At 43.6% G+C, this 72,089-nt stretch overlaps 2 protein-coding genes and 1 pseudogene across 2 annotated transcripts; 2 read left to right on the top strand and 1 right to left on the bottom strand.

Moving 5' to 3' along the window:
• Positions 1–32,929: 32,929 nt before the first annotated feature.
• On the bottom strand, positions 32,930–62,074 carry LOC124658441 (annotated as a pseudogene).
• Positions 62,075–66,105: 4,031 nt separating this feature from the next.
• Positions 66,106–67,664, top strand: LOC124683636. Its single transcript, XM_047218117.1, has one exon. The coding sequence runs from the start codon at positions 66,106–66,108 to the stop codon at positions 67,582–67,584; it is 1,479 nt and encodes a 492-aa protein (XP_047074073.1). The 3' UTR covers positions 67,585–67,664.
• A 2,286-nt stretch (positions 67,665–69,950) lies between these two features.
• LOC124683635 (berberine bridge enzyme-like Cyn d 4) lies at positions 69,951–71,498 on the top strand. The gene has a single exon (XM_047218116.1). The coding sequence runs from the start codon at positions 69,951–69,953 to the stop codon at positions 71,496–71,498; it is 1,548 nt and encodes a 515-aa protein (XP_047074072.1).
• The last annotated feature ends 591 nt before the right edge of the window (positions 71,499–72,089 follow it).

Below are 72,089 nucleotides of genomic sequence, written 5' to 3'. Positions count from 1 at the left end.
CATCGGATCCCAACAAACACAACATGTAGCATTACAAATAGACGATCTTGATCATGTTAGGCAGCTCACAAGATCTAAACATGATAGCACAAGAGGAGAAAACAACCATCTAGCTACTGCTATGGACCCATAGTCCAAGGATGAACTACTCACGCATCAATCCGGAGGCGGGCATGATGATGTAGAGCCCTCCGATGATGATTCCCCTCTCCGGCAGGGTGCCGGAGGCGATCTCCTGAATCCCCCGAGATGGGATTGGCGGCGACGGCGTCACAGTATGTTTTCTCGTATCGTGGCTCTCGGTACTAGGGTTTTCGCGACGGAGAGAATAAATAGGTGAAGGGGCAGAGTCGGGAGGCGGCCGAGGGGCCCACCCCACAGGCCGGCGCCCCCCCCTCCAGGCCGCGCCGCCTGATACGCGTACAGCACGCGTCCGTTGGGAACCCCAAGAGGAAGGTGTGATGCGTACAACGGCAAGTTTTCCCTCAGTAAGAAACCAAGGTTTATCGAACCAGTAGGAGCCAAGAAGCACGCTGAAGGTTGATGGCGGCGGGATGTAGTGCGGCGCAACACCAGGGATTCCAGCGCCAACGTGGAACCTACACAACACAACCAAAGTACTTTGCCCCAACGAAACAGTGAGGTTGTCAATCTCACCGGCTTGCTGTAACAAAGGATTAAATGTATAGTGTGGATGATGATTGTTTGCAGAAAACAGTAGAACACGTATTGCAGTAGATTGTATTCAATGTAAAAGAATGGACCGGGGTCCATAGTTCACTAGAGGTGTCTCTCCCATAAGATTAATTGCATGTTGGGCGAACAAATTACAGTCAGGCAATTGACAAATAGAGAGGGCATGACAATGCACATACATGATATGATGAATATTGTGAGATTTAATTGGGCATTACGACAAAGTACATAGACCGCTATCCAGCATGCATCTATGCCTAAAAAGTCCACCTTCGGGTTATCATCCGAACCCCTTCCGAGTATTAAGTTGCAAACAACGGACAATTGCATTAAGTATGGTGCGTAATGTAATCAATAACTACATCCTTGGACATAGCATCAATGTTTTATCCCTAGTGGCAACAGACACATCCACAACCTTAGAACTTTACGTCACCTGTCCCAGATTTAATGGAGGCATGAACCCACTATCGAGCATAAATACTCCCTATTGGAGTTAAGAGTAAAAACTTGGCCGAGCCTCTACTAATAACGGAGAGCATGCAAGATCATAAACAACACATAGGTAATAGATTGATAATCAACATAACATAGTATTCTCTATCCATCGGATCCCGACAAACACAACATATAGCATTACGGATAGATGATCTTGATCATGTTAGGCAGCTCACAAGATCCGACAATGAAGCACATAAGGAGAAGACGACCATCTAGCTACTGCTATGGACCCATAGTCCGAGGGTGAACTACTCACTCATCACTCCGGAGGCGACCATGGCGGTGAAGAGTCCTCCGGGAGATGATTCCCCTCTCCGGCAGGGTGCCGGAGGCGATCTCTCGAATCCCCCGAGATGGGATTGGCGGCAGCGGCGTCTCTGGAAGGTTATCCGTATCGTGGCTCTCGGTACTGGGGGTTTCGCGACGAAGACTATTTGTAGGCGGAAGGGCAGGTCAAAGGGCGTCACGAGGGGCCCACACACCAGGGCCGCGCGGCCAGGACCTGGGCCGCGCCGCCCTGCTGTGGCGGCGCCTCGTGGCCCCACTTCGTCTATCCCTCGGTCTTCTGGAAGCTTCGTGGCAAAATAGGCCCCTGGGCGTTGATTTCGTCCAATTCCGAGAATATTTCCTTACTAGGATTTCTGAAACCAAAAACAGCAGAAAACAACAAGCGGCTCTTCAGCATCTCGTTAATAGGTTAGTGCCGGAAAATGCATAAATATGACATAAAGTATGCATAAAACATGTAGATATCATCAATAATGTGGCATGGAACATAAGAAATTATCGATACGTCGGAGACATATCACCGCCCTATGGTGTGGGGCCACCTTGGCCCCTCTCCGTATCTCCTTCGGTGTTCTGGAAAGCTCCGTGCAAAATAAGACCGTGGGCTTCTGTTTCGTCCAATTCCGAGAATATTTCCTGTGTAAGATTTCTGAAACCAAAAACAGCAGAAAACAGGAACTGGCGCTTCGGCATCTTGTTAATAGGTTAGTTCCGGAAAATGCATCAAAATGATATAAAGTGTATATAAAACATGTGAGTTTTATCATAAAACTAGCATGGAACATAAGAAATTATAGATACGTTTGAGACGTATCAAGCATCCCCAAGCTTAGTTCCTACTCGCCCTCGAGTAGGTAAACGATAACAAGGATAATTTCTGAAGTGACATGCTGCTATCATAATCTTGATCAATACTATTGTAAAGCATATGAGATGAATGAAGTGATTCAAAGCAATGGTAAAGATAATGACTAAACAACCGATCATATAGCAAAGACTTTTCATGAATAGTACTTTCAAGACAAGCATCAATAAGTCTTGCATAGGAGTTAACTCATAAAGCAATAGATTCTTAGTAGAAAGTTTTGAAGCAACACAAAGGAAGATATAAGTTTCAGCAGTTGCTTTCAACTTCAACATGTATATCTCATGGATAATTGTCAATGCTGGCGCGTAGTTGACGTGGGAGTTAGAAATCTTTGTGGTGTAGCTTTTCTTCAGTTCCCCGGCAACGGCGCCAGAAATTTGCTTGATGCGTGTAGTTGACACGTCCGTTGGGAACCCCAAGAGGAAGGTGTGATGCGCACAGCGGCAAGTTTCCCTCGATAAGAAACCAAGGTTTAATCGAACCGAGTAGGAGTCAAGAAGCACGTTGAAGGTTGATGGCGGCGGGATGTAGTGCGGCGCAACACCGGAGATTCCGGCGCCAACGTGGAACTCGCACAACACAACCAAAGTACTTTGCCCCAACGAAACAGTGAGGTTGTCAATCTCACCGGCTTGCTGTAACAAAGGATTAACCGAATTGTGTGGAAGATGATTGTTTGCGAGAGAAAACGAGTAAAACAAGTATTGCAAGCAGATTTGTATTTCGAGTATTAAAAGAATGGACCGGGGTCCACAGTTCACTAGAGGTGTCTCTCCCATAAGATAAAAGCATGTTGGGTGAACAAATTACGATCGGGCAATTGACAAATAGAGAGGGCATAACAATGCACATACATGGCATGATAAGTATAGTGAGATTTAATTGGGCATTACGACAAAGTACATAGACCGCCATCCAACCGCATCTATGCCTAAAAAGTCCACCTTCGGGTTATCGTCCGAACCCCTTCCGAGTATTAAGTTGCAAAGCAACGAGACAATTGCATTAAGTATGGTGCGTAATGTAATCAACAACTACATCCTCGGACATAGCGCCAATGTTTTATCCCTAGTGGCAACAGCACAACACAACCTTAGAACTTTTCGTCACTTCGTCCCGTGTGTCAATGCGGGCATGAACCCACTATCGAGCATAAATACTCCCTCTTGGAGTTAAAAGCAAAAACTTGGCCAGAGCCTCTACTAGTAACGGAGAGCATGCAAGATCATAAACAACACATATGTAATAACTTGATAATTAACATAACATGGTATTCTCTATCCATCGGATCCCGACAAACACAACATAGAGTATTACGGATAGATGATCTTGATCATGTTAGGCAGCTCACAAGATCCAACAATGAAGCACAATGAGGAGAAGACAACCATCTAGCTACTGCTATGGACCCATAGTCCAGGGGTGAACTACTCACTCATCACTCCGGAGGCGACCATGGCGGTGTAGAGTCCTCCGGGAGATGAATCCACTCTCCGGCAGGGTGCCGGAGGAGATCTCCAGAATCCCCCGAGATGGGATCGGCGGCGGCGGCGTCTCAGTAAGGTTTTCCGTATCGTGGTTTTTCGCCTCGGGGGTTTCGCGACGGAGGCTTTAAGTAGGCGGAAGGGCAGAGTCGGGGGGCTAACGAGGGGCCCACACCACAGGGCGGCGCGGGCCCCCCCTCGGCCGCGCCGCCATGTGGTTTGGCCACCTCGTGGCCCCACTTCGTATGCTCTTCGGTCTTCTGGAAGGTTCGTGGCGAAATAGGCCCCTGGGTCTTCGTTTCGTCCAATTACGAGAATATTTTGTTACTAGGATTTCTGAAACCAAAAACAGCAGAAAACAGGAACTGGCACTTCGGCATCTTGTTAATAGGTTAGTTCCAGAAAATGCACGAATATGACATAAAGTGTGCATAAAACATGTAGGTATCATCAATAATATGGCATAGAACATAAGAAATTATCGATACGTCGGAGACGTATCAGTCAACACAAAGTAATATGATGAATGCAAATAAGCAAGTATATAAGAATCAATGCACACAGTTGACACACGTGTTTGCTTCTAGGATAGAAAGAAGTAGGTAAACTGACTCAACATAAAGTAAAAGAAAGGGCCCTTCGCAGAGGGAAGCAGGGATTACTCTTGTGCTAGAGCTTTTTTATTTTGAAGACATATAAACAATTTTGTCAATGGTAGTAGTAATTCATATGTGTTATGCATAAGACATCCTATAAGTTGCAAGCCTCATGCATAGAATACCAATAGTGCTCGCACCTTGTCCTAATTAGCTCGGATTTCCATGGATTATCATTGCATTACATATGTTTCAACCAAGTGTCACAAAGGGGTACCTCTATGTCACCTGTACAAAGGTCCAAGGAGATAGATCACATTTGATTTCTCGTTTTTGATAGATCTCAACTTAAGGACATCCGTATCGGGACAACATAGAAAACAGATAATGGACTCCTCTTTAATGCTTAAGCATTCACCAACAGATAATATTCTCATAAGAGATTGAGGATTAATGTCCAAACTGAAACTTCCACCATGATACATGGCTTTAGTTGGCGGCCCAATGTTCTTCTCTAACAGTATGCATACTCAAACCATTTAATCATGATAAATCACCCTTACTTCAGACAAGACGAACATGCATAGCAACTCACATGATATTCAACAAAGGTGTAACAGTTGATGGCATCCCCAGAAACATGGTTACCGCTCAACAAGCAACTTATAAGAAATAAGATACATAAGCAACATATTCAATACCACAATAGTTTTTTAAGCTATTTTCCCATGAGCTATGTATTGCAAATACAAGGAATGAAATTTTAAAGGTAGCACGCAAGCAATTTACTTGGAATGTCAGAAAAACCACATAATAGGTAGTTATGGTGGACACAAATGGCATAGGTTTTGGCTCAAGGTTTTGGATGCACGAGAAGCATTCCCTCTCAGTACAAGGCTTTTGGCTAGCAAGGTTGTTTGAAGCAAACTCAAGTATGAACCGGTACAGCAAAACTTACATAAGAACATATTGCAAGCATTATAAGACTCTACACTTGTCTCCTTGTTGTTCAAACACCTTTACCAGAAAATATCTAGACTTTTAGAGAGACCAATCATGCAAACCAAATTTCAACAAGCTCTACGATAGTTCTCCACTACTAGGTTCAACACTACATGATGCAAGAGCTTAAACATGATCTATTTGAGAGCTCAAAACAATTGCCAAGTATCAAATTATTCAAGACAATATATACCAATTACCACATGAAGCATTTTCTGTTTCCAACCAAATAGAAATGAACGAAGCAGTTTTCAATCTTCGCCATGAATATTAAAAGTAAAGCTAAGAACACCAGTGTTCATATGAAACAGCGGAGCGTGTCTTTCTCCCACACAAAGAATGCTAGGATCCGAGTTTATTCAAACAAAAACAAAAATAAAAACATACAGACGCTCCAAGTAAAGCACATAAGATGTGACGGAATAAAAATATAGTTTCACTAGAGGTGACCTGATAAGTTGTCGATGAAGAAGGGGATGCCTTGGGCATCCCCAAGCTTAGATGCTTGAGTCTTCTTGAAATATGCGGGGATGAACCACGGGGGCATCCCCAAGCTTAGACTCTTCACTCTTCTTGATCATATTGTATCATCCTCCTCTCTTGACCCTTGAAAACTTCCTCCACACCAAACTCAAAATAAACTCATTAGAGGGTTAGTGCATAATCAAAAATTCACATGTTCAGAGAGGACACAATCATTCCTAATACTTCTGGACATCACCCAAAGCTACTGAAAGTTGATGGAACAAAGAAATCCATCCAACACAGTAAAAGAGGCAATGTGAAATAAAAGGCAGAATCTGTCAAAACAGAACAGTCCGTAAAGACGAATTTTTTAGAGGCACTTAATGTGCTCAGATGAAGAAGCTAAAATTGAATGAAAGTTGCGTACATATCTGAGGATCACTCATGAATTTTCGCTGATTTTTCTGAGTTTCCTACAGAGAGATCTACTCAAATTCGTGACAGCAAGAAATCTGTTTCTGCGCAGAAATCCAAATCTAGTATCAACCTTACTATCAAAGACTTTACTTGGCACAACAATGCAACAAAATAAAGATAAGGAGAGGTTTCTACAGTAGTTAAAACTTCCAAGACACAAATATAAAATAAAAAATGCAGAAATAAAACAATGGGTTGTCTCCCATAAGCGCTTTTCTTTAACGCCTTTCAGCTAGGCGCAGAAAGTGTAACTCAAGTATTATCAAGAGATGAAGCATCAACATTAGAGTTGGGACTTTTCTCAACAATGCATTGTATCTTGTCTATGCAAGTTTCAGAGGCTCCTCTTTCATTACTTTTAGGCTTACTATCCTCCTCAAATAAATTTTCAGGAACAATCCAATCAAAATTCTTTTCTAGAGCTTAAGAGGTATTGGTACTTTAATATCCCCCTCGCAATTGGTTTTATTAGTGTACTTTAGCCTATCTTTTTCCATCTTTTCAAGGGTACTTGCAAAATTAGTATAAAATCCAAGCATCTTATGTTGAATAAAGACTTTTCTAGCTTCTTTAGCTACATCACCAAATTATTTAAGAAGGGTTTCTAAAACAAAATCTTTCTTCTCTCCTTCTTCCATATCAGAAAGTGTAAGAAACATATGTTGTATTATAGGATTAAGATTAACAAATCTAGCTTCCAACATGTGCACTAAAGAGGCAGCAACAATTTCATAAGTAGGAACAAGTTCTACCAAGGATCTATCTTCAAAATCTTTAACCGTACTAACATGAGTGAAAAATTCTTCTATATTATCTCTTCCAATGATAGACCCACGCCCTACTGATATATCTTTCAAAGTGAACTTAGGGGGAAGCATGATGAAAATAAACAAAAGGTAAATAAAGTAAATGCAAGTAACTATTTTTTTGTGTTTTTGATATAAGGAAAGCAAACAAAACAGAAAATAAAATAAAGTAAAGCAAGATAATAAACAAAGTAAAGAGATTGGATGTGAGAGACTCCCGTTGCAGCGTGTCTTGATCTCCCCGGCAACGGCGCCAGAAATTAGCTTGATGACGCGTGAAGCACACGCCCGTTGGGAACCCCAAGAGGAATGTGTGATGCGTACAACAGCAAGTTTCCCTCAGTAAGAAAAACCAAGGTTTATCGAACCCGTAGGAGATGAAGGCCACGTGAATGTTGTTGGTGAAGGAGTGTAGTGCGGCGCAACACCAGGGATTCCGGCGCCAACGTGGAACCTGCACAACACAACCAAAATACTTTGCCCCAACTTAACAGTGAGGTTGTCAATCTAACCGGCTTGCTGTAAACAAAGAATTAAACATATGGTGTGGAGAATGATGTTTGCTTGTGAAAAACAACAGAGAACAGAGATTGCAGTTGATTGTATTTCAGATGTAAAAGAATGGACCCGGGTCCACAGTTCACTAGTGGTGTCTCTCCAATAAGATAAATAGCATGTTGGGTGAACAAATTACAGTTGGGCAATTGACAAATAGAGAGGGCATAACAACGCACATACATATCATGATGATTACTATGAGATTTACTTAGGGCATTACGACAAAGAACATAGACCGCTATCCAGCATGCATCTATGCCTAAAAAGTCCACCTTCGGGTTAGCATCCGCACCCCTTCCAGTATTAAGTTGCAAACAACAGACAATTGCATTAAGTATGGTGCGTAATGTAATCAACACAAATATCCTTAGACAAACCATCGATGTTTTATCCCTAGTGGCAACAGCACATCCATAACCTTAGAACTTTCTGTCGCTGTCCCAGATTCAATGGAGGCATGAACCCACTATCGAGCATAAATACTCCCTCTTGGAGTTACAAGTATCAACTTGGCCAGAGCCTCTACTAGCAACGGAGTGCATGCAAGATCATAAACAACACATATATGATAGATCAATAATCAACTTGACATAGTATTCCATATTCATCGGATCCCAACAAACACAACATGTAGCATTACAAATAGACGATCTTGATCATGTTAGGCAGCTCACAAGATCTAAACATGATAGCACAAGAGGAGAAGACAACCATCTAGCTACTGCTATGAACCCATAGTCCAAGGATGAACTACTCACGCATCAATCCGAAGGCGGGCATGATGATGTAGAGCCCTCCGGTGATGATTCCCCTCTCCGGCAGGGTGCCGGAGGCGATCTCCTGAATCCCCCGAGATGGGATTGGCGGCGACGGCGTCACAGTATGTTTTTCTCGTATCGTGACTCTCGGTACTAGGGTTTTCGCGACGGAGAGAATAAATAGGTGAAGGGGCAGAGTCGGGAGGCGGCCGAGGGACCCACCCCACAGGCCGGCGCGACCTCCTCCAGGCCGCGCCGCCCTATGGTGTGGGGCCACCTTGGCCCCTCTCCGTATCTCCTTCGGTGTTCCGGAAAGCTCCGTGCAAAATAAGACCGTGGGCTCTTGTTTCGTCCAATTCCGAGAATATTTCCTGTGTAAGATTTCTGAAACCAAAAACAACAGAAAACAGGAACTGGCGCTTCGGCATCTTGGTAATAGGTTAGTGCCGGAAAATGCATCAAAATGATATAAAGTGTATATAAAACATGTGAGTATTGTCATAAAACTAGCATGAAACATAAGAAATTATAGATACGTTTGAGACGTATCAGCGGGCGAGCGATCGCGCTCATTAACATCGGCACGGAGAGCTAGGCGCGATGAGACGGTTCGTTGCGCCTCTGCGAAAACTGGACCATCGCTGCGCACCAATAACTTTCGTCGCGAGGTAGACGACGGTTAGGTTAAACTTGAATGTGCCGCTGACGCGTCGGTCCCGCCACTCACCGCTGGCGTCGACTTTTGGGATGTGTGTCTGACAGGCGGCTTCCACGCCCAAAAAAATCGCCTCGTGAGGCACCCCCGCGCATTTCGCGTAGGGGCCGGCACGGGGTTGCCGGCGCTTCTATTGGGTTCGAAAAAGCGCCAATGCTATTTGGGGCGCACCGGTGTAAGTTCATTTTCGCTGCTGGCTCCCAAAACACTATCAGAACCGTTATAGAACGCGTCGGTTGAGATGCTCTTATGTTACGTACAACAATTGATCGATCACAAGGTTGGCTCTAAAAAGTCGCAGCACATCGAGCCAGCTCTGCATATTGTGTTAGCTCCGTGTCCGCGAGATGTATTTCCGCGGGATTCACAAACAGATTTCTAGAGGTGAGGAAGTGCAGGCAGACGTGCGCCCCTGGCGCCGCTGATCAAAATATGGGAAAACTTAAATTAGAGGCTCACCTACCCAATCTTTTAATTTATTGGGAAAACTTAAAATAGAGGCTCACATACACGTAATGTTTTAATTTTGAACCTTCAGAAATTATATTTTGAAGTTTAAAAAATCTAAAATAAAACTCTAGAGGTAGCCAATGATGTATATTCCTTCGCAAAAAAAGAAGCCAATGATGTATATTGTTCAAAATATTAATACAAACTACTTGTTATTGTATGCTTATTATTAATTTTTTATGTAGCTTAGAATATAAAGTAATTTGTATTGAGATTTTGCAGGTTTGTAGTATACGATCATTAGCCACCTCTAGGATTTTGTTTTGGATTTTTTGACACATCAAAAAGCTGCATGTAGCTCGGTCTTTATTTGTCCACCCTCACCAAATCAGTTGATATATACCAAACGAAACAGTAGTAGGAGGCCCACAAGTGGTCATATGCACACATGGCACCATCTCCAAAGGACAATTCCGATAAAACTTACCTATTTCTAGAAAGAAAACATGAAATAGCATGTCCCCGAAAAGATTTCATAGACTAACCTTTTTGTATGGCGCCACACCAGGCGGAGCCGAGCTCCACAACACGTTGCTGCCTCGGACGGCGCCATGATTGGCACGACGCCTTGGACAACACTGCTATGGGGAGTTCGACGTTGCTATCAACGAAAACCATGGGGCTCGCTTCGCGTTAGCATGACACCCCCATGATAGCGTCGTGCTGTGGAGCATGGCGACATCCACGAGACACAATTCGATTCAGTTGTGTTACGCTAGGCCCGCGCCCTGCTTTTCCAAACCATCTCACTCCTCCACTTAAGCTCTTTGTCCTGATCTCGACCGCCCTCTCTCCCCCTCTCACTCCTCCACTTAAGCTCCGCTCGAAACCCTCTAGATCCGATGTGTTTCTTTGTGGATTTCTGCTCCTTTTGTCCTTAGAGATAATCTCCCCCATTCCCATTCTTTCTGTCCACCTAATTTCGTGGTATTGGGTCAATTTTCTCACACATGGTGAAGCCTTAGATCTTGCATTTGAAGGGTTTATTGTTCATGTATTGACCAATGGTGGTTACGGTTAGAGTTTTGTAAGATTTAGTAAGAGTAAGGTTGTGTAGGTTAGGTCAGATTTTATACCAAAGTTGGCATGCCTAGTTTGATATTGTTTATTGGGAATGCTTTGGTTGGAGGTGATATAATTGTTCCTTGATGCATTTTGGTTCTTTTCATTGTTTTTTAGATGATGAGAATCGTGAATGTTCATCATGTGGACCAGGCAACTTTTTTGAAAGGCAATGCCAAGTGTGTTGACCCGGAGGAGGTAGTCATGGTGTTCGTCACTAGTCCTACCTATGCCGAGGTGTTGGAAACAGTGAGGATGGATTTGAAATGGATTGGGGCAAGTGATGCATGTGAACTGGTTGGAAGCAATGCCAAGTTAGCAATCACAATTACTTGAAGATAAAACCTGTTGGCTCCGAATTGAAACATCCTGCACACTCACGGTCATCTTCCCACAAGGCAGGTGAAAACTATACGTCTCAGGTCTCGATTGATCAACAAGTCCCATGATCACGCAAGGGTCCATATGTGGTGTCGAATGGGACACAAAGTGGACGACAAGGAGAAGTCCAATCTTCTTGATATACCGTGTGTATCACTCGCCGTAATGCATCTTCTTGCTATGAGCCTCATGGCACCTCAGGTGCAACCATTTGCAAATTGTCCTTTTCTCCGCCATAAGCCTTTCACGGTGCCATTTATTCTAATGCTCATCTAGAATAGATTCGGGTTCCATCCTGCATTTATACAAAAAATATTATTTTTTCCTAAGTGATTCATATAAGAGGCACAAACTTGGTAATACTCACTAAAATTAATATTATGAACATATTCGGTTTTCACAACAAGGGTGAGCTTACATAGCCAACAATTCATTAAATATGCACCAAAACATTTTTGCACAAATGAAAAAAGTTGTCACAACAATCCACATACATGTCATCAATTATCATCAACTAGCACCACACCAATCCATTTATGCACACATGAGACTATGAACATATTCGGGTAGACCATAATTCGTATGCTCAACAATTTATCTTGTGTAATTTCATTCTATGCACATACTAGGTTTTCACATCATATAAACTAGGTCACAAACACTCAAATCTAGCTACACAAAACAACTACCAAATATCCGCAATACATATATGTGCCATCAACTAGGGTTAGTATCCAGATAAAATCGAAAATTTAGGATGAACTAGGGTTACTGAAATCCTAGAGGTTTGATGATTCAACCAATAAAAACAAGGGAAGGGGTGTATTACCTCTAGGGATGTGAGAAGAACTAGTTCCACCGAAAAGAGCTTTAAATCCGTGGATTTAGATTAGGGTTTTGAGGTAAGGGGAGAGGGGCGACACCGACACCATGGGAGGTTGCTCTCTATTTCTCGGGCAAAGAGGTAAGTGAGGAGAAGGTCAGGGCGGTGATGGCCTGGGCTATTTCACCGAAGGGTGATGGCGTCATCGAGCACCGAGCCATCGTTCAAAACATAGTGCCTTGCAAGATGGCACCATACATACGTGTCATGGGGCCCATGACAGGCGACGACCGCCACGTCGGCCTACACATAGCTTCATTTTCTACGTCATTGTGCAAGCCATGGAGACGTCCTTGGTGGCATTGTGCCGTGAAGCATGTCTATGCCTGTTGCGGCGCCAAACAAAAAAAAGAGTTATTCTTTGTATTCTTTATGAGAACATGTCATTTCGTGAATTCTTTCCAGAAATAGTTCATATTTGTCAAAACTGTCTCTCTGAAGGCTCATTGATTCTTTCTAGCTTAGATTACGAGCCCATCAAATCCTGATACTCACTAATAAATATCTCAAAGCATGATCAAGATTGCATGTTCATTTCTAGATGCCCAAAGTTCTTCATGGCTGATGATCACCCTGTAGAAGATACTGCCCCTCTGTTCGGGTTCTTTCACCAGAGGTGCACGACAACTCCTCTGTCGTTGATCCCCAGATTCAACCGAAGGGGCCGTCAACACTGGGCTCGGTGATGGTTCTTAAAAATCTACAGCTCAGTTCACTAAAACCACCAATGCATACACCAGATAGACCGTCGGGAGAGCCACCCATGGGGCATCAACTGGTATGGAGCATAAATGAGGCCCTCGAAGATTGCAGATGCAACAATATCGAGTCTGTGTTGTCGGTGGATATACGATCGTTGTTTGGCTTCATATGCAGTCTTCAGAATCATCTACTTGTGTTTAGATCATCTTTATGTTATTTTGTGCTTCTAGGCACTTGTATTCTCTGCTTGGCACACCATTGTCATGTCGTAATACTGTACCCTGGTCTGTAATGCTAATATATTTTCATGTTCAAAAATAAAAATCCCGATACTAGCAGCAGCACATAGCCAAACAGCTAGTACCACCTTGCCAACACAACAAGAGTAGAAAACAGCGTGACGTTTTGGCTTATATGTCTAAATGCACCTATAAAAATGCATTTTAAGTTTATTTTAAAATGGAAAAAATCTGAAAAGAATCCCTAGTGTATATTTAGACATTCTATGTTCACTCACAAGTGAAAAGACATTGTTTGGGGGTGCACCTACAAAAAAGACATTGTGTGTGGTCTACGAAAAAAATTATAACATATCAAGTGAAAAACTATTTTCGATTACCGGAATTGTCTTTTTTCCACAGCCCATAGAAAATATCATTTTTTTTTTTGCAAAACTTAGTGGTTGAACATAAAATGTCAAGATGTACCCCCAAACTTTTTATTATAATTTTTTAGACATTTTAAAATATATTTTTAGAAAACGAGTACATCTACACCTTTTAAGTCAAAGAGGATTTCCCCTAACATAAGACAGGGCTAAAGGGATTATTTATTTACTCGCCAAGAGAAAGCTCCCTCCAAGTGCCCAATTATCTATAGAATCAGTGAAAGCATAAGACTGCTGACCTGTGTTACTAAGTCCATTGCGCATGCGTGCACAGTAGCTAAAGGAATTTACGAGCCTTCCGGTGAAGCAATCTTTTCTTGGGACAGGGCAGGTGATGGACGCCTTGACGGTGCTGAGGAAGATCATCCCCTCTGGCTCTCTGGCCTGGAGGAAGTAGTTGAGATAGCACCGGCAGTTTGCCGGAGCCAGCGCTCGGAGCGGCCGCCCTTCGACCATGAAAGTCGGCGGCAGGATGGCACCAGGCCGTCGACGAGTTGCCGCCGAGGGTGTGCTCCCGATGATCTCCTTGATTGCAGCTGTTGGACGATCCCGCTTCCCAGAACTGCAACGAAATCCAGGATCTTTCCCTCCGCCTTCCCCATCCCCACGATGGGCAATAGCAGAAGAAGAACCACCAGAATCCGCCCGCTTTTGTTCGCCACCACGCTTATTGAAGACGGCTTGGTCCGCTCCGCCTCCAGTAACCGACCTCCACCACGGAGATCCGCCGGAGAGCGCCGCCAGCCACCACCCAGTGCTACGCAGAAGCACTAGGAGCATCAGCCGCCACGGCATAATGCCATACTCCACGAAGGAACAAACCCTAAACCTACTACTAGTATATACAGGAGACCGGCCTCCTCTACCACATCCCCTCCGGCCGGCGTGGCCGCTGGAGAGGAGGGGGAGAGGAGCCGGGGGGAGGGAGGAGACTCTCAAGGGGACAAGGTTGGGAGAGAGCAAGGTGGGTGTCAACACCCGAATTTTTAAGTCCGGATGCCCTATTACATCATACATCGCAATCCCAGGAAGATTGTTTTTGCGAGACATAATAGTAAGTAGTTCAGAGTCATCATTTATTACAACACATAGAGTCTTACAACAAGGGATCACATGATCCAATATTACACAAATAGATTGTTCAACATCACAAATAAGTAGCGGAAGCATAGTAGTAGTGGACTATCTACTCCACAGGCAACGCTTGACGTTTAGAAGACGATCCTAGTTATCGTAGACGTCCTGTTGTCCGTCATCCTGATACTGTTGCTCCTCTTCAAATTCTGGCATTTGAATAGCCAGGGCAAAGCCATGAGTACTTTTAAAGTACTCGCAAACTAACTCTAAGATAAATACTCATTAAGTGTAAGGGGGTGCTAAGCTCTAGGTTTATTTGCATAAAGCCAAGTTTTAGTTTCATAAATCTTTGGTAAAAACCTAAATCATGTGCTAGACTAACTCAAGTGGGAACATTAGTGTCATTCCCACAACTCATTATGGTTCACCATAATGTCACCTTGTAATTCACCATTCCTTTCTAGGATTAAAACATTTTCAATGATAACGGAGATAGTATGGCCTTTCCAATCGTCCGTAATCGTGGACACGGCTATTCGAATAGATTTAACACTCTGCAGAGGTTGTACTCTTGTGCCACAACTTTTGATTACATCCGTCGAGGATAACCCCGAATCATCGTAACACAGTACGCGGATCATCAATCATAACCTTTCACTTATATATGCTAGTATGAGCACCTCTCCCCATGAGCTTGGCCTCCCGGTGAAAACCGCAGTCAACCCGGGAACTGCACAGGGCTTGGGCCGTACATTCACCTCATTTCAACATCAATCCACATTTAACGGAGGCAGCCGCAGCGTAACCCCTATGATGCTTGTTCAGAGGGAACCCATACTAAAATACACAAGTTTCTAGTTAAGCCCTACCCATAATCAGGTATTGTGGGGGTACTTGTAAAATTGGAAGGGTATCGCATTCAAACTCAATCATCAATTTTATCAAAAATCACCATCTTCTCTTGTTCACATCCACCTTCACTTTACTTTCTTTCAAAATCATTTCACTTCACCATGTTCCCATCTAGAGTAGTCAAGTTTTAATTTTAGCACTAGCAACTAGTCATGAGGGGTGCTACTACTTGTAATGCTAGCTAGGCTAAGTTTGATACTCTTGTAGTATTCTAGACTTAGACCAAAGTTAACTATAAAAGTAACTTATTGAGAAACAAGTAAAAGCTTGTAAAGTAAAAACATGGGATAGGTAATACATAAGAGTAAAGTGTGATGGTGCCTTTGCTCTTGTAGAGCTAAGCACTTATGTTCAGCAAGGGTTAGCTTGCCTTGAGCTGAGTAGTTCTCAAAGGTTTCTTCTTCTTCCTGCGAGTAGTCCGCCTCCTCTTGATACTCCTCGTTACTAGCGTCTATATACGAATACGAGGTATAAATACTAAACCAAACTCACATACCTATCTAGAAACACTCAAAAGAGTTCACACTCTAGTCCTATTATCAAACCATCATGGCATAGTGAGTTATTTGATGAGTTCTTATTTAGGAGAAAAATAATTTCCTCTCATTATTTTCATTTCTTAAAATTGGTGTGTGGGTCTTTAAAGAAATTCATTTCTTTGCATTACCTAATATTAAGATTTAATCTCATCATATAGTAATAAGGTATGAAATATAGGTTGACCCGAAGTCAACATTTCATATCTATTATATGTGAGTTCAATTTAATTGAAGTGCTATACTTCACATAGTTTTAATACTTAACATCTAAATGAATTAAAATCCCTAAGTAATAATTCTCAGGGGTTCATTAGCCTAAGTCATTCCCCCTGGTTATTAGTACTTGGGATCAAATTTTAAATGAGAGGTAATTCTCATGTTAGGGTTGAGTTTGAATTTCAACTTAAAATGCTCTAAAAATGACTACATAGCCATTTTATTTGATATAGTCCATGATCATACAAACAACCGGGCTATGTTATTGCATAATCAATTAGAGGACATCATTTATGATTTATTGGAATTGGAATTACTTCAAAATCTATTCTGGTTGAATTTTAAATAAAGTTTGAATGTGCAAAAGTCCCTGTCTTGTCTTTTTCATCAAATTAATTCTACTACGAAATTGGAGGTGGGGCCAGTGGCATTGGATAGATAAATTCATGGGCTTTCCAACGGTATAAAGTTTGCTAAATTGGTTTGGCAGAATTCAAACTATTCCAATTTTACTAAACATTCAGCAGAGCAAATTTGAATAAAGAATTAATCTAAATTTGAATTTCTGGGCCAGGCGGGAAATGTTACTGGGCCGAAACGAGTTTGAACAGCGCTTCGCAGCCCAACACGCATCTGGTGCGCTCGGGCCGCGCTGACAGGGTGGGGTCCACCTGTCGGCGCCTCTTTAAACGCCGAAGCGGTACGCTGGATCTAAACCGTAGGATTAGAAAGGAGATCGACGGTGTGTGAACGTCGTCGTCTCCGGCGGGATTCCGACGAGGTCACGGCGGCAGTAGGGGGTCGGAGGGCCTACCAGGGTTCCCGCGGTGTTCTACTGGTGGCGAGGCGACGTTGTCGAGGATGCTGAGGCAGCTGGTAGCAGCGGCGAGGCTCGGGGTGGCGCCAATCGTCGACGGTGAGCTGCGTCCCCCGGCGGCTCCGATCTTGAAATTGTTTCTCCTCCGGCAGTAATCGAACGAGCTATGGTGGTGAGGATGATCAGTGGTGAGAGGGGAGTCGAGTGGTGTGAAGATAGCGTGCTGGGAGTGCCTCTATTTATAGTGTCGAGGGGTGCCGCAAGGTGCTGCAAGGGCGCGGCCATGGCGTGGCGTTTCCGGCGAGCGAAAGGGCAAGCGAAGGACGGCAGCGTGTAGGCGTCGTCCTGGAGATGCTCTAGGTGTAGAGGGCGCAGTGATAGGGCTACGGAAACGCTCGATTTCTTGCAGTGATCATGGCGGTACCCGCGGTACGTCGACGGCGAGGACGACGGTGACAAGGCGGCCGCAGTCGTTCGAGTGTGGCTAGCTGGTAGAGGGCGCAGAGGCGATGCTCGTTCCAGGCGTAGAGATGCAGGGTGAGGAGTAGGCTGCTCGAGCGCACGGCGTCCTGGCGCGTCCAGGGCGCGATCACCACGCCGGCTGGCACGTCCTGGCATGATTTGGACGCGTGCGTTCCGGCCAATGGGGTGCGTTGGCGATCGATCCAGGGGTACGGGCGCGATCCTTATGCATCAGAGATGCTCGCAGACATGGAGAAACGACGAGGGAGAGGCCAGGGAGAGGAGTGCACAAGGTGGCCGGCATGGCCACGGTAGGCATAGTTTTAGGTTTTTCTCCTCCCTCTCTCTCACTTTAATCGACCAAGGGGGTACTGGGAGGATGCAGGGGTACTAGAGGTAGCTAATGATCACAAGTTTAAAGTGGTTTAGTGAAGAAACCGAAGGATAATAGTGTGTGTCCAAATTTAGATTTGATGCCTGCCACCTGTTCGACACAATGCCCGCATGAAAATTTTTGTCAAATTTTGGAATTCTTTTTGGTACATCTCAATGATATAATTAATGTGAGGTATTGGTGGTGGTGGCACTCAATTTGGAAGTGATTTGCAAAATTTCAAATTTGAGGGGATCTTCTTCTCTCTCTCGGGTTCCATCTTTGCCTTCTTATTCTGGTCAACCTAGTCAACTTTAGGGAGGGTGGTCAACATCAAAGTTACTCACCTTGACATGTTCTTGGATGACATGGCTTTGGTTGACCTTGCTTAGTTTAAGAATTGAGAAATACAGAGGGGTAAAGAGGTGAAGAAAATATTTTTGTGAGATGTGACCATTATCACATGTGTGATGAAATCTTGATTTCTTTTGATTTGATTCTTGGTTCAAGGGTGCAATTGTGTTAGTTTATCACATTGAAGCATTTTAGAAGCAAGGGGGCAAGCAATCTTGGCCTTGGTTGAGGATTTGCCAAAATGCATAAAGTGTATGTAAGTGAAAAATGAGTATTTCTCATTTTTATTATTTCTCCCCAATTTGGTGATCTTGGTTAGTGTTTATATAACAATCTTGAATCATGCTAACACTCATCATGGCAATTGCACAAAGAGAAAATCACCCAAATGCATATATCTATATGTGGCACTATATGCATAGAAAAAAAAGTTTTTGTTAATAGCAAATTTTGAGTAATTGAAATTCTCTCTCTTGATCTTTATTATTGTGAAATCTTGGGATGTTACAGTGGGGGGGAGGGGACCTGGATTGCAGCTCGCCGAGCCGAGCTCGAGCTAAACAATAGGTTCGTTTGGTAATTTCAGCTCGAGCACAGCTAGAGTGTAAAATAGAGACATCATTGTAGATGGGGGGCAGCGTTTTGGCTCCCGTGTCCAGCTAGTCCCGGAATCACGACCGCTGAACTGGCCATGCGGATGTGTGCCAAACCCTTATTCGTGTCAGATACGTTAGCGTGGAAAGTGTTGTATTGATGGCCACGTATAGACTGGAATGGTACGCTGGGCCCTGCATGAACGGGAACACATGAATCAGCCGTTTGCTCACGCCAACCCTTAACACCAGAATGGAGTACTGTTCATGGACCGTTGGCCTACAATCTATCGACGTATATATGGACCATGGTACAGGAATTTTCTACCAGACAAAGAGGGCCCGGAGCACAAAACAAAAAGATTGGTAGGAGTTGCAGGATGCGACGGAGGGAAGAACTCGAAGTACACAGGAGGATGTGGATGAATGCATGCGGTGGCGGAGGATAAAACTTATGGGAAAGATATCAGATATCTCCAAAGGCTCTACGCAAATCGAACGCCAAAACGCTAAATGGTTAAAATCTATCATACGTTTGTTCATGTCTAAGGTGTCCTTAACGACCTGACGCATAATCTTTTTTTTCATTGAAAACCTATAATTTACATAATAATTGTAAAAATACATAAAAACGTAAATAAAAAGGGTCAGCAAGGCCCGCTAAAACCTAGCTACAGACTACTGATCGTCGTCGCTGACGAGGTCGATGAAGTCCGACATCCCCCATAGGAGATGGTACGTCGGCGGTGGAGGAGAAAGGGAAGACTGCAGTGACTGCTGCCAGACCGTCGGCGGAGGAGGAGGCTATGGTGAAGGTGGCCACGGATCTAAGGCCGTCGAAGGAGAAACAGACGACGCACGCTTGGGTACGTGTCGACATGGCCGGAGGAGTCGCCAGCCTCCCCTGCTCCAGCGACGACTCACAAAGATGGATGGCGAGGCCATCCCATATCACGAGCTGGTCGAGCCCTCTATTGGCCATTCCGATGGAAATGGTCTCCGGATCCAATGTTGGGCCGTCGTCGTGGTGGCCGTTGTCTCCGCCTTGGACATGGCCGTCCGACGAGGCCTCGTGCTCGGCCTCGGCGGCGGCGTCGTCCTCGATGTCCTCATCCATGTCGCCATCATTGTACTGGCCCTCATCGTCGTCGTCCACGGCGAGCTCGCGGTCGAAGTAGTCGACGTCGCTAAGGTATCCCGCTTGGCCCACGCTGAACTCCCGCACCCTGAACGAGATCCAGTTGTAGGAGTTGAGAGCGTACGCCGGATCTTCTCGCAGATCGGCCGGCAAGATGGCTTGGCAGCGGCGCACCTCGTCACGACGCTCTCAGCCCTCGCATGGCACGGGAGGGACCAGCACGCGCTTGGAGTTGAGGTACCAGCCCCCTCCAGGCAGGCTTACATTCGGCCATGGCACCGGCGGGTTCTCCTCCCAGAGGAGGCGCGCGAATTCGATGCGGATGTACTGTCCTACCTGCGGCTTCTTGTCGGACCGCAAGTTGCTTGCCTAGTGGTCATTCTTATTTTTGCGGTACGGCCAACCCTTCCCCATGGCGTCCGTCGGCGAATATGGCGGATTCTGGCAATGGCGTGGTAAAAAAAAGGGCTCCGCCAACAGATCTTAAAAAGGCTCGAATGCCACCTCGCCTTCAATGCCTTGCCATTAAAGCCAATGCGACACCGCCCACCAGCGCACACGCGGAAGGCGAGGTATGTCATTAACGCGGCACAGAATAGCTGCAACGCGCCGCCCACAAGTTATGCCCACTGAATACGAAACATCTGTGCCGCTGCTAGGCGATCCCGTGAGAGAAGCGCACGGACGATTGCGCTGTCCGCGCAGACGCAAACGTGTCCCATATTTAGGCCACATTTACGTCTGGACGAACGGATCAAACACTATGCGTCGGGCTAATGGACTCGGCTACAGACGATATTTTTTGACCACACGGTCGCATATGAACCTCCAAATCTGTTTGTGTCGTTCCGTTGGAGATGCTCTCACATGCCATAACTAAAAATTTCTTGATAATGGAAGATGAGCTCAGTAAGTCTGTACAACGGCACTAGCAGATTATGTCTATGCCTGCGACGAGCGACGAAAGCCACTAGTTCCTTGCCGCGTCCTCGGTGCGAGGAGGAAAGCAACGACGCCATGTTACGGTGGATGTTTTGGTTCGGTGAGCACTGAGCCTATGGGGTTGGAGAACTGGAGAAGTACTGATTTTTTTTCTTCCGCGCGGTTAAACATGTTCACATTTTCCTAATCACCTGCAACGACTAGCAGACTAGAGTGAACCGTGTGTTGCCATGTTCGTGCGTCTTTGACTTAAAGCGGGAATGAAATAGTCCAGCTAGGAGGTGGGATCGAGCAATGACAGGTGGGAGGTGTGATCAATGGCCCGTCTCAAGATGGTGGTCTGTTACCGGCCGTTCCTTGCTTACCGACGGAAGAAACGGAAATTCCACATTTACTGCTTCACAGAGGTGGGCCATGCTACTGTACCTAAAAGCCATCACGGTTTCAAATACGCGTGAGAATACAACCATTGACACGAATCTCGGTAACAGTAATCGGTCTAGATATCAGGTGTATCTGAACCCCAGAGCCGAATTGAATATCCGTTGTAGATACATCTACAATGTAAAACTTATTATTTTAAAATTATTATAAAGTATATATTCATTTTATGTACTTATTTAGTATTATGAATGTTGATATTTTCTTTTTAATAACTATTTCAAATTTTATTTTAACTATACTTAGAAGGTAACGTAATTATGATACTAACAACTCTCTTTCGATCGACGTCCGATCGAAGTCCCGGTGGATGGCAGGCAACCTGAGACGATTGGCGGGAGATTTATTTTTTCTACGGCATAGTCATGTTCGGTTCAAAGGCTGACCGCTGACGCATATCTTCCTGTCCACATCTTCCCTGGATGCTGACTGACTGCTCCCGTGATTTGGAAAACAGTTGCAACCTGCACCTTGTTAGTCTAAAGGATGACACATGTCGAGAGCCCAGAGGCGAGGCCACATATGTCCATGCATATCTGCCTCTTTGGTTGACCAGTCATCTGAAAACGACAGCACAAACTTTCTTTTGAATGATCGAAGATTAATGCTGAAGATTGCTACAACCAGAAGCGAGGATTCCACAATCATCGAAGATTGCTGCTGAAGAGTTTGGGGAAAACCTCATTCATCATAGTTTCAACGGCCCGTAGATTATCTGGTTGTATAATAAACAGTGGCGTGAGTTATTGAATATAGCACCAGGGTGCCTACCGGTGCCAAAAGAGAAAAAACTATTCTTTTCAGGGTGCATATGTGGTAAAATAATTTGTTGTTTTGCAAAGAATTATTTTTCCCACCCGGTATCCAGTGCAATCCCATGGGTCAATGTAGATATGCCACTGATAATAAACTTGTTGCATCAAAGGTATTGACCAAGACTAAGTCCATCTCTCAAAGCATATGCATGGGCAATGAAAAGATCTGCTACACAATGTAATTCTCTGCAACTTTCGGTATTGAATTTTCCTTAATAATCCTTGGCTATTGCACCCATACCTCCTTTACCTTGGTCAATATCATAAGCGGGTTCAATATTAATTTTCATAGTGTCTTCTAGTGGACCTAACCAACTTTCCGGCTTCCTCACCCCCGGTTTATCCTTTGATCGTCAATAGAACTTCGATAGGTTAAAGCACCTCACCATGTGCAAATTGCCATATTCCCCACCAAATATACCAAGCTCCTCTTATAATGATTTCAGCCTGTCTAATATGTAACATCCCAAGTGATCAACCCTAGTCCAGTTTCATGTTTGAGTTGTTGCATTATCATAAGCAATGCATCATGTCATCACATTGATTTTAAAAATTGCATCAAACTTTGGTCACATGTGCTCTCGGGTAGCTTCCTCTATCTTGCTAACGTTTCCAAGCTCAAAAGTTAAACCCCAGCTCTATCTTCCTGTCTTGCTCTTGACCAAATCAACAATCTAAAATATGGTGCCATAAAAATCTATTAAAAGGATATATAAAACCTTCTCCTATATTCTTACTTTAGAAATATGAATCACCCAACCACTTCTCAAATCTTGGCAAAGTTTTTGTTTTCAAAAACTTGCAGGGGCATTTTGAAAACCTTTTGAACTCTCACTCTCTCTCTCTCTCTATTTTTCCAACACTATACCGAAAAATGAGAATTTTTCCAATGAAAAAATGAGGGATGGATCTATGATCACACACCACCTGAAGTTTTTGAATCTCGTACAAGTCAACAGGAGTGACAGGTTGACTTTTCACGGGAAATTTGTTGTTTTTCTCATTCATCGGCAATACAACAAAAGCATTTGCGGGAAGGGTGATTGTGAAAGATCTGCAACTGGTCCATAAGTTGGCTTGGGCAACACCTAGGCCGAATCTCCGGTCAAATCGCCCGAACCCCCGAAAAAAGGAGCCTGCTAAATCCATCAAGTAGAACGATTGTTCTGCATGGCCCAATTATGTGGGCGGGCTAGTGGAACACCGCCGAGGCCTTGTTCGGTTAAACCACTTTTCAAGTGAATTAGAGTGTTTTGGAGGGTATTAGGGAAAATTTTAACTTAGATCAGATCTAGTACTCCTCAGTGTTACCCTCCTGACCCCTAACCCTTAACCATTTCCCCACGTGGCGATACCGCGCCACGCCTAGGCGATCCTATCAACTCCTTTGGCCTCCATCTTTCATGTGCTCCTCCCTCCCGTTGCCGTTGTAGGCTTTGTCGGCCAAAGCCATGGTGGCGTGGCAGGGGCGGACTCTCCTCGGTCGCGAACTTTCCTTGGGGGCGTGGTTCTCGTGCCGGAGGACAGTGGCGGACAACGGCTCTTGGCGGCCTTCATTGACGACTGACTACAGGGGGGCGGCGGTGGTCTGGGCCCTGTTATGGCCCTATTCTGGGCCAAGATGGGCCTGTTCTATTGTTAGTTGGGGACACGGGTGGTTCCAAGAGGAATGGCTTGCAATGAATCAATTAGTCTTCTTATTTTCGCACTAATTCCCATATTAATTTCGTGCTATTTCCATCCCTGCTTGTACAACTAGAATAGCAACCACTAGTAGCAATCTATGGGCTCTTTTGATTCATAGGATTTGTAAAAGAAATTGTGTAGGATTTGGATCCTATGAGAAATTTTTCTATACAAGTTGTCTGATTCATAGGAACACATCCTATAGAAACTAATTCTATAAGAATCTTGTAGTGTAAATCCAATAGGGAAAAAAGCATTAGGTCATACCTCATGGAAAAAGTTCATTTGCCACAATTAAACACACTCCATCTTGCCATAGGATTCACATAGGCATGAGGGCATCTCCAACGGGGCGACGCAAATCGATGTTCGCGCGCATCCGTTTGCGTCGCGCGGCGGACGCGAAAAAGATCGTATTTGTCCGCGCGTCCGTTTGCACCTGGGGATGCCTCCAGTGGCCCGACGCATTTCCGCGTCAGCATGAATTATGATGTTTGAAAATAACAAAATAAAGAGTTTCAACGAAGTCATAGTTATTACATCCAAATTTTAAAAATTCTACACGAAAGTAAGATGAATTCCTCTAGGCATGGTATTCATGGCCAGTCAATGCCCACTGATGCTCAATCAGATCCGTCTGCAGCTGTTTGCACATGGTCTCGTAAGTGACTTCTACATTCATATGCACATAGTCCTCCCAAGATAAAGCCCCAGGGAGTGACTCAACCAGCTCACCTTGGAATTCCTAGTGGTTCTCATTACGGCCATCAGGACGCTCGTTCTCAACGATCATGTTGTGCATGATCATGCAGCATGTCATCACCTCATGCATGGTCTTCAGAGACCATGTTCTTGCCGGGTGACAGACAATTGCCCACCGAGCTTGGAGCACACCAAATCCACGCTCCTCATCTTTCCTGCAAGCCTCTTTCACCTTGGCAAACCTCCTCGTCTTCTCGGAGTTTGGATTACGGACAGTTTTCACCGGTGTGGCCCAGTTAGGGTAGATGCCATCAGCAAGATAATATGGCTTGTCATATGAATTTCTATTGATCTCGTCGCTCACCCGGGGAGCTTTGCCTTGCATAAGCCTGTTGAAAATCGGTGATCGGTGCAACACATTGATGTCATTGTTGGAACCGGCCATGCCCGCTGTACTGAACCTACCATCCAAATGGACAGTTCTTCCACTCCCAGTGCATGCAATCTATGCTGCCAATCATTCCTGGGAACCCTATAGACTCGTTGATATACAACAGCCGCATTGTACCCTCAACAGTTGGCTCCCTACAGTAATGTTGTCCGAACACGCAATCATGGCTCGGCAAAACCTGTACATGGCCTCAAGGTAGGTGCTCTCACCCATTCAAAGATACTCATCGAAAATATCAGCAGCCATTCCATGTGATAGCATGCGAATAGCCGCGGAGCATTTTCGGTAGGAGGTGAAGCCTAGCGCACCTGTTGCATCGGCCTTGCATTAGAAGTAGGGGTCGCAGTGTCTGATGCCCCGTAGAATAACCATGAACAGCTCCCTTGACATCATGTACCGGTGCCGGAACATTTTTTTCCTTGGACACCGGATCGGTAAGGTGGAAGTATTCCTTGTGGAGCCGAAGCTGCCCTTTGATGTCTACGCACGCTTCTATTCCTGTAGAAAGTGTTGGGCCTCCAAGAGCAGAGGTTTGTAGAACAGCAGCAAGTTTCCCTTAAGTGAATCACCCAAGGTTTATCGAACTCAGAGAGGTAGAGGACAAAGATATCCCTCTCAAGCAACCCTGCAATTACGATACAAGAAGTCTCTAGTGTCCCCAACACACCCAATACACTTGTCAGATGTATAGGTGCACTAGTTCGGCGAAGAGATAGTGAAATACAAGTAATATGGATGAATATGAGTGGTAATAGCAATCTGAAATAAATATGGCAGCAAGTAAACATGCAGTGGAACAGTAAATAAACGGAGTTTCGATATTCGGAAACAAGGCCTAGGGATCCTACTTTCACTAGTGGACACTCTCAACATTGATCACATAACTGAATAAACAAATACTACTTTCTCTACACTCTCTTGTTGGATGACAAACACCATTCATTGTGTAGGGCTACAAGAGCTCCCTCAAGCCGGAGTTAACAAGCTCCACAACATTCGGTGTTCATATTTAAGTAACCTTAGAGTGCATAATAGACCATTGCAATTATACCGAGTACTAACATAGCATGCACACTGTCACCGTCAGGCTATGAAAGGGGGAATAGATCACAACAATACTATCATAGTAATAGTTAACTCCATAATCTACAAGAGATTACAATCATAACCTATGCCAAGTACTACATGATGCACACACTGTCAACATTACATCACGGAGGAGGAATAGAATACTTTAATAACATCACTAGAGTAGCACATAGATGATATTCAACTAGATCACAAAGCTCATGATCACATAAAGATCACATGGGAGAGAGAGATGAACCACATAGCTACCGTACAGCCCTTAGCCTTGGGGGAGAACTACTCGCTCCTCATCATAGGAGACAGCAGCGGCGATGGAGATGGCGGTGGTGTCGATGGAGATGCCTTCCGGGGGCACTTCCCCGTCCCGGCGGCGTGCCGGAACAGAGACTTCTGTCCCCCGAATCTTGGCTTCGCGATGGCGGCGGCTCTGGAACTTTGCTCGTATCGTGGCTTATTCTTCTAGGGTTTTCGCGACGGAGGCTTTATATAGGCGAAGGGGAAAGGTCGGTGGAGTCCTGGAGGTCCCACACCATAGGGGGCGCCCCCCCTTGGCCGCGCCGCCTTGTGGGGTGGGCCCCCCTGGCTCCTCTCTGGCCCCTCTTCGGTGCTCTGGAAGCTTCCGGGAAAAATAAGATATTGGGCGTTGATTTCGTCCGATTCCGAGAATATTTCCTTTCTAGGATTTACGAAACCAAAAACAGCAGAAACAACGAAGCGGCTCTTCAGCATCTCGTTAATAGGTTAGTGCCGGAAAATGCATAAAAACGATATAAAGTGTGAACAAAACATGTAGGTATTGTCATAAAACAAGCATGGAACATAAGAAATTATAGATGCGTTGGAGACGTATCAAGCATCCCCAAGCTTAGTTCCTACTCGCCCTCGAGTAGGTAAACGATAACAAGGATAATTTCTGAAGTGACATGCTACCAATATGATCTTGATCAATACTATTGTAAAGCATATGAGATGAATGAAGTGATTCAAAGCAATGGTAAAGACAATGACTTAAACAACTGAATCATATAGCAAAGACTTTTCATGAATAGTACTTTCAAGACAAGCATCAATAAGTCTTGCATAAGAGTTAACTCATAGAGCAATAAATTCTTAGTAGAAAGTTTTGAAGCAACACAAAGGATGATTAAGTTTCAGCAATTGCTTTCAACTTGTAACATGTATATCTCATCGATAGTTGTCAACATAAAGCAATATAACAAGTGCAATAGGTAAACATGTAAGAATCAATGCACACGAGTTGACACAAGTGTTTGCTTCTAAGATAGAAAGAAGTAGGTAAAGCTGACTCAACATAAAGTAAAAGAAAGGCCCTTCGCAGAGGGAAGCATGGATTACTATTTTTGTGCTAGAGCTTTTATTTTGAAAACATAGAAACAATTTTGTCAACGGTAGTAATAAATCATATGTGTTATGTATAAGATATCTTATAAGTTGCAAGCCTCATGCATAGATTACCAATAGTGCTCGCACCTTGTCCTAATTAGCTTGGATTTACATGGATTATCATTGCATAACATATGTTTCAACCAAGTGTCACAAAGGGGTACCTCTATGCCGCTCGTACAAAGGTCTAAGGAGAAAGTTCGCATTGGATTTCTCGCTTTTGATTATTCTCAACTTAGACATCCATACCGGGACAACATAGACAACAGGTAATGGACTCCTCTTTAATGCATAAGCATTCAACAACAAATAATATTCTCATAAGAGATTGAGGATTAATGTCCAAACTGAAACTTCCACCATGATTCATGGCTTTAGTTAGCGGCCCAATGTTCTTCTCTAACAATATGCATACTCAAACCATTTGATCATGATAAATCACCCTTACTTCAGACAAGACGAACATGCATAGCAACTCACATGATATTCAACAAAGGTGTAATAGTTGATGGCGTCCCCAGAAACATGGTTATCGCTCAACAAGCAACTTATAAGAAATAAGATACATAAGCTACATATTCTTTACCACAATTGTTTTTAAGGCTATTTTCCCATGAGCTATGTATTGCAAAGACAAAGAATAGAATTTTTAAAGGTGGCACTCAAGTAATTTACTTTGGAATGGCAGAGAAATACCATGTAGTAGGTAGGTATGGTGGACACAAATGGCATAGTTTTTGGCTCAAGGATTTGGATGCACGAGAAGTAATCCCTCTCAATACAAGGCTTAGGATAGCAAGGTTGTTTGAAGCAAACTCAAGTATGAACCGGTACAGCAAAACTTACATAAGAACATATTGCAAGCATTAAGACTCTACACTGTCTTCCTTGTTGTTCAAACACTTCACCAGAAAATATCTAGACTTTAGAGAGACCAATCATGCAAATCAAATTTCAACAAGCTCTATGGTAGTTCTTCATTAATAGGTACAAAGTATATGATGCAAGATCTTAAACATGATCTATTTGAGCACAACAATTGCCAAGTATCAAATTATTCAAGACATTATACCAATTACCACATGAAGCATTTTCTGTTTCCAACCAAATAGCAATGAATGCAGCAGCTTTTAACTTTAGCCATGAACATTAAAAATAAAGCGAAGAACACAAGTGTTCAAATGAAAAAGCGGAGCGTGTCTCTCTCCCACACAAGCATGATGGGTCAGATTCTATTCAAACAAAAACGAAAACAAAAACACACAGACGCTCCAAGTAAAGCACATAAGATGTGACGGAATAAAAATATAGTTTCACTAGAGGTGACCTGATAAGTTGTCGATGAAGAAGGGGATGCCTTGGGCATCCCCAAGCTTAGATGCTTGAGCCTTCTTGAAATATGCAGGGCGGTTTTTAAGAAACCTCTTTAAGCAAGGCGATTCATGAAGGATTCCTCTCCTCTTCTAGTTGGTCTATTAGACTATTATTACTATAAGGTCCCCTAAAACAGGCATACCCGTAAAGGAAAGGCAAGGGAAAATGGACGGAGATTGGTCAGTAGTCGGACATTCCACTTTGTTAAGTTAGATGAACCACGGGGGCATCCCCAAGCTTAGACTTTTCACTCTTCTTGATCATATTGTATCATCCTCCTCTCTTGACCCTTGAAAACTTCCTCCACACCAAACTCAAAACAAACTCATTAGAGGGTTAGTGCATAATCAAAAATTCACATATTAAGAGGTGACACAATCATTCTTAACACTTCTGGACATTGCACAAAGCTACTGGAAGTTAATGGAACAAAGAAATCCATCAAACATAGCAAAACACGCAATGCGAAATAAAAGGCAGAATCTGTCAAAACAGAACAGTCCGTAAAGACGAATTTTTCAGGGGCACTTAACTTGCTCAGATGAAAATGCTCAAATTGAATGAAAGTTGCGTACATATCTGAGGATCACACACGTAAATTGGCATATTGTTCTGAGTTACCTACAGAGAATCCTACTCAAATTTGTGACAGCAAGAAATCTGTCTCTGCGCAGCAATCCAAATCTAGTATCAACCTTACTATCAAAGACTTTACTTGGCACAACAATGCAATAACATAAAGATAAGGAGAGGTTGCTACAGTAGTAACAACTTCCAAGACACAACAAAACAGTAGCAAAATAAAGACATGGGTTATCTCCCAAGAAGTGCTTTCTTTATAGCCATTAAGATGGGCTCAGTAATTTTAATGATGCTCACATAAGGATGAGAGTTGAAGCAAAAAGAGAGCATCAAAAAGCAAGTATGAAACAAATTTAAGCCTAACCCACTTCCTATGAAAAGGAATCTTGTGAATAAACAAGTCGTGTAATCATAACGCAACAAGCATAGAAAGGCAGCACAAGCGCAACATAAAGAGGGGAAACTTAATATTATTAAGATGCATATAACCATGTTTCCCTCTCTCATAATAACTTTCAGCAGCTTCATGAACAAACTCAATAATATAACTATCACATAAAGCATTCTTATTCACATGCATAAAAGTATCATTACTCTCCACATAAGCATAATCAATTTTATTAGTAATGGTGGGAGTAAAACTATCACAACTAGCATTGTAATCTTCATAAATTGCAGGCATGGTATAATCATAATAAACTTTATCCTCCATAGTAGGTGGCACCAAAATACCACTATCATTATAATCATCATAAATGGGAGGCAAAGTATCATCAAAGAAAATTTTCTCCTCAAAACTTGGGGGACTAAAAATATCACAACCAGCTTCCCCAAGCTTAAATTCTTCCATAGCATTAGCAATAATAGTATTCAAAGAGTTCATGCTAATAACATTGCTACAACTATTTTGCAAACAAAGTTCCATGGGTTTTTTAATTTTCTCTTCAAACACCTCATGCCCTAACTCAAGATAGATACTATAAAGATCTCTATTTTTTTTGTTGCTTTCCATTAAGCCTAACTAGTGTAAACAAGAAACAAAAAGATGCAATTGCAGGATCTAAAGGAAATAGCTTCGAGCACTCACACACCGGCAACAATGCTAGGAAATAGCTTAGTAGTCGGAGGATGTGAATACCTTTTACCTTACCTCCCCGGCAACGGCGCCAGAAAATAGCTTGCTGTCCACTGCTGGCGCGTAGTTGACGTGGGAGGTAGAATTCTCTGTGGTGTAACTTTTCTTCGTTCCCCGGCAACGGCGCCAGAAAATAGCTTAGTGTCTGCGCATGCTTCTATTCCTTGGGCCTCCAAGAGCAGAGGTTTGTAGAACAGCAGCAAGTTTCCCTTAAGTGAATCACCCAAGGTTTATCGAACTCAGGGAGGTAGAGGACAAAGATATCCCTCTCAAGCAACCTTGCAATTACGATACAAGAAGTCTCTTGTGTCCCCAACACACCCAATACACTTGTCAGATGTATAGGTGCACTAGTTCGGCGAAGAGATAGTGAAATACAAGTAATATGGATGAATATGAGTGGTAATAGCAATCTGAAATAAATATGGCAGCAAGTAAACATGCAGTGGAACAGTAAATAAACGGAGTTTCGATATTCGGAAACAAGGCCTAGGGATCCTACTTTCACTAGTGGACACTCTCAACATTGATCACATAACTGAATAAACAAATACTACTTTCTCTACACTCTCTTGTTGGATGACAAACACCATTCATTGTGTAGGGCTACAAGAGCTCCCTCAAGCCGGAGTTAACAAGCTCCACAACATTCGGTGTTCATATTTAAGTAACCTTAGAGTGCATAATAGACCATTGCAATTATACCGAGTACTAACATAGCATGCACACTGTCACCGTCAGGCTATGAAAGGGGGAATAGATCACAACAATACTATCATAGTAATAGTTAACTCCATAATCTACAAGAGATTACAATCATAACCTATGCCAAGTACTACATGATGCACACACTGTCAACATTACATCATGGAGGAGGAATAGAATACTTTAATAACATCACTATAGTAGCACATAGATGATATTCAACTAGATCACAAAGCTCATGATCACATAAAGATCACATGGGAGAGAGAGATGAACCACATAGCTACGGTACAGCCCTTAGCCTCGGGGGAGAACTACTCCCTCCTCATCATAGGAGACAACGGCGGCGATGGAGATGGCGGTGGTGTCGATGGAGATGCCTTCGGGGGCACTTCCCCGTCCGGCGGCGTGCGGAACAGAGACTCTGTCCCCGAATCTTGGCTTTGTGATGGCGGCGGCTCTGGAATTTTCTCGTATCGTGGCTTATTCTTTTAGGGTTTTCGCGACGGAGGCTTTATATAGGCGAAGGGGAAAGGTCGGTGGAGTCCTGGAGGTCCCACACCATAGGGGGGCGCCCCCCCCTTGGCCGCGCCGCCTTGTGGGGTGGGCCCCCTGGCTCCTCTCTGGCCTCTCTTCGGTGCTCTGGAAGCTTCCGGGAAAAATAAGATATTGGGCGTTGATTTCGTCCGATTCCGAGAATATTTCCTTTCTAGGATTTCTGAAACCAAAAACAGCAGAAAACAGCAACTGGCTCTTCGGCATCTCGTTAATAGGTTAGTGCCGGAAAATGCATAAAAACGATATAAAGTGTGAACAAAACATGTAGGTATTGTCATAAAACAAGCATGGAACATAAGAAATTATAGATACGTTGGAGACGTATCACCCTTCCACTCTGTTGCGCGACAAGTTTTTTGAGCGGCCCTTGAAAGAGCCCCGGTGCACCGGCCCCTGGTTTGAATTGAACTCGTGGATCATGGAGGCCGCAGTAGTTGCCAATGTCTGCGTGGTCTGATCAGACTCCTCGTCTGAAGATGAGTCAACAACCTCCGCGTGGAACTTGTCCAGCATCTGCCACATGTCCATCTGCGTGGGTACGAACTGTGGATCAACGGCCGTGCACAATAGCGCCGAAAACAGGAGTAAGACACCTATGGCGCAATTGACCGAACAGGTCGTGGGCGGCGCGACCGGACGGCGCAACCGTCAACGTTTGGCCCCAAAACATGCGACATGTACGCGTCGGAGCCAACCCCGACTACGATCCTGCTCTCCCGTGCGGCGATAACCGAGCCGACGACAAGTACTGCGCCGCTATGGCGGGTGGGGTTGGGGTGGTGTCATCGCACTAGGGCAACAATGAAGGGAAAAAAGAAGCAAATCGAAGCGCTCGATTTCGCTGTCCTTGACTTGCGGGACTGGGTAAGAAAAGGAGGATGCTCAGCGCGACCGCGGAGACGCAAACCTGGCGCATATTTGGGCCAGGTTTCGCATCGTCCTGCTGGAGCAGGACCCAGACACATTTTCGGTCACGGCGGACGCAAACGGTCGCTCATCGTCCGTTTGCGTCACCCCGTTGAAGATGCCCTGATATCTCAACCTTATGCTTTTCCTATTTATATGTTTTTCCTATCCCTAAACCTCAAGATAAAGCCATTCTTCCCCACGTGTTTGACCGAACGAACAACTCTGCATGTTCCTCTTCACTGGTCTGCCACAAGTGGTGGGATGGTCTGCTCGTTTCTAAAGTAGTCGTGGGAATCAACCTTGCCCTTAGCGATCGTGAGTCCTTTGAAGTTACTTTTGTAGTACTTCTCACCCCAGACCTTAGCAGCCTTTTAGCTGGTGATGTTGCCCACAATGACATTTTCTCCTAGGTCAAGATCCCTGTAGTTGACGTAAGCCTCCCACGGGTTCTTGCTCACGTATGGCCCCATGAAAGCACAGAAATCTTTGAGCCACTTGGCATGAGATGCTCCGTTGGTGGCAGCTAGCCAGAAATTGAGGTACTGGATGTTGTAAAACACGCCACCACGGTGCGGAAACGGACGTCGCCGACTCCGGGGAACTGCTGATCTTCCTGCCGTAGGGTTCCATGACCATGATCCCGGCGTCCGGCTTGGCAAGCCAGCCGAAGATCTTGACCCACGCGTCCTTGGTGACGGCTGTTAGATATGTTGTATTAGGGTTTCCTATACCTGTACGTTATGCCCCTGTATTGTATCCCGTATTGTACCCTGTCTCCATATATTAACATGCAACCCGTACGAGGCCAAGTACGGTTTCCTCATAACGTTTGACATGGTATCAGAGCAGCCTCTCTCCGTGACCTAGCTGCCGACGAAAATCGCCGCCGCCGCCGCTGATCTCAGCCGCCGCCGCCGCCGCCACAAAGCTTTGCCATCGCTGCAGTTCATCTGCTGCCTCCGCATCACCAAAACCCAAACCAAAACTCAAGCCAAATTGCTGCTGCCGCTTACCTAGCCGCCGCCGCCACCCAAAACCCTACATCCAAGTCAGATCAAATCGCCGCCGCCGCACGTGTTTGTGCCGCCGCTGCTCAAGACCATCACGATCGCTGCTCCTGCACGCTCAAGACCCTTCTGTTGCTGATCATGGCGTCATCCTCCTCTGCAACTGCCCTGGCCGCCGCTCTCGGTGCCCCTCCGACCCAGCCGCTCACCAGGGACAATGCCCTCGTGTGGAGGGCGTTGGTCATCCCGGCCCTTCGTGGTGCCTGGGTACTCGATCTCGTCGAAGGAAAAGACCCAGCCCCTGACAACATCATTGAAGCTGAAGATGAAAAAGGCGTGGAGGTTAAGATCCCGAATCCCAATTATGCCTCATGGGTTGCTCGTGACCAGCAGGTGCTTCGCTGGCTCTTGAACTCTTTGTCTCCAGATGTTCTTACTCATGCCATTGGCCTCGACACATCCGCTGAAGCCTGGGCTGCCATCAACACCCACGTCTGTACCTCATCCAAGTCACGTATTCAGCACCTGCAGACAACGCTTGTTGAGACAAAGAAGAATGATATGTCTGCTGAAAAATACTTCTCCAAGATGCAAACAATTACCCAAGAGCTTGCTGCTGCCGGAAAACCCTTGGATGATGATGAACTTGTGTGATATGTTCTCAAGAATCTGGGTGGTGCATACAATAATTTGATCACTGCAGTTCGGGCCAACCCAAACACCACTCTGTCTGATCTATTCAGTCAAGTTCAGTCCTTTGATCGGCTGCACAAGGCTGATGAAGTTCCTAGTTTCAACTCCTCTGCCAACCTTGCCCGTCGCGGTGGTGCTCCCTCCCGTGGCCAAGACCGCTGGCAAGACAACCGTGGTGCTCCGGACAACCGCGGGGATAACCACGGCTGGCGTGATGACAATCGTGGCTGGCGTGATGAGCGCCCTAGCCGCCGGGATGATGATGGTCGCCGTGATGATGATGGTCGTGGCCGTCGTGGAGGTGGTGGAAACCGTGGTGGTTACCAAGGTGGCTACCAAGACCGTGGTCCTCGCCGTCGTGATGATGCAGACAGACGTGATGATGGTGGGCGGCGTTGTGATCGCCAGCCCACTCGTTATGTCGACACCACCTGCCAGATTTGCGATATTCATGGGCATCCGGCAAAGGACTGTTGGTGGCGTGATACGTCGCAAACGTATCTATAATTTTTGATGTTCCATGCTTGTTTTACACCAATTACTATATGTTTTAAGAGACTAACCTATTAATAGTTGCAAAAGTGCACAAGTTATTGGTTTCAACTTTGTTATGCAGGAAATAGGCAAATATGGAAGGAAATAGCTCATTATGGTGAAATCTGGAATTTCCCGGAACCTGTCTCTGGTGAACACTTTTCAAAGATCGTTTCGAAACTCCATCAAAACGACGTCCAATGGAAAAGTCGTAAGCTACAAAGTTGTAGAGAATTTCAAGCCAAACAATTTGGACATCTTATTCGTCCATAAAGGACAGCGGATGCATCCGGCAGAGCAGAATTACTGCGGAGGTTCGTGCAGTCTCGGGACTCCGAAAGTTGGTGACGTATTTGACACAAACTCTTTCCATACCTGGATATTTCGGCCCAGCCATGAGCTGTGAGGCTAATGAAGGACAGAGGGGAGTCCTAGGAAGGTTCTAGAGGTGCCCAAGAGCCCTTGGATCAAAGGGGCATCCATCCCATGGCCTAGATTGCATCTCCAACACTATATATTGATGGGAAACCCTATTTTTGGAGGCCCCCAAGAATTGTCACGAAATTCCTCCTCCTTGGCAGCAGCCAAGGAGGGGGAAACACTCATCTACACCAGCACCAACTCAAGGAAGAAGAAGGCTAAGGGGCGGCGCTCCCCCATGATGCCGGCGGCGGGGAAGGAGTCCCCCGCGCCGCCGCCGCCGCCCACGCCTCCGCCTCCCGGCGCTCCTCGCTGAGCCCTCCAACGTCTTCACCGCCATCTCCATCACCAACTCCTCATTGTATTCAGTGGTCTATCCTCTCACAAACCTCTGTACCGCCCTATGTAAACATGGTGTTTGATGCTATAAGTTATAATCGTATGATCTATGTCATGTTGCCATAGTTTATTTGTTCTTTGATTGATTGGTTGTTTCTCTTTGGTTCATTAGAGTTGTATGTTGATATGTTACCGTCCTTGGTGCCCATTATATTTGAGTGATGTCTACGGGAGCTTCTATTCTTGTAGACAGTGTTGGGCCTCCAAGAGCAGAGGTTTGTAGAACAGCAGCAAGTTTCCCTTAAGTGGATCACCCAAGGTTTATCGAACTCAGGGAGGAAGAGGTCAAAGATATCCCTCTCATGCAACCCTGCAACCACAAAGCAAGAAGTCTCTTGTGTCCCCAACACACCTAATAGGTGCACTAGTTCGGCGAAGAGATAGTGAAATACAAGTGGTATGAATGAATATGAGCAGTAGTAACGGCGCCAGAAAAGTGCTTGCTGGCGTACAGTTGATGGTGGTAATATTGCAGGCAGTAGTAAAACAGTAAAACAGTAAACAAGCAGCGATAGCAGTATTTAGGAACAAGGCCTAGGGATTAGACTTTCACTAGTGGACACTCTCAACTTTGATCACATAACAGAATAGATAAATGCATACTCTACACTCTTTTGTTGGATGATGAACACATTGCGTAGGATTACACGAACCCTCAATGCCGGAGTTAACAAGCTCCACAATTCAATGTTCATATTTAAATAACCTTAGAGTGCATGAAAGATCAACACGACTAAACCAAGTACTAACACAGCATGCACACTTGTCACCTTCACACTATGTAGGAGGAATAGATCACATCAATACCATCATAGCAATAGTTAACTTCATAATCTACAAGAGATCACAATCATAGCCTACGCCAAGTACTAACACGGATGCACACACTCGTCACCATTACACCGTGCGGGAGGAATAAAACTACTTTAATAACATCACTAGAGTAGCACATAGATAAATTGTGACACAAAACACATTGCAATCATAAAGAGATATAAATAAGCACTTCACTACGCCATTCATAACAGTGAATAAGTATTCCGTGAAATATAGCCTAAGAGACCCACACGGTGCACACACTTGTCACCTTTACACACGTGGGACAAGGAGTCTCCGGAGATCACATAAGTAAAACCCACTTGACTAGCATAATGACATCTAGATTACAAGCATCATCATATGAATCTCAATCATGTAAGGCAGCTCATGAGATTATTGTATTGAAGCACATAGGAGAGAGATGAACCACATAGCTACCGGTACAGCCCCGAGCCTCGATGGAGAACTACTCCCTCCTCATGGGAGACAGCGGCGTTGATGGAGATGGCGGTGGTGTCGATGGAGGAGCCTTCGGGGGCACTTCCCCGCCCGGCGGCATGCCGGAACAGAGACTCCTGTCCCCCAGATCTTGGCTTCGCGATGGCGGCGGCTCTGGAAGGTTTCTCGTACCGTGGTTTTTTTCGTCTCGAAGTTTTAGGTCTGGGACCTTTATATAGGCGAAGAGGCGGCGTCAGAGGGTCAACGAGGCGGTGACACCATAGGGGGGCGCGGCCAGGGCCCAGGCCGCGCCACCCTGTCGTCTGGGGCCCACATGGCCCCCCTCTGGCGGCTCTCGGGTGTTCTGGATGCTTCCGGTGAAAATAGGAACCTGGGCGTTGATTTCGTCCAATTCCGAGAATATTTCGTTACTAGGATTTCTGAAACCAAAAACAGCAGAAAACGAGAGCGGCACTTCGGCATCTCGTCAATAGGTTAGTTCCGAAAACGCATAAATATGACATAAAATGTGCATATAACATGTAGATATCATCAATAATGTGGCATGGAACATAAGAAATTATCGATACGTCGGAGACGTATCAGCATCCCCAAGCTTAGTTCTGCTCGTCCCGGCAGAGTAAACGATAACAAAGATAATTTCTGGAGTGACATGCCATCATAATCTTGATCATACTATTGTAAACATATGTGATGAATGCAGCGATCAAAACAATGGTAATGACATGAGTAAACAACTGAATCATAAAGCAAAGACTTTTCATGAATAGTACTTTCAAGACAAGCATCAATAAGTCTTGCATAAGAGTTAACTCATAAAGCAATAATTTAAAGTAAAGACATTGAAGCAACACAAAGGAAGATTAAGTTTCAGCGGTTGCTTTCAACTTATAACATGTATATCTCATGGATATTGTCAACATAGAGTAATATAACAAGTGCAATATGCAAGTATGTAGGAATCAATGCACGAGTTCACACAAGTGTTTGCTTCTTGAGGTGGAGAGAAATAGGTGAACCGACTCAACATAAAAGTAAAAGAATGGTCCTTCAAAGAGGAAAGCATCGATTGCTATATTTGTGCTAGAGCTTTGGTTTTGAAAACATAAAGAGAGCATAAAAGTAAAGTTTTGAGAGGTGTTTGTTGTTGTCAACGAATGGTAGTGGGCACTCTAACTACCTTATCAACCAGACTTTCAAGAGCGGCTCCCATGAAGGACGTTATCTCTACCAGCAAGGTAGATCATCCCTCTTCTCTTTTGTTTACACATGTACTTTAGTTTAGTTTTTCTTTATTTAGGGATGACACTCCTCCCAACCTTTTGCTTACACAAGCCATGGCTAACCGAATCCTCGGGTGCCTTCCAACAATCACATACCATGAAGGAGTGTCTATTTGCAAAATTAAGTTGCTTACTGATGAATCAGAGCAAAACATGTGAAGAGAATTATTAATGCAAGTTAATTAATCGGGGCTGGGAACCCCATTGCCAGCTCTTTTTGCAACATTATTGGATAAGCGGATGAAACCACTAGTCCATTGTGAAAGTCTGTCAAGTAAATGACAAGATCGAAAGATAAAACACCACATACTTCCTCATGAGCTATAAAACATTGACACAAATAAGAGGTGATAAATTTTGAATTATTGAAAGGTAGCACTCAAGCAATTTACTTTGGAATGGCGGAGAAATACCATGTAGTAGGTAGGTATGGTGGACACAAATGGCATAGTGGTTGGCTCAAGGTTTTTGGATGCATGAGAAGTATTCCCTCTCGATACAAGGCTTAGGCTAGCAAGGCTATTTGAAACAAACACAAGGATGAACCGGTGCAGCAAAACTCACATAAAAGACATATTGAAAACATTATAAGACTCTACACCGTCTTCCTTGTTGTTCAAAACTCAATACTAGAAATTATCTAGACTTTAGAGAGACCAATTATGCAAACCAAATTTTAGCAAGCTCTATGTATTTCTTCATTAATAGGTGCAAAGTATATGATGCAAGAGCTTAAACATGAGCACAACAATTGCCAAGTATCACATTATCCAAGACATTTTACCAATTACTACATGTAGCATTTTCCGTTTCCAACCATATAAAAATGAACGAAGCAGTTTTAACCTTCGCCATGAACATTAAAAGCTAAGAACACATGTGTTCATACGAACCAGTGGAGCGTGTCTCTCTCCCACACAAGCATGAATTTATTCAGAGAATGAAAATAACAAAATGAAAATAAAAGCACACAGACGCTCCAAGTAAAGTACATAAGATGTGACCGAATAAAAATATAGTTTCAAGAGAAGAAACCTGATAAGTTGTCGATGAAGAAGGGGATGCCTTGGGCATCCCCAAGCTTAGACGCTTGAGTCTTCTTGAAATATGCAGGGGTGAACCACCGGGGCATCCCCAAGCTTAGAGCTTTCACTCTTCTTGATCATAGTATATCATCCTCCTCTCTTGACCCTTGAAAACTTCCTCCACACCAAACTCAAAACAAACTCATTAGAGGGTTAGTGCATAATCAAAAACTCACATGTTCAGAGGTGACACAATCATTCTTAACAATTCTGGACATTGCTCAAAGCTACTGGAAGGTAATGGAACAAAGAAATCCACCCAACACAGCGAAAGAAGCAATGCGAAATAAAAGGCAGAATCTGTCAAAACAGAACAGTCCGTAAAGACGAATTTTAAAAGGGCACCAGACTTGCTCAAATGAAAATGCTCAAATTGAATGAAAGTTGCGTACATATCTGAGGATCACTCACGTAAATTGGCATAATTTTCTGAGTTACCTACAGAGAATTAGGCCCAGATTCGTGACAGTAAGAAATCTGTTTCTGCGCAGTAATCCAAATCTAGTATTGACTTTACTATCAAAGACTTTACTTGACACAACAATGCAATAAAAATAAGATAAGGAGAGGTTGCTACAGTAGTAACAACTTCCAAGACACAAATATAAAATAGAGGTACTGTAGCAAATAAACACATGGGTTATCTCCCAAGAAGTTCTTTCTTTATAGCCATTAAGATGGGCTCAGCAGTTTTAATGATGCACTCGCAAGAAATAGTAGTTGAAGCAAAAGAGAGCATCAAGAGGCAAATTCAAAACACATTTAAGCCTAACATGCTTCCTATGCATAGGAATCTTATAAATAAACAAGTTCATGAAGAGCAAAGTGACAAGCATAGAAAGATAAAACAAGTGTAGCTTCAAAAATTTCAGCACATAGAGAGGCATTTTAGTAACATGAAAATTTCTACAACCATATTTTCCTCTCTCATAATAACTTTCAGTAGCAACATGAGCAAACTCAACAATATAACTATCACATAAAGCATTCTTATCATGAGTCTCATGCATAAAATTATTACTCTCCACATAAGCATAATCAATTTTATTAGTAATAGTGGGAGCAAATTCAACAAAGTAGCTATCATTATTATTCTCATCATCAAATATAGGAGGCATATTGTAATCATAATCAAATTTATCCTCCATAACAGTGGCACTAAAAGACTACTATCATTATAATCATCATAAATAGGAGGCAAAGCATCATCAAAGTAAATTTTCTCCTCAATGCTTGGGGGACTAAAAATATCATGCTCATCAAAACCAGCTTCCCCAAGCTTAGAACTTTCTATATCATTATCAACAATGGTGTTCAAAGTGTTCATACTAATATGTTCCATGGGTTTTTAATTTTCGCATCAAACCATCCATGTCTTAAATCAGGAAATAGAATAAGAAGCTCATTGTTGTCCATTATGCCAAACTAGTGTAAACAAGAAACAAAAAGATGCAATTGCAGGATCTAAAGGAAATAGCTTCGAGTACTTACAACGGCGAAAATAGCTTAGTAGCCGAGATCCGGAGTGTGAGTACCTTTTACCTTTCCTCCCCGGCAACGGCGCCAGAAAAGTGCTTGATGTCTACGGGAGCTTCTATTCTTGTAGACAGTGTTGGGCCTCCAAGAGCAGAGGTTTGTAGAACAGCAGCAAGTTTCCCTTAAGTGGATCACCCAAGGTTTATCGAACTCGGGGAGGAAGAGGTCAAAGATATCCCTCTCATGCAACCCTGCAACCACAAAGCAAGAAGTCTCTTGTGTCCCCAACACACCTAATAGGTGCACTAGTTCGGCGAAGAGATAGTGAAATACAAGTGGTATGAATGAATATGAGCAGTAGTAACGGCGCCAGAAAAGTGCTTGGCTGGCGTACAGTTGATGGTGGTAATATTGCAGGCAGTAGTAAAACAGTAAAACGAGTAAACAAGCAGCGATAGCAGTATTTAGGAACAAGGCCTAGGGAATAGACTTTCACTAGTGGACACTCTCAACTTTGATCACATAACAGAATAGATAAATGCATACTCTACACTCTTTTGTTGGATGATGAACACATTGCGTAGGATTACACGAACCCTCAATGCCGGAGTTAACAAGCTCCACAATTCAATGTTCATATTTAAATAACCTTAGAGTGCATGAAAGATCAACACGACTAAACCAAGTACTAACACAGCATGCACACTCGTCACCTTCACACTATGTAGGAGGAATAGATCACATCAATACCATCATAGCAATAGTTAACTTCATAATCTACAAGAGATCACAATCATAGCCTACGCCAAGTACTAACACGGATGCACACACTCGTCACCATTACACCGTGCGGGAGGAATAAAACTACTTTAATAACATCACTAGAGTAGCACATAGATAAATTGTGACACAAAACACATTGCAATCATAAAGAGATATAAATAAGCACTTCACTACGCCATTCATAACAGTGAATAAGTATTACTGTGAAATATAGCCTAAGAGACCCACACGGTGCACACACTCGTCACCTTTACACACGTGGGACAAGGAGTCTCCGGAGATCACATAAGTAAAACCCACTTGACTAGCATAATGACATCTAGATTACAAGCATCATCATATGAATCTCAATCATGTAAGGCAGCTCATGAGATTATTGTATTGAAGCACATAGGAGAGAGATGAACCACATAGCTACCGGTACAGCCCCGAGCCTCGATGGAGAACTACTCCCTCCTCATGGGAGACAGCAGCGTTGATGGAGATGGCGGTGGTGTCGATGGAGGAGCCTTCCGGGGGCACTTCCCGCCCGGCGGCATGCCGGAACGAGAGACTCCTGTCCCCCGGATCTTGGCTTCGCGATGGCGGCGGCTGCGGAAGGTTTCTCGTACCGTGGTTTTTTCGTCTCGAAGTTTTAGGTCCGGGACCTTTATATAGGCGAAGAGGCGGCGTCGGAGGGTCAACGAGGCGGTGACACCATAGGGGGCGCAGCCGGGGCCCGGGCCGCGCCACCTGCGTCGTCCGGGGCCCACATGGCCCCCCTCTGGCGGCTCTCGGGTGTTCTGGATGCTTCCGGTGAAAATAGGAACCTGGGCGTTGATTTCGTCCAATTCCGAGAATATTTCGTTACTAGGATTTCTGAAACCAAAAACAGCAGAAAACAGGAACGGCACTTCGGCATCTCGTCAATAGGTTAGTTCCAGAAAACGCATAAATATGACATAAAATGTGCATATAACATGTAGATATCATCAATAATGTGGCATGGAACATAAGAAATTATCGATACGTCGGAGACGTATCATTGAGCGCGCATGGATCAAGCACCATAGGGTTGGTAGTATTTGTATACTAGAAGGGGAAGTTCTGCCGGAGTGACAGAAACCTAAGGACGCGAACCGGATAGTTGCATGTATGGGAGTAAGAGGACCATTTACTTAAGGCTATGGTTGGGGAAACCCTAATGCTTGCTAGTATTTACGGATGTTTGCTAGCAAGCCAATCATATAGTACATGTAATCCCGAAGGGAGAGCATGTATATTTAGCCTCTCCTACATAGAAAGCTGCATCGAAGACATTGAACCCAAGATCTTCACTAATTGATCTTGGACAAAGCCACCACTATTACCACCGCCTTTCCACACTCATGGTACTGTTAGTTTAGTTTGTTTTATTGCTGCAGCACTAACATTTATTCCGTGTATTTTATTGTTCTGCAAAGTCACCTCTCATACCCGTTATCGCTCTAGTTTTATTTCCTAGATATTGCAAACGCTTAGTGTGCGTAGAGTTGTATCAGTGGTTGATAGAACTTGAGAGAATGTTTATCCTACCTTTAGCTCCTCGTTGGGTTCAACACTCTTACTTATCGAAAAGGCTACACACGATCCCCTATACTTGTGGGACATCAAAACCTTTTCTGGCACCGTTGCCGGGGAGCCATAGCGTAGGTGAATATTTTCGTGTGCACTTGTTTGCTTTATCTCTAAGTAGTTTTACTTCCTGTACCTAGTTGTTCTCTATCTCTTGTATGGATAGGGAATGCGAATTACAAAAAAATTAGTTGTACTTCTTATATAAAAAAATAAAAAATGTTTTCAGAAAAGAAAAGTGATTGGAAAGATGAGTAATGGTGAAGTGGGGGTCGACCTTGAACACTTGTGTTCATGCCTGCGAAACCAAAACAATTCTTTCCATGGAAGCTTTTCATTAAAAACTTGTAAATAGTGTATATAGTATATATATAGTGTACATATCCCGCTGTAAATAGAATGTATAGATAACCCCTAGTTTGTTATGCAAGTTTGTCACTATGCTGCCTAGAAAACAGATTTCCTGTGCTCCACCGTAGAAAATTTTAAAAATCACCAGAACGTGATCTTGATCTGAAATTTCTTGAGTGCATAGTAGTGCTTTCTATCTAACTTTCGTTAGTTCTGACTTTTCTGATTTGAGGTACGTAGACAGATCTAATAATTCAATCTTTACGGACTGATTTTGTTGAGACAGATTTCATGTGCTGTGCTGCAAAAATTCGTGAAAAATCTCAGTATGGCATTTTGATCTGAAATTTTTTGTGCATAGACCTGAGGTTATGATCTGTCTTTCATTAATCATGAGTTTTTCGATTTGAGCTACGTAACTATCTCATTGAGTGACATCTTTACAGAGTGTTCAGTTTTGACAGATTTATATTCTCTTTGTTTAAATATTGTACTTAGGATTCAAAAGTTTCCTTCATTTTCGACGTACGATTGAAATAATAAGAAACCTCAGTATTACAGTGGCTAAATATTTGATAGATTTTATAGAAATTAGGGATACTTGAACACTTATGGATTTTATTTAATGAGTACTAACCTACTAATGAGTTTTGTGAAGCTTTATGTGGATGTAGTTTTTTTTAAGTTCCAATCAATATGGTGATATGAGATGAGCAAGAGGATGCAAGAGCTCAAGCTTGGGGATGTGTAGATGGATCCCAAGAGAATATTCAAGAAGATGCAAATATCTAAGCTTGGGGATACCCAAGGCATCCCCCTATTCATCAATCAACATGAGGTTGTCTCCTTCAAACTCAATATTACCCATCCACATGTAAGCATTGTATATAGTTGCTTTTATTATCTTTGGTTTTATCCTATTTAGTTTTATTAGGTTATTTATTTGGTTCTTGTTTCTTTGTCAGTTTCACTTATAATTGCAAAATAACAAAAAAAAGGGGGTTTGAGAGCTCCATCAAATAATCATGCCCATCTTAAATGGCTATAAAGAAAGAGCTTTATGGGAGACAACCCAATATGTTTATATTTCTGTTATTTAATGATTTGTTGAGTCTTGGAAGTCATTACTACTGTAATGACCTCTCCTTATCATGTCTGTTTTGTTTTTGTGCCAAGAATTGCCTCTAATGGTAAGAAAGTGGTATTTGGGAGATTTGCAATCTTGTTTACTGTTTCTGGTTCATCACGAGAAAAATCGCCAAAAATCACCAGAACGTAATTTTGAGCTGCCAATTTACGAGCATCTTCCCCAGATATTTATCTAACTTTCATTAGTTCAGAGTTTTTCGAGTTACGCAGCGTAACTATTTTTCAAAAATCAATTTTTACGAATTGTTCTGTTTTGACAGATTCTTGCACTGTTTTGCATTTGCATCTTTTTGCCCACCTTTTTGAGTTCTCTTGATCAAAGAACCTTATTAAAGTTGTGCTACAGTAGCTAATGCTTATTAAAAAAAATTTCATATGTCATACTGAACTTTGTAGATTTGATTAATATTATCATTGCACTAACGCTGCTAATGAGATTTGTGATGAGTTTTGTATGAAGGAAGTTTTTAAGTGTAGGAAAGAAGAATGATGAGATGAGATGAAGAATGGACAAAAGCTCAAGCTTGGGGATGACCATGTCACCCCAAGATATATTCAAGAATTACAAGTGTCAAAGGTTGGGGATGCCCAAGGCATCCCCTTCTTCATCAATAAAAATATCAGGTCCTGTTTCTGTTCACTATATTTTTATTGCTTCATATACTATGTGTTATTCTTGGAGCGTCTTTATTTTCTGTTGTGTATTTTATTTTCAATAAAGTGGGCACCATCATACCATGTTTGTTTGGGAGAGAGACACGCTCCGTTTTAATTGTATGAACGCTCTAGTTTTCACTCTTATTGTTCAACGAGCGTTTTATTTTTGCTAGTACTTGCGTTTAGCTCCGGTTTTTCACTCCTGTTTTGTTCAGAGCTTGTTAGTATGCTTCAATTATATATGATTAGCTCTCTGATCTTTAATGAATATTATAAATGAGAGTTGTTTCAAATAAGTTGATTGGTGTTGGATACGAGTAAAAAGGTTTCATATTAATAGTGATGCAAATGGAAGATATCCTCTGATGTTTTAATTGGGTTGAATTGATCATTTAGTTTAGACTTTTAATATCACCATATGCTTTAATTAATAAGTTTTATCGCTATGCATGATTATGACCATTATTGCTCTCTTAGTTGGTCGCTATCTTTCTTTTTGCTAGCCTTCATTCCGTACCGAGTATGATCTCGTACTCGTGCATCCAACCACCAAAAACCAAAATATGCCAAAAGTGTCCACCATACCTACCTATATGTGGTATTTCACCGCCACTCCAAGTAAATTTACATGTGCTACCTTTAAAACCTTCAAAATAATTCCTTGTTTTTGCAATACATAGCTCATGGGAAAGTAGCCTAAAAAATATTGTGGTGGGGAATATGTCACTTATGTATCTTAGTTCTTATAAGCTGCTTGTTGTGTGGCAACCATGCTGACATGGGGACACCATCATCATATTTTTGATAAATATCATGTGAGTTACTATGCATGTCCGTCTTGTCTGAAGTAAATGAGATAACCATGATAAAAGGTTAGAGTATGCATATTGTTAGAGAAGAACATTGGGTCGCTAACCAAAGCCATGTTTACATGGTGGAAGTTTCAGCATGGACATGAAAATCTCAAAAATCTCTTATGAGAAATTTATGTTGCCAAAAGCTTTAAGATTAAAGAGGAGTCCATTTGTCTGTTGTCCATGTTGTCCCGGTATGGATGTATAAGTTGAGAATAATCAAAAGCGAGAAATCCAATGCGAACTTTCTCCTTAGACCTTTGTACAGGTGGCATGGAGGTACCCCTTTGTGAAACTTGGTTGAAACATATGTAATGCGATGATAATCCATGGAAATCCGAGCTAATTAGGACAAGGTGCAGGCACTATTAGTATTCGATGCATTAGGCTTGCAACTTATAGGAAGTTTTATACATAACCTATATTACTTATTGCTACCGTTGACACAATTGCCCCTCTTAAAATTTTATATCTCTATGTTTTCAAAATAAAAAGCTCTAGCACATGTTTAATCTCTGCTTCCCTATACGAAGGGCCATTCTTTTACTTTTATGTTGAGTCTTCATCTTCTAAGTTATATGCACCGTCTTATGAGAGCATAGTTGTCATTCTTAGTTCTATATGCATGGTCCCAAAATTATTATTGATTGAATCATGAATGTGTTATTAATTGTTCTTAAATTATTTGTATCTAGTCATCCTTTGAACTTTGAAGGTGCATGTCACCTCAAAAATTATTCTTTTTATCACTTACCTACTCGAGGACGAGCAGGAGTTAAGCTTGGGGATGTTGATACGTCGCAAACGTATCTATAATTTTTGATGTTCCATGCTTGTTTTACACCAATTACTATATGTTTTAAGGGACTAACCTATTAATAGTTGCAAAAGTGCACAAGTTCTTGGTTTCAACTTTGTTATGCAGGAAATAGGCAAATATGGAAGGAAATAGCTCATTATGGTGAAATCTGGAATTTCCAGGAATCTGTCTCTGCTGAACACTTTTCAAAGATCGTTTCGAAACTCCATCAAAACGACGTCCAATGGAAAAGTCGTAAGCTACAAAGTTGTAGAGAATTTCAAGCCGAACAATTTGGACATCTTATTCGTCCATAAAGGACAGCGGATGCATCCGGCAGAGCAGAATTACTGCGGAGGTTCGTGCAGTCTCGGGACTCCGAAAGTTGGTGACGTATTTGACACAAACTCTTTCCATACCTGGATATTTCGGCCCAGCCATGAGTTGTGAGGCTAATGAAGGACAGAGGGGAGTCCTAGGAAGGTGTAGAGGTGCCCAAGAGCCCTTGGTGATGGGGTTCATAGCATAGAAAACAAAAAATTTCCTACCGCAAGATGAATAAATCCAAGATCCAATCTAGGAAAAGCCAAGATCTAATCTATGAAGATCGAAGCAACGAGATTGATATGAGACTAACCCTCGAAGATTTCCAAAGCCTACGAGATTAGATCTCGTTGTTGGTGTAGACGATCATCCCCGGTGCTGCAATCCGGCAGCACTTCCGTACTCGGTCGCGCGTACGGTGTCGATGAAGCTCCTTCCTCTCCCCGTTCCGGCGGGCAGCGGAGGTGTGGTAGATCTCCACGGAATCCCAGCAGCACAACGGCGTGGTGGTGGTGGTGGAGAAGAATTCCTGCGGGGCTTCGCCTAAGCCGGAGCAGAGAAGCGGGAGGGAGGAGAGGTGGCAAATTAGGGTTGCGAACGGAGCAGCTTTGGCCGGCCAAACTATCCCACTATATATAGTCGGGAACTAGGGTTAGGGTTTCACAAAACCCATCTAGTGTCGGCGCACGGTGGGCCCACACAACACCACGGCGCGGCCCGGGGGGGGCCCGCGCCGGCCTGTTGTGTGGCCCACCCCGGCTCTTTTCCTTCTCCCCTTTGGACTCCATCTGCGTGACGAGAAAAATAAGAACTTCGTTTTTATTTCGTCCAATTCCGAGAATGTTTCCAGAACAACTTTTCTTGAAATACAAAACAGCAGAATTCTTCCAGAACAATTCCGATCCTCCTCGTGATGTCTTGGATCCCATCCAAGACTCCGAACAACATTCGGTCTCCATCTCATATTCCGAATCTACTTATGCGACATCGAACCTTAAGCGCGTCACCCTACGGTTCGTGAACTATGCAGACATGGTCGAGACTCCTCTCCGAGCAATAACCAATAGCGGGATCTGGAGATCCATAATGGCTCCCACATATTCAACGATGACTTAGTGATCGATTGAACCATTTACATACGATGCCAATTCTCTTTGTCTCGCGATATTTTACTTGTCCGAGGTTCGATCATCGGTATCTCTATACCTTGTTCAACCTCGTTACCGACAAGTACTCTTTACTCGTACCGTGGTATGTGATCTCTTATGAACCATTCATATGCTTGCAAGCTAATCAGATGACATTCCACCGAGAGGGCCCAGAGTATATCTATCCGTCATCAGGATGGACAAATTCCACTATTGATCCATATGCCTCAACTCACACTTTCCAAATACTTAATCCCATCTTTATAACCACCCATTTACGCAATGGCGTTTGATGTAATCAAAGTACCCTTCCAGTGTAAGTGATTTACATGATCTCATGGTCGAAGGACTTAGGCAACTATGTATCGAAAGCTTATAGCAAATTGAACTAAATGACTTGATCTTATGCTACGCTCTTTTGGGTGTGTGTCCATTATATCATTCACCTAATGACATAACCTTGTTATTAATAACATCCAATGTTCATGATCACGAAACCATGATCATCCATTAATCAACAAGCTAGTTATACAAGAGGCTTACTAGGGACTCCTTGTTGTTTACATAACACACATGTATCAATGTTTCGGTTAATACAATTATAGCATGAAATGTAAACATTTATCATGAACAATAAGATATAACAATAACTAATTTATTATTGCCTCTTGGGCATATCTCCAACAGTCTCCCACTTGCACTAGAGTCAATAATCTAGTTAACATTTGTAAGGATATAACACCTTGGCCTTCTGGTGCTTGTCATGTTTTGCTCACGGGAGAGGTTTTAGTCAACGGATCTGACACGCTCAGAAACGTATGTATTTTGCAATTCATCTGCGTCTCAACGCATCACTCATTTTCCAAATGAGTTGGCATTAATTGTATATGCTTAGTCCTCTGGTGGAACCTTAATTCTGCGGTCTGAAAATAAGTCACTAATATTGTCATACACAATATAGCTTCAAAGTTCTGACACTATCGGAACTACACCAAGTTCTCAAAGAACTCCTCGACTTAACATCCTCAGTCATTGTCAAAACAATGACATACTCTGCCTTTGTTTGTAGAATCCGTCACAATATTTAGAACTCTTCTAAATCTAGCAAAGACTTCTTTTAGCTCATTGTGCTACCTTTTAATCAACACTTATCCTAATTGAGATTGAAAATATATTTTTATATGTGACCAAACTAATATCGGTGCAACACCTTACAGCGATTTGTTTGTCATTACCCCATACAAAAACTATATATATATATATATATCCTTGGTTCTTCTAAAGTACTCAGGGATATTCTTACTATTTTTACAATGATCATCACATGAATCATTCTGGTATATGCTCGTAACACTTTAGAGCACAGGACATCTGACCTTGTACATATTATTCGTGATCTAAAGTCACTCATGTGTTTTTACTCATCGAGCGTGAAATACACTCAAGTCTTGTTAAACCTTCACATGGAAAAGAACACCTTCTTAATGTTTTTATATTGAACTACTTCAATATACATTCTATGTACTTTGACTTAAACTTATTATGTGTTTCAATCTATCTTCATAGATCTTGACACTAAATATATTTCAGTCCATATCCTTTCATTGAAGTTAATTCTCAATGAAACCTTTTTAATCAATTATATAATTACATTATTTATAACCAACTATATGTCATCTACATAAAGTATTATAAATATGTCTCAGCGCTCCCACTTAATTTCATGCAAATGCAAGCATCTTCATCGTTTATGATGAAATCAAAAACTCTTTGACTATTTCATCCGATGAAGATTCCAACTCCGTAATACTCACTTCATCCAATTGAAGTTCGTATATCTATCTAGTATTCCACGGACTAGCAAAAACTCTTGGTTGTATCTAGTGTACATCCTTCATACACACTTCTGGTAAGGAATGTATTTCTGCCATCCTACTATCATATCTCATAAAAGAAATATGTAGCGATTACTAGAATAATCCACATAGACTATAAGCATTGCCACGGAAGATCTAATCTTATCGTAGTCAACTCTTTGAACTTTGTCGTAAACAATTTTTCGATAAGTCGAGCTTCTTTAATGATATTCCATCCAAGTCCATCTATTTTATAGATCCATTTACTTTCAAAAAGTATTCATCTATCTTGGATTTTATGGCGCATAACCATTTTAACGGAGTCAGGGCCCATCATAACTTCTTTGTTTGCAGTTGGTTTATCATTGTTCAAAATCAATCCTTTGTCCACAAATCATTTATTTGATCACAAAGTAAACCATACCTACAAGGTTCAATATGTACTTCGATCTCCATGGCTAAAACACTTTGTAGTCATGGGAGCCATGATTGTCGTAGCCGCTTCGGAACCATTTCCGATGCTTGCGCTACTATGATCATTATGCTCAGGTTCATAAACCTTATCAAGTTCTATTGTCCTCCCACTCAAATACTTCGCTAGAAAACAATTTCTTGGAAATAAATAAGTAACATTAACAAACACTTTTGTCTTTTACTTCATAGTGGGAAGAATTCCCAATCCATTCTCTTGGGATAACCAACAAAGACATTTATCCGGTTCTGGTTGCAAACTCATTTACTTATACCAAAATTTTAAGAAAGGACTATTAGGGTTTATACCCATGCCATAACTTGTATGGTGTCATTTCAACGGATCATGATGATGCTCTATTCAGTGTAAGAGCGGTAGTCTCTAAAGCATAATCCTTAAAAATATAATGGCATCAATATTTTATCTCATCTTTGATCCAACAAGGTTTGGATACGTATCTTGGATACTTCATCATCTCTATGATACTCCAAGAAACGTGAGTTGTAGAACAACTTCATAACTCTCTTAGATGTTCGCTAAAACTCGTAATTCAAATATTTCCACCATGATCTAATCATAGATATTTGACTTTTCTATTACGATGATTTCCACTTCATGCTGAAATTTATCTGAATCCATTCAAATGTTTCAAACTTCTTCCTTATCGAATATATCCACATATATATACTCAATTCATTGTTGGAAGTTTTCATGAAGTAAAAGAATCTCCCGCACACAACTATGCCCAGTGAACCACATACATCATCATGTACTTTTCCACTAAGTTAGTTGCCCGTTCAACTCTTGGCCTATGAACGGCATTTAAGTCATTTCCTTTTAGAAGAGATTTGCAAGCGCCAAATGATTCAAAAATCATATGACTCCAAAATTCCATTCAAATGGAGTTCCTTCATGCGTTCCTTTCTAACATGACCTAAATGGCGGTTCCACTAATGAGTGGAATTCAAATCATTTGCCTTATGGCATTTTAGCGTCGTGTTATGTATGTGTGTTTCACCATTAAGATTTATAATAACTTATCCATCGTACATGGAGCAATGTCATAATTTGAACAACTCATTGTTTTCATTTGACCGGAGCAAAATAACAATTTATTAAGTTCTTTATTATAAACTCTAAGGGCTAGGTAGAATGCCAACGACAAACATAATAACACTTTATTATGTTCCGGACGTGCATTATTACCATATTCCTTATCGATCACTTAGGCCATCGTATTCTTGTATTGCGTTGTATTGTATGACATCTCATACCAACTAATCTGGTACAAATACCCAAGAATTTTATTATGTGACCAAACAAGGAATACATCCATAACATGTATATCATCTATATACACCTGAGCTAGACTTTCTAGCCTTTTTCTTTCTTTCTGCCAAAATATCTTTTGTGGTTTCTCTTTTAGCTTTCCCCATTCTCAGAGAACACTTCACCTTCAATAACTTCTAGGTCCATTGGTCAAATACCAATAACCTTGAGGTTCTTACTTTGAAGTTGATCATCAAATGACAAGTGTTCCAGACTTCACTATTAGTAACTTTGTAATATGATGAACAATTTCACTCATAATTTCATCCATCATATCATGACGACTTTCCGAGACCATGTCTGTACATGCTAGGCTCGTAAAGTTTAACCTCAGTATTCGCATGTGCAAATTTGGCTTGCACCCGTTGTATGCACACGTAGAATCTATCACACCCGATCATCACGTGATGCTTCGAAACGACGAGTCTTAGCAACGGTGCATACTAAGGACGATCACTTCATGGATATGCGAATATCGTTAGTGCCCAACTTAGTTGGAGGATTGGGACGCCTGGCGTCTTCAACCTTCGTACATTCCCATAAAACTTATGAGATTATGTAGTCTCACTAGATTATATTCTATCATCTTGCAATAAGGTCTTAGATATCACATATATCTCATACCTCGCTTATTTCTGAAAACAAAATTTTTCAGCTCCTTACTTTTCAAACGGATTTGAACTTCAGGTTTCACGGAGACAAGATGATTTTGTACTAATTGAAACCATTGCTCCTTGAATCATCAATGTGGGGTTTACTAAAAGTTTGCATTAGGACTTAATCATATCTTGATTCTTTAACAATACGGTACCAGTCTGTAAAGTTACTTGTCAGACTTAACAGTATTTCTATCTCAATTACAAGACTAGCGCATGGTAGAAAACGGATGCCAATTCTACAAACTTTAATTCAAAATACTATTCGAGACTATGTTCATGATAATTAGTTCATGTTTTAATCTAATTACTAATGAACTCCCACTTAATACAACATCCCTCATGGTTGTTAAGTGGTACACGATCCAAATCCACTACACCAAAACCGATCATCACGTGAGATGATGTAGCTTCAATGGTGAACATCAACATGTTGATCATATCATCCATATGACTCGTGTTCAACCTTTCGGTTTCCGTGTCCCGAGGCCATGTCCGTACATGCTAGGCTCGCCAAGCAAACCCAAGTATTCCGCGTGTGCAAACATGGCTTACACCCGTTGTATGTGAACGTAGAATCTATCACATCCGATCATCACGAGATGCTTCAAAACGACGAACTGTAGCAACGGTGCATACGAGGGGAGAACACTTTATTATCTTGATATTAATGTGAGGGATCATCTTATAATGCTACCGTCGCGATCTAAGCAAGATAAGATGCATAAAGGATTAACATCACATGCAATTCATAATATGTGATATGATATGGCCTTTCTTCTTGTGCTTTTGATCTCCATCTCCAAAGCACACGAGCATGATCTCCATCATCACCAGCATTGCACCAAGGTCCATGGCACCGCTTCATGGTTGTCCATCACTTATAGCTACTATAACAACTACTTGAAATAAAGCTATTACATGATGAATAGACACGCAGGTCTTAACAAATTTAAAGACAACCATTAGGCTCCTGCCGGTTGCCATAATACAATAATGAACATCTCATACATCAAATATAATCATCATCACATCATGGCCATATCACATCACCAAACCCTGCAAAAACAAGTTAGACGCCTCTAATTTGGTTTGCATATTTTACGTGGTTTAGGGTTTTCGAGTAAGATCCAATCTACCTACGAACATGAACCACAACGGTGATACTAGTGTTGTCAATAGAAAGAGTAAATTGGATCTTCACTATGGTGGGAGAGACGAGACACCCGCAAAGCCACTTATGCAATACAAGTTGCATGTCAAGCGTGGAGCAAGTCTCATGAGACGCGGTCATGTAAAGTTAGCCCGGGCCGCTTCATCCCACCATCCCGCAAGATGCAAAGTACACAAACTAAAGCAACAAAAGCATCAACGCCCACAAAACTATTGTGTTCTACTCGTGCAACAGATCTATGCATAGACATGGCTCTGATACCACTGTTGGGGTTCGTAGCATAGAAAACAAAAAATTTCCTACCGCAAGACGAATAAATCCAAGATCCAATCTAGGAAAAGCCAAGATCTAATCTATGAAGATCGAAGCAACGAGATTGATATGAGACTAACCCTCGAAGATTTCCAAAGCCTACGAGATTAGATCTCGTTGTTGGTGTAGACGATCATCCCCGGTCTCGCAATCCGGCGGCACTTCCGTACTCGGTCGCGCGTACGGTGTCGATGAAGCTCCTTCCTCTCCCCGTTCCGGCGGGCAGCGGAGGTGTGGTAGATCTCCACGGAATCCCAGCAGCACAACGGCGTGGTGGTGGTGGTGGAGAAGAATTCTGCGGGGCTTCGCCTAAGCCGGAGCGAGGAGAAACTGGGAGGGAGGAGAGGTGGCAAATTAGGGTTGCGAACGGAGCAGCTTTGGCCGGCCAAACTATCCCACTATATATAGTCGGGAACTAGGGTTAGGGTTTCACAAAACCCATCTAGTGTCGGCGCCTGGTGGGCCCACACACACACCCGGCGCGGCACGGGGGGCCCGCGCCGGCCTGTGGTGTGGCCCACCCTCGGCTCTTTTCCTTCTCCCCTTTGGACTCCATCTGCGTGACAGAAAAATAAGAACTTCTGTTTTTATTTCGTCCAATTCCGAGAATGTTTCCAGAACAACTTTTCTTGAAATACAAAACAGCAGAATTCTTCCAGAACAATTCCGGTCCTCCTCGTGATGTCTTGGATCCCATCCAAGACTCCGAACAACATTCGGTCTCCATCTCATATTCCGAATCTACTTATGCGACATCGAACCTTAAGCGCGTCACCCTACGGTTCGTGAACTATGCAGACATGGTCGAGACTCCTCTCCGAGCAATAACCAATAGCGGGATCTGGAGATCCATAATGGCTCCCACATATTCAACGATGACTTAGTGATCGATTGAACCATTTACATACGATGCCAATTCTCTTTGTCTCGCGATATTTTACTTGTCCGAGGTTCGATCATCGGTATCTCTATACCTTGTTCAACCTCGTTACCGACAAGTACTCTTTACTCGTACCGTGGTATGTGATCTCTTATGAACCATTCATATGCTTGCAAGCTAATCGAGATGACATTCCACCGAGAGGGCCCGGAGTATATCTATCCATCATCAGGATGGACAAATTCCACTATTGATCCATATGCCTCAACTCACACTTTCCAAATACTTAATCCCATCTTTATAACCACCCATTTACGCAATGGCGTTTGATGTAATCAAAGTACCCTTCCGGTGTAAGTGATTTACATGATCTCATGGTCGAAGGACTTAGGCAACTATGTATCGAAAGCTTATAGCAAATTGAACTAAATGACTTGATCTTATGCTACGCTCTTTTGGGTGTGTGTCCATTATATCATTCACCTAATGACATAACCTTGTTATTAATAACATCCAATGTTCATGATCACGAAACCATGATCATCCATTAATCAACAAGCTAGTTATACAAGAGGCTTACTAGGGACTCCTTGTTGTTTACATAACACACATGTATCAATGTTTCGGTTAATACAATTATAGCATGAAATGTAAACATTTATCATGAACAATAAGATATAACAATAACTAATTTTTTATTGCCTCTTGGGCATATCTCCAACACTTGGATCAAAGGGGCATCCATCCCATGGCCTAGATTGCATCTCCAACACTATATATTGATGGGAAACCCTATTTTTGGAGGCCCCCAAGAATTGTCACGAAAATCCTCCTCCTTGGCAGCAGCCAAGGAGGGGAAACACTCATCTACACCAGAACCAACTCAAGGAAGAAGAAGGCTAAGGGGCGGCGCTCCCCATGATGCCGGCGGCGGGAAGGAGTCCCCGCGCCGCCGCCGCCGCCCACGCCTCCGCCTCCCGGCGCTCCTTGCTGAGCCCTCCAACGTCTTCACCGCCATCTCCATCACCAACTCCTCATTGTATTCGAGTGGTCTATCCTCTCACAAACCTCTGTACCGCCCTATGTAAACATGGTGTTTGATGCTATAAGTTATAATCGTATGATCTATGTCATGTTGCCATAGTTTATTTGTTCTTTGATTGATTGGTTGTTTCTCTTTGGTTCATTAGAGTTGTATGTTGATATGTTACTGTCCTTGGTGCCCATTATATTTGAGCGCGCATGGATCAAGCACCATAGGGTTGGTAGTATTTGTATACTAGAAGGGGAAGTTCTGCCGGAGTGACAGAAACCTAAGGACGCGAACCGGATAGTTGCATGTATGAGAGTAAGAGGACCATTTACTTAAGGCTATGGTTGGGGAAACCTTAATGCTTGCTAGTATTTACGGATGTTTGCTAGCAAGCCAATCATATAGTACATGTAATCCCGAAGGGAGAGCATGTATATTTAGCCTCTCCTACATAGAAAGCTGCATCGAAGACATTGAACCCAAGATCTTCACTAATTGATCTTGGACAAAGCCACCACTATTACCACCGCCTTTCCACACTCATGGTACTTGTTAGTTTAGTTTGTTTTATTGCTGCAGCACTAACATTTATTCCGTGTATTTTATTGTTCTGCAAAGTCACCTCTCATACCCGTTATCGCTCTAGTTTTATTTCCTAGATATTGCAAACGCTTAGTGTGCGTAGAGTTGTATCAGTGGTTGATAGAACTTGAGAGAATGTTTATCCTACCTTTAGCTCCTCGTTGGGTTCGACACTCTTACTTATCGAAAAGGCTACACACGATCCCCTATACTTGTGGGACATCATGGCGCTATGGAGATGATCGTCATGACAATGGAGAGCATGGAAACAATGGTGCAACTGCAAATTTTGCATCTCATGGTGTTGACACCAACTGGTACTACGATACTGGAGCTACTGATCATATCACCGATGAGCTGAATAAGCTCTCCACTCATGAAGCCTACAATGGGCAAGATCAGGTCCGCACTGCTGAAGGCACATGCATGCACATTAGTCGTATTGGTCATTCAATTTTGCACACCCCACATAACTCATTTAATCTCAATGCCATTCTTCAAAAAATCCTTTCTGTCCACCGATTTACCCTTCATAATCATGTCTTTATTGAATTTTATCCTTTCTTTTTTGTGATCAAGGACCAGGCAACCCGATGCATTCTGTTTAGAGGTCCTTGCTATGGAGGCCTATACCCCTTGATGCCCATCTCCAGTGAGCCCTCCAAGCATGTTTTCATCACAATAAAGCCATCATCCTCGACATGGCATCGCCGTTTAGGACATCCTTCCTCATTTGTGGTTCAACAAGTTCTTAGGAGAAATAAAATAGCTTACACACCAGAGAGTACCCCATATGTTTGTGACTCTTGTCAGTTGGCCAAGAGCCACCAGTTGCCATATCCCATGTCTACTAGTAGATCCACTGTTCCTTTGGAACAAGTTTTTTCTGATGTATGGGGTCCTGCATCTCTCTCTGCTGGGAAACATTTATACTATGTAAGCTTTATTGATGATTTTAGTAAATTCACCTGGATCTATTTGCTTAAAAGTCGTGCTGATGTTTATCAAGCCTTTCTAAATTTCCAGCAGTTTGTTGAACGCAAGTTTGATAGGAAAATTATAACTATGCAAACTGATTGGGTAGGTGAGTATGAAAAACTCAATGCTTTCTTTCAAAAAGTTGGCATCACTCACCATGTCTCTTGCCCCCATGCCCATCAACAAAATGGCTCTGCTGAGAGAAAACACCGCCATATCGTTGAAGTTGGTCTTGCCCTGTTAGCTAATGCATCTATGCCTCTCAAATACTAGGATGAAGCTTTTCTCACCGCCACTTTCCTCATAAATCTCCTTCCAAGTAAGGTCATAGATTTTGACACTCCAGCTGAGTGTTTACTCCACATAACACCAAACTATGATGCTCTTCGTGTTTTTGGGTGTGCGTGTTGGCCCAATCTTCGCCCCTACAACACCCGCAAATTAGCTTTTCGTTCTACTCGGTGTGTGTTCCTTGGCTATAGCCCTCGCCACAAGGGTGTAAAATGTCTTGATATGACTACATGTCGTGTTTATATCTCTCGCGACGTTGTCTTTGATGAAAATGTCTTCCCCTTTGCCTCTCTTAGACCCAATGCCGACCCCCTCCTTCGAAAAGAGATTTTACTTCTTCCATCATCCATGCTACATGAGGGTGCAAATATTGATGATCATACTCCTATTGTGCCACAGGTTGCTGCCAATGCCCAAGAAAATTTCCAGGAAAATGATGGTGAAATGGCTCCTGAAAATGCATCTGAAATTCTGCCAGAAAATGACGAAATTTACACGGATTCCGAAACTGATCCTGCTACAGATTCCCTAGAACATTCTTCTGCCGCGTCTGATTCCGAGGTGGAGGCTCCCGATGCTGATTCTCCCGCCGTTGGGGAGCGTGCTGGAGCGAGCAGTCAGACGGGCCGGTCCCCGTCGATGCGTGCTGACCACGCGCCCTCGCCCCGTCCTGCTGCGCCACGTGCTGGTCGGTCCCCCTCTCCGCAGCGGGAGCGTGGCGAGCACACGCCTATGCCGAACCATGGCGCGCCATCTGGCGCCTCTTCTGCAGGTTCTGCGCCCCCATCACCCCACTCACCTACGCTGTCGGCCCCTGTGGAAGATTCCTCTGGATCTTCTGTGGCGCCGGCTAGTGGGGATGATTCTGCAACAAGCTCAAGTTCAAGTGATGATACTCCACCGTCTCCTCCGCCTATGCCTCCCTCACGTGTTCGCACTCGCTTGCAGCAAGGTATACACCAACCAAAACAGTTTACTGATGGTACTATTCGATATGGGATGTTTTCCTCCACAGGTGAACCATGCTCTCTATCTGAAGCACTTGGTGATTCTAAATGGCGTCAAGCAATGGAAGAGGAGTATAATGCACTGATGAAAAATAAAACCTGGCATCTTGTTCCTCCATGCAGGAATAAAAATTTAATTGATTGTAAATGGGTGTATCGTGTTAAGAGGAAGGCAGATGGCACTATTGATAGATACAAAGCACGTCTAGTTGCAAAAGGATTCAAGCAAAGGTATGGAATTGACTATGATGATACTTTCAGCCCAGTTGAAAATTGCCACCATCAGGATTGTCTTGTCTATTGATGTTTCCCGTGGTTGGAGTCTTAGGCAGCTAGATGTCAAGATCGTGTTTCTTCATGGTGTTCTGGAAGAGGAAGTTTATATGAGGCAACCCCCTGGTTTTGAAGATCCACTTGCACCAAATTATATTTGCAGGCTTGATAAGGCACTATATGGGTTGAAACAGGCGCCTAGAGCTTGGTATTCCAAACTAAGTTCTAAACTATATGCTCTTGGCTTTGTACCATCAAAGGCTGACACTTCCTTATTTCTTTTCAACAAGTCAGGTATCACTATATTTGTTCTGGTATATGTTGATGACATTATAGTGACAAGTTCCTCTGGTTATGCTATCTCTACGCTTCTTCAAGACTTGAATAAGAATTTTGCCATTAAGGACCTTGGTGATCTCCATTTGTTTCTTGGTATTGAAGTTAAAAAGGTGCCTCATGGTTTGCTGCTGACACAGGAAAAATATGCTACAAAGTTGCTTGATAAAGTGGGCATGAGAAATTGCAAGTCAACTCCAACGCCGTTGTCTCCTTCTGAACCATTATCTCTCACAAGTGGTACACCTCCTGGCTCTGATGACTGTACACAGTTTAGGAGTATTATTGGAGCACTTCAGTATTTAACCTTGACACGTCCTGATTTAGCATTCTCAGTTAACAAGATTTGTCAGTATCTTCATGCTCCAACAACTGAACACTGGACAACAGCAAAACGCATTCTTAGATATGTCAAGGATACAGTAAAACTTGGAATCACTCTTACAGCCTCTTCATCCACTTTCCTTAGTGCCTTCTCTGATGCTGATTGGGCAGGTGATATTGATGACAGGCGTTCAACAAGTGGTTTTGCTATTTTAGTTGGACCAAATCTGGTCTCTTGGAGTGCCAGAAAATAGGCTACAGTTTCTCGGTCTAGTACTGAGGCTGAGTATAAAGCATTGGCTAATGCTACTGCTGAATTGATTTGGGTTGAAGCCCTGCTCAAGGAACTTGGTGTTAGGCTGAAGCAAAAACCAAGCATTTGGTGTGATAATCTGGGGGCTACTTACCTGTCAGTAAATCCTGTGTTCCATGCTCGTACCAAGCACACTGAGATTGATTTTCACTTTGTGAGAGAAAGAGTTGCTAAAAATCAGTTCGCCATTCGGTTTGTCTCAAGTAATAATCAAGTTGTAGATGGCTTTACAAAGGCACTTCCAGTCAAGAAGCTTGATGGGTTTAAACTAATCTCAATCTGTCTACAAGTTGAGATTAAGGGGGCTGTTAGATATGTTGTATTAGGGTTTTCTATACCTGTACGTTATGCCCCTGTATTGTATTCGTATTGTACTCTGTCTCCATATATTAACATACAACCCGTACGAGGTCAAGTGTACGGTTCCCTCGTAACGTTTGACAACGGCTTCACGGGACGTGCCCTTGTTGGAGTAGTCCAGTGAGTAGGTCCTGTTCAGGATGTCCTCCACTGTTGTGGCGCTGCCCAGGTAGCTGTAGGGCACGGACTGAATCCATGTCATCTCCTTGCAGTGCGTCTGGTTGAGGCCGAGCTCCGGGAAGCGGCGTTCCATCAGCTCCAGGAGCGTGTCGCTCGTGCCCAGGTACAAGGACTGGAACTCAGCCACCTGTTTCTGGACTCCGACTTGCACCCTTATCAACAGGTCCTCGGGGAGAGCCGGGGCGACTTGTTGCCATTTAGTGAGGATGTCTATGGCGCCCTCGTCGATGGACTTTGAGACGCTGAACACCGTCACTTTCGGCGGTACAGGCACCAGCTTCACCTTCCACGAAAGAACGATGCCAAAGCTCTCGCCGCCCCCTCTGCGGATGGCCCAGAAGACGTCCCTCCCCATGGCCATCTTGTCTAGGAGACTCCCCTCGGCGTCAACCAGCGTGGCGTCCAGCACGTTGTCCACGGCGAGGCCGTACTTGCGCAGCAGCATGCCGAACCCGCCGCCGCTGAAATGGCCGCCGACGCCAACAGTCAGCTGCTTGACGGTGTGAGGCGCTCGACTGGGAAGGCCAGCTGCTTGCTCGCCTTCGACACGGCGTAGTACAGCTCTCCGAGCATCTTGTTGAGGTCGACCACCGCGAACACCTCGGGCCGCACGGACCGGTACGAGAGGCCCTCGAAATCGTGCCCGCCACTGCGCACGCGTATACGAACGTCGTGGCTACTTTTTCCCTACATGGGTGGTAGCATAGTCTACGGATAGATGCCCCACCTACTCTATAGGCGTTATATGATTCATCGTTCCGATATGTATCTCGCCTAGTTTTTATTTTTTATCTTTTTGGACTTGAGATAACAAAACGGCTGTGTGCATCCTGGTTATGCAGAGGCTGGATTTAATTGCTTTCAAAAGTAATAAAGCATCCTTTATCGAAAAAAAAAACGTCGTGGCGGCGGCCGCAGACGACGGTGGCCTGGACGTGCGAGGCGCTCGACGGTGTGACGATGATGAGCGGCCTCACCGTGCTGGGAGTTAACACAGCTTGGGGTTCCAGGTGGAGGATACCAGGACCGTCATAAACGAGGGCGAGCTCTGCGTGTACAGGAGCTGCTTGGGTATGGCCGACCAGAGGCACTGGAGGAAGCCATCGGAGGAAGCTAGAGAAGGGACGGATACGAAGCAAGGTAAGACGTTGAAGAAGAGCGCTAGTGCTAAGTACCGTGAGAAGGCCGCCATGTTCGTTTCGTGCAACGGTGCAAGTACTGTAGCGATACTTGTAGTATGGCATCAAGCTCTGTACATGTATGGCCATCGATCTCCAGTTGGCAACGTGTAAAAGTAAAAGTCTTGGTCAACTAGTATCTAGATAGTGGGTTACGTCACAACGACTCATTTGTGAAATAAAGTCCTATTTTTGCATATAGACGACACAAATGTACTCTGGTCGAAATACATGGCTCGAGAGATAAACTAGCTATGTCCGAAAGGTGGAGGCTACTCTGAGACTAGTCAATGTTTGTCCAATCATATGGTTTTTTTTTTCTCTGAAATTTACCATTCCAATTTTTACATTAAATATGCTATCATGGTGATTTAGCTTAGGGCAGAGGGTATTGCAACAAAAATTCTTCAACCGTCCACAAAAAGAACTGCTCCCTCGGTTCCATATTAGTTGTCATTCATATTAGTGGTCAGCACAACTAATTTGGAACGAGGGTAGTATTACAATAAAATCATCGTAACATTTAGAAAAGCATTGCTACAAAAAAGTGTGTAAACAACATTTTTTTGGTGTAGATAGATTTGCAATAGTAATCGCTTCAACTTCAACAACAAAAAAACAAAACTACTAGAACAAAACACCATGTGTTTGCAGCAATGAAGAAATGTCTAAGCAAAAATTAATGTGATATTGATGGACCTGCAACGAAAATTGTCAACTACATCACCAAAAGGCACATGGTTAGGCATGGCGTACCACCATTTTGGTGCCCCATGGGTAAGACTTTGTTTTTTTTTTGCCAACTAAAAGCTGAAAAAACTATCGTGTAATTTTTTCCATAGATACATTTTCATATAAACAATTTTTTCAGCGGAGGTCGTATGCAACCAAAAAAAGGCGTTATATCCAAAGAGTGCGCCATTTCGCAAACAAAAGTCGAAATTCAAGTTTATCTTGGTATTCTAGTCTATCTGGAGGCACCGGAATGACGTGCTCTTCAACGGAGTGGTGGCTTCGCATTCCTCCATCAGGGACAAGGTGCGAGAGGAGTCTGATCGGTGGCGGCTCGCCAAGCTCTTCCGTGGCATGCTCTTTGTTTTTCTAGATCCGACCGTTGTACCTTGGCAGCACGGAGAGTAGGAGTGTGTGTGGGGAGCTACCCCCTATGGGTAGCGACAACTTTGCCTTCTTTGGCACCCTTCTATATGATTGATACACTTTTCTATGGTGTATTCTGGAAAAAAAATGTTGAAATTCAAGTTTGATAAATTTCATTAAAATTATATGACATAACACATGGGCATCTCGAATGATTTTTTTTCTTCAAATTTCTATTATTTTCTTTTAATTTTCCGAAAACTGAAAAGGCAAGGGAGGGTGGGATGTGTACCAAACCCTGGCAAGGATACCCGTTGCGCACCAAAGCCCTGTGCGCCCGAAAATGCGAGTCTACATACACGTGGGTGTCACGGCCTTATCACAGCCATTAATTTTCACTGTTTCGCTTTGAGATTCGTGCAAATATTTTATAAAAACCACCCTGTACTATTTCTCTTTCTTGTCAGAGAGTCCCTCTTCGTTTTAGACGATGCTCCTCCCGTTCCTTTAATTCATGGATTTTTTCCCCTCTTCCATTTAGTCAATAAAATCAAACGTTTCAAATAAGCATGTTTTATAATTTAGATCTGGGAAATGGAGAAGGAACCGACTGGATCCAAAAAGAAATGAACCAGATATGGAAGCTCTTTCTATTCTTGAACCATGTAAAATATCAAGAACAGCGTATGGAAGCAAATCAGATTGGAAGCAATCAGACTGGAAGTATCAAACACAAGCAAACCCGATCGTGAGAATGTGAATGTAACCACCAAACGTTTGGGGTTGGAGAAAAATATAGAAGCAAATCCCGTAAGCGGATATACAAATCAGTTCAGAAGCAAACATGTAAGAGGAAAAATCCATTGGTTTAGACCCTCCGCCAGGTCCAAACCATCTCGCCTCCACCGGGCATACGGCGGATGGGTGCTTCCCCAACCTTGCCGTTGGCGCTATGCTCCAGCCACACAGGTCTGCCTCCGATCCCAGGGGATCACCATGCCTATGGCCACCTGTTTCGCGGCCGTCGCAATGCTCCTCGTCCTCTTCATGAGCTTCGGCGTGCGCGGCTCGCGGTTGGATTCTGGTGGAGTGCTGCCGGAGGAGATGGCTGATGTGGAGAGGCGGCTGCGTAGTTGAAGGGGAGGAGGTGGAGGAGGGAGAGAAGAAAACGAAGTGAACATGTCCAGTTTGGTTTCCATAAGGGCGAGAAGATGGACAAAGTTGAGGACGAAGATGTAAATTGGCAGACACAAATCTCGAAGCTATCGTTACCTCAGGATAAGACAGGGACGCCCACTTATGGGTAGAAAAACTGCGTTGCCCGTGCGCCACGCCTATGGCGACCCCAAAATTCAAATTTTGTATTTTTACATATACGTGATGCACCTATATTTGGTGCGGCACTGGTACCATCGATACCCGTGGCACGCTTTTTTCTGGTGCGCCAAGACTAAGGATCAATAGACTTACTAACCAGGCGAGCGAATAGGCGTGACACACCACTTTTGCACATATGCCATGACTAGTGCAGCTAGGCGTGGCGCACCAACTGCCCATGCGCTACCGGTTAGTAGTCGTGGCGCACCACTCTCTTGATGCGCCATGGATAGTACATCTATCGTATAGCCATAGTAGTGATTGTGGTCTGATGGATTTTGGTTTTGTGGGAAATGCATGGACTCACATGCGGCGTACGGGACGGCGATCCGGGACAAAGACATCAAACAATACTTCTTTTGCATCTAGTCGGAGTTGGTGGGAATCATCTTTCATGACGTCCTTCACAAGTCGGGGCAGTGCTACGCCGGCACTCCACCGTGTAATGCTGACATAGAGACAGTGCCATAGTTGCAGGGTGACGGCGACCCTATCATTTATGACCATGACAGCCGACGTTGGCTTCATCCACGTTTCGGCTCCTTAGCCGAGTCGAAAGTTTGTGATGCTTAACAACAAATAATTTAGATTGCACTTATCCATATCACGAAATGTTGTGCCATATATTCATGTAATGTGGCGTTAATTTTAGTGCTGTCTACGAGAGCGCGAGGTAGATCATATGCACCGTGAGAAAAAAAAAGCGTCGGGTTTGCAGTTTCCTCGACGCAGTTCCCCTCACGGTATTTTTTTTGGTTGTGCTGCACGAGCGTGGAGATAACGGACGTGCATCGACTTTTAATAACACCAGGATCCGCATGTCGTGTGTGACGATATGGCGGGTTCAACATTAATCGCTGTGATGGATCCTGGTATCGCAAATGATTTCTACAAAATAAACGAGTGGTCGTGTGCGAAAAATATCCGGTCGCACACGGTTTATTTAATTGCTTGCACTATGATAATTAACCCATCACCAACCCTTGCATAATAACGGTTGGGTAAACCGGTTGGGTAAACCATGTGCAACCGGTCATTTCAGCAGTGTGTGAAGACATATGTTCTATACTAGTGTATATTCAGATCATCTAAATAGTATGACCAAAAATATAATAATTCAGTGATACAAAACATGCATGTCTAACTTTTAAATTAAAATCTGGAGATGTTTGGGCCCTGCGTGGGAGATGTCGCTATTTTTTGTGTCCAATTAGTGTTTAGCGTGGCTTAGCTACGTGACGAGATAGCGCGTTGTTCAAAACTTCGATGTAAACCGATTGACTAGCGGCACGAGAAACAAATGTATCAGCCCTTGCCTCACTGAGATGGCAAGCTTGACCCGTACGATGACCGTAATCGAATAACGATAGCTGTCCAATTAACTAGGATCTTCTTCGTACCTTGCTCGCCATAGTCAATGGAATGGAACGGCTACCGTGGGTATGAGGGAACCATGGTCTCCACTTGCAGGAGTACGTTGGATATTTGTGTACACTCTCCGTCGGCTTAACTTTCTGTCTCTCAGTATTATATATCCCTCAAAAACTCGCGTACCTCAGATGCTTTTGAGATGGATCTTGCCATATCCGCCGTGACAGGCGATCTCGCCGGCCGATTCATCTCTTTCCTGGTGAACAAATTCTCGGATCATCTGTGCTCGGAAGAGAAGGTGGAGAGGCTGCAGCAGCTCCTGCTGAGAGTCCACACGGTCGTCGAGGAGGCCGACGGACGATACATCACCAACTCATGTATGCTCATACAGCTGAAGACGCTGTCGGCAGCCATGTACCAAGGGTATCATGTGTTGGACAACATTAGGAACCGGCAGCATAAGGAATCTTGCAAGGAATTGGTGAGCGATTCATTTACCTTATCTGTTTATGCACCTCTCAAACGTTCTCGCACTACAACCGCCGGCACTAGTTCTTCTTCTTCCATAAGCAAGGCCTTTAGCTCAGCGCTACAGAACGCGCTGCAAAACCTGGAAACTACGGTCGCTAACATGGTGGAGTTCGTGGTGCTTTTGGGCGGATGCGAGCGCATCTCCCGCAGACCCTACGACGCATATCTGCATGTCGACAACTTCATGTTCGGCCGGCACGTCGAGAAGCAGCAGATCCTGGGCTTCTTGCTGCGACATGACGAGCCAACTCGTCGTCCGGCGGTGCTGCCGGTCACCGGATGTCGTGGAGTCGGGAAGAAAACTCTTGTTGCGCACGTATGCGCCGACGAGAGGGTGCGTTCTTACTTCGCTAGTATTTTGCACCTAAAAGGAGACGGTCTTTCCAGAATCACTGACCATGAAAGGCTGCCAGGGAGGACGTTGGTAGTTGTCGAGTTTGTTTCTGGTGTAGATGGTGACGACTGGACAGAATTTTATTCATCTGTCAGGAGCATGGGCAGAGGAAGCAAGGTGATAATATTCGGTCGAGACGAAAAGCTCGAGAAACTTGGAACCGTCAAGCCGATTTCTGTGAACTGCCTACCGTTCGAGGAGTACAGGTACCTGTTCAAGACACTCGCACTCGGAAGCTCAGACCCTGCAGACCATCCGCGATTAGCTGCGATAGTGGAGGAGTTCGCCATTCTGGTGGGAGGATCACTCATCTCAGCAAACTTAATTGCACATGCAATGAGAATGAAACAAGATGCCCATTTCTGGCTTTGCAAATTGAACAACGTCAGGATCATATTCAAGCTGAACATGTGTAGGTTTGGTCTCCATCCAAATGGGCTATTCACACAAGGTCGTCCGGTACACCTCATCAACGGCTACCGTTTGTCTCCTGGTGCTCCATCGTGTGTTGTACCCTCTACTAGCATTCCGAGCACTGTTTCGGTTAAGAATTTGCCTAAAGTGAGATGGGACTTCCTAGCAGAAGCGGAGCGTGTTGTTCCACCGAAGGGAGATTTTGAGCTGACTTCATGGGAGTCAAGGTTACCGCCTTACACTCGGTTTGTTCACCTGGTTCGGTATGTTCCAAGTTGTGAGGACGATAAGCCTGACACATCATTGTCAGGGAAGAAGCGTCCGGGTTTATCTGTGTAGACTCATGGCACATATGCCTACTTAGTTTGTATTAGTATCTTTTTAGAGCTTATGGGTAATGGTGTGCTATTATTGCTGTATATGTTATAGTGCTATGATTGTTAGAGCTTGTTTGTATTGCAACTCTGTATCAACCGGCACATCATCGAGCGTAGATGGTACATGAGAAGTTCAAAGTCTTACCTTTCATGGTGAAAATCTAAGATCTGGCCTTAATTGGTTGTGCCTGACAATGTTCTTGTTGTAGGCATTGTTTTAAGAGTGATGACTTTCTTCAGAGTGAAAACCTAAGATCTATGATCGGGCAACGACGGAGCTTGTGCACTGTTACCTTCTTGAAGACGTTGCTTTTGAAGAAGCTGAACTTCTGGTGTTGTCTTGGTGGTGTTAGTGTTGCTGTTTTAAGCTGTAGCGAAACTTTTCTTTTTTTGGTAATTCTTCTTTCTTTTTATGGTTGTGTGCATCCGTAATGCCGTTAGGGCAGTGCATTGTTGCAAAGGCTAGGTGTAATTGGTATCTTTGTGATATTAATATATACTCTTTGTCGAAAAAATCATCGAGCGTAGACGTTGGACAAATCAAAAAGATGTAGGCAGCTCCAGGACCCAGATTCGACTGCAACGCTAATCAAGGCACTTCACGAAGATCAATACCATTAGTTACCGCAAGTGCACAACTTGCGACATAACAAGTCGGTTCGATAGTTCTTGGTCTACTGCCAGCCAGATGATCTTTAGATGCCGTATGCATAAAAAGATGCCTTGCCTCGACAACGTTGTTTTGGAAATATAGTACAGTACTAGTACTAATCAAACACAGCTAACGAAGGCCAGCCAGTGTTAATCCGGCCGATGCAAGTAACCGATAGATAATTGACTTGTACTACTAAGCAAAAAATGGTTGACATTACTTCCCGATGCCCATCCACCCAAGAGTTTAAATATCCACAGTACATATTGCTGATTTAGTTGTATAAAATTGTATAAATGAATGACACTTATTATGGATCGAAGATAGAAGTGGAGTAAGCTTCAAGTGTGGACAAATGGAGGCAAGCTACATGTTGTTCTAAAACAATAATTAATCATATTAGAAGTTTCAAAAATTATGGAAAAAAAACATGAATGTAGCCATTTATCTACACTCCAAGCATGCAAAATCTCTATAAGTGTCGGGAGTTTAGTTTTAAGGATCGGAGGGAGTAATTTATATTCTAGGCTACTTCAAAATGACAAAATCTGAAAAATTATATAGCAATGTGCCCTATTCGTTTACTTAGATCCACAATTTTGTCATTCTTATGTATCCTAAAGTATAAAGTGTGTCTTATTGAGATTTTACTCATTTGCAGTATACATCATTAGCTACATGATTTTCAATTTTTTTAAAACATAGGGCTACATGTAGCCCGGCCTCTATTTTATGTTTCTGAGTGAACTACGTGCTATAAAACTAGGGGCTATAAAACTAGGAATTTGTTAGTTTCAACAAGTTGAGAATTAATTTCGTGCTCAGTCAAGTTCTACACCATTTAATTTGATTCATCCTAGTTATAAGTTGTAACATGAGTTGATACTAAGATATGATGCTATCATATGAGCTCTCAGTCAACTGAGAAATAGTCACACCCATAAACCTATCAATTTCATGAAAAGTCACTTTGATTACTTATTTATACTCTAATAGAGTTGGTTATAGGATGGGCTATTAGGGTAATGTTTTCACTATTTTCTCTTTCCTCTCATTCATGCTTTTAACGTAACTAGCAAAATTAATTTAGATGATGTGGATTAACCTGGTGTCTCCGTTAAAACCTCTTATTTTGCTTTTTGTATATAATAGATAGCATATGTAGATGTATAGAGGTTTGTCTCATTGTCTTACTACTTGAAAACTCACTTCTTCTTTTCTTTTGTCCCTCTACTATGCATAGGCAAAAGTGTCATGTCATAGACTAATTCGTACTACTTCTTAAAACTATCAATTTCATCAAAAGTCACTTTGAGTACTTATTTATTCTCTAATAGAGTTGGTTATAGGATCGGCTATTAGGGTAATGTTTTCACTATTTTCTCTTTCCTCTCATTCATGCTTTTAACCTAATAGCATATGTAGATGTATAGAGGTTGTCTCATCGTCTTACTACTTGAAAACTCACTCTTCTCTTCTTTGTCCCTCTACTATGCATAGGCAAAAGTGTCATGGCATAGACTAATTCGTACTACTCCGTACTTCTCTAACTCGAACGCACGTTTCCCAAGGTCGTCGCTGCACACGTTTTACATAGGAGGATCAGCATGTCCTATATAACGTGCTGATACGATGCGATGCACATAAGCACCGTATCCATGCTCCAGCTGGCGAATATGGCGCCGTCCACGCACGCAGCTGTCCTGCTTACAGTTTGCCTCCTATCTTGCTACATGACAATCCCGTCGTTGGCTGCGTCCGGCGAATTCCTCCAGTGCCTCTCGGCGAACATCCCCACCCAGCTCGTGGTCACGCCGAGTTCGCCGTCCTTCGATTCGGTTCTGGTGTCGTCAATCAGGAACCCCATGTTCTTCACTCCGACGACGGTGAGGCCGCTCTGCATCGTGATGCCCACCAACGCGTCCCACGTTCAGGCCGTCGTGCTCTGTGGCCGACGCCACGACGTGCGCGTCCGCGTGCGCAGCGGTGGACACGACTACGAGGGCCTCTCGTACAGGTCCGAGCGCCCCGAGACGTTCGCCGTGGTCGACCTCTCGAACCTCCGCGCCGTGCGCATCAACCGTCGCGCGGCCACCGCGTGGGTGGACTCCGGCGCGACTCTGGGGGAGCTGTACTACACCGTCGCCAAGGCGGCACCGGAGCTCGCGTTCCCTGCCGGCGTCTGCCCGAGCGTCGGCGTGGGCGGCCACTTCAGCGGCGGCGGCATGGGCATGATGATGCGCAAGTACGGCCTGCCCGTCGACAACGTCATCGACGCCACGCTAGTCGACGCCAACGGCCGGCTCCTGGACAAGAAGGCCATGAAGAGGGACCTCTTCTGGGCCATCCGCGGCGGCGGCGGGAACTTTGGCATCGTGCTGTCGTGGAAGGTCAAGCTCGTGCGGGTCCCGCCGACAGTGACGTTCTTCAACATTCGGAAGAGCGTCGACCAGGGCGCGGTCAACGCCGTGGCCAAATGGCAAACGCTCGCGCCGGCGCTTCCAGATGAGCTCAGCATACGGGTGATCGTGGGCAGGGATGCTCTCTTCCAGTCTCTATATCTCGGCAGCTGCGGCGAACTCGAGAGGACGATGAGCAGGCTGTTCCCCGAGCTCGGCATGACGCGCGCCGACTGCCGGGAGATGAGCTGGCTGCAGTCCACCGTGTACATCAACTCCGGCGACACCAAGACGCCCCTGGAGACGCTCCTCAACAGGACGACCAGCCTGAGCACTTTCTCGAGGAACAAGTCCGACTACGTCAAGAAGGCCATCACGAAGGACTTGTGGGAGAAGATCTTCCCCTGGTTCAACAAGGCGGGCGCGGGGATCATCCTCCTGGAGCCTCACGGCGGAAGAGTCGGCAGCATCGCCGACACCGCCACGCCATACCCTCACCGGAGCGGCGTCCTTTACAACATCCAGTACGTCGCGTTCTGGACGGGCAACGGCACGGACGCGCCGAACTGGATCAAGGACATGTACGACTTCATGGAGCCGTTCGTGAGCAAGAACCCGAGGGGCGCCTACGTGAACTACCGGGACCTGGACATCGGGGAGAACACGGTTGTCGGCGGCGTCACGAGCTACGAAAGCGGTAAGGCGTGGGGTGAGAAGTACTTCGGGGGGAACTTCAAGCGGCTCGCCATCACCAAGGGGAAGGTGGATGCCGGCGACTACTTCAGGAACGAGCAGAGCGTGCCGCCGCTTGTCTCCAGGAAGTGAACTGGAGCAAGCTGGCCGGTTGATTTGAGAAGATACACCCTAGCAGTCGGTTTAAAAATTAAAATGTGGTTTGTAATACGTCTGCTAAAACTGGACCTAGTGGGCCTTTTTATATTGAGGTTAGCGGGGCTTTTGGGCCGGTGCTGTTTGCGCTAATTGACTTGCATGTACTTCAAAAATAATAATACTGATAGAAGGTCCCCTATCCGTTTTGTCTTTTTTTTTTTTTTTTTTTTTGCAGGACCTATCCGTTTTGTCTGTGCAGATTGACATATCACGTTGTGATGTTTTTCTTTTAATTTTTTTTATTTTCTTGCTACAGTGTAGATTTGTATCTATATAACCTTTTTATTTTGTGTTTGTATTTGCAAAGAAATTTGATTATTGCTTTATCTACAAATTTGTTAAGTCTTGGATAATTGAGCACAAACTTGTGACACCTCTAGACTTAAGAATGTGCAATTGGGTACATGCACGTAATGAAGCCTGAAATTATAGGTATTGTTTTCGCGTAATTCGGGTTTCGAAATATGCAATCGATAGCTTCATATTCTAAATCCCGAAATTGTACGTATTATTTTCCAATACTTT

Source organism: Lolium rigidum, chromosome 1, assembly GCF_022539505.1.
Source record: "Lolium rigidum isolate FL_2022 chromosome 1, APGP_CSIRO_Lrig_0.1, whole genome shotgun sequence".
NCBI classification, from domain to species: domain Eukaryota; kingdom Viridiplantae; phylum Streptophyta; class Magnoliopsida; order Poales; family Poaceae; genus Lolium; species Lolium rigidum.
The sequence above is the reverse complement of the archived record's forward strand: the minus strand, read 5'-3'. Positions and strand labels throughout refer to the sequence as shown.

Bases quoted from the DNA above. Each gene is read 5' to 3' on its own strand.
- LOC124683636 (XM_047218117.1), top strand. From the start codon at position 66,106: ATGGATCTTGCCATATCCGCCGTGACAGGCGATCTCGCCGGCCGATTC.
- LOC124683635 (XM_047218116.1), top strand. From the start codon at position 69,951: ATGGCGCCGTCCACGCACGCAGCTGTCCTGCTTACAGTTTGCCTCCTA.